We start from the raw sequence: 60,948 nt of genomic DNA on the forward strand, positions 1-60,948 counted from the left end.
ACTATAAGAATTTTATTTTTTCGAGTCCCGGGACGTTTCTAAAAATTTATTGCAACAAAGTAGTAAACGATCAAAAAAAAAAAAAAAACTGAGATGGTGATGTTCTGCGAGTTACACCGAATTGGCATGGAACGTACCATACATGCACGAATACGATCGATGAAACGGACATAGGGTGTCTGTGCGTGTATATTAGTCCAGATTACACCTATCAAGCCACATTTGTAGAGTACCGAAAGCATTTTATACAACCAGCAGAGGAAACTTGGCCACTTTTCTCCAGATATTTTCACCTCGTTTGACGTAATTAATAAGCACAATTAAATAAACTCGCTCAAACGTCTGTAATAAATTCTGAATTTTTTTTTGCAACAGCGAATATTTTTCAGTCGAAAGTAATTACTTTCCTGCCGGCAGGATTAATGATCAAAAAAAGTCGTTCCAATTCACTTGAAATTTTTTTTATCAACCATTAAAAATGAGGTGGGTTGGCCAAAATATCAATACTTTTTATAAATTATATTATAAAATAAACTACAAGGATGTCTGTAAAATTTTAAAATAGATAACTTTGGAATCATAAACGGAAGCTTAGATATCGATGCTTGATTCCAAATACGTTAGCTTGAAAACTATTACAAGTCTAGTATATTTGTTCAATCTCACTTTTCGATGTATCATTTTATTCATAAAATTATTTTCGACAAATTCACTAAAACAGATTTGATTTTTACTCAGTGGTCAGTCCAATATTCCAATTTGTTGATCATAATCAATACCAGTGTAATGTTGTAAAGTTAAATATTTAACGATGTGAACGGGATAAAAAAAAAGTGTTTCATTAAATTTGTAAAAAGTATTCGGCTGAATTAACTGAACCATCATATAATAAAGTTGAACGAATCTTTTAAATTTTATGAAATATTTTCAAGCGATTCGAAATAAAACATTTATATTTAAGCTTTCGTTTCTGCTTCCAGTATTTGTTATGCATATCTTCGTAACTTACGAATGCAATAATTTCATAAATATTCAATAGCCGACTATCTCGAAATGTAAATTAATAAGAACTAGGTTTAAAACACTCGCTCGCTAAAGCTCGCTCGGGGTCGGATACCTAGAGTAACTGGTTTTTGTGCTCGTGCACTCGCTTAATATTTGTCAGTGTTTTACCAGATGACATAGTTGTAGGGGAGACTGGGGCGCGATGACTCCCCACAATATATTGGTATTTGCTTTACAGTATACGGAATGAACACTGTCTTTGTGCATGTGACGCACACCGAATCTGCCCGTAAGATTTTTTCTATATAATGCTACAAATCACGTTTACACATGCATGTAAGTATAACGTATTGTGATTTTATGACAATAAATTTCCTCAAAAAATACCAGAGTACAATCAGCTAAGTGCTGATAGATTTGAAACACTGCGCACAGAAAATTTACCTCGAATTGAACGACGTTATTGTCATGTATTTCTATGTATACGATGCCAACCACTCACCAATTGCAATTTGTTGATCCTGGTCGTTCGGTTTTTTTTTCCGATTCAAAATGTTATCTGAAGCATGCATATTGGTTTGATACTACTGAAACTTGAATATTAGTCCGGAAGGTCAAAAGTCACCAGGTCAAGGACCTGGACATCCAGAACTACGGAGCGCTCGTCCTGGAACTCGAGTTGCACCAGGAAGCGGACCCGGAGCGCAGGATCCATGATGTAGAGAACCCGGTACTCGAAATTTGCGGAGCGCGACTCTCATCCGTCCGCTCTACTGCGCGGTTGTTGCCAGACTGAGGAATTCGGCTCGCTGATTTTCGTTGTCGACGATTACTGTACATCGATGACGTCAAGAGAAAAAAAATTTTGGGCGACGTAACTTCCTGAACGTCCGAACATCTGAACATCCAAACTTTGGTTTCGAACTTTAATACTATGCATGATGATGCATGATGATAATAGATTTTTGTCCAAGCATTTCTTATATATATTCAACATTTTATCAATTAACTTTAATCCGACGCGACATCGTCCACGTGATAATTGATTTAATTTGCCAACGGTTCTTCATTCTGCAGCTTCTGATATTGCAATTCTGGTTCAGAATCGAGAAGAGCCAGTCGAATATACAAGATTTTTCTTCATTCCTATCATTTTTGTGCAAAGTAAATGATTGATCACCCATGCAAATTCCAATCGCCGCACAATTCTCGTGTTCTGTTTGAGCTTTGAAATACCAGCGATAACCGATTGGCAGACAAGATGTTCAGGTGGGCTTACCGCCAACCTAATAATCCCCGGCATTCGTATCGCTGGACAAGTGGATGGACTAGCCTACCTCGATGAATATTCTCACAATGCCACAATGGCACAAACCACATAGCTTTCGAAAATGCTTATAGACCGCCTCGTATGACGGAGAATTGATTCGCTTATAACGAACAGTCTGGGATTGTGATTGACAGAACTAGAAAGGCACTAGATTAACTATTAAACTAATGTTTTTTTTTTTGTTTGATTCGTTCTAGATGAATCATTAAAAAGTTACGATGGTCACCGCAAAAGCACTGCTTGTGGGAGGAGTTCCAAAAAATATGGCGTTAACTTGGTCTGCAGTGAATATATAAAGTTTTTTAACTTTTGTCAAATAAAGTTAAAACATTGTATAATAACTTTGTACCATTTGTTTTATAAAATAGATTAAACCACTGTCAAAAAAAGTCATGTTTCTTGTCTTTTGAGTATACGTCCTGTGCTTTTCCCGAGAGTATAATATTGATCAACCCTGGAATCTGAACGAAATGAGGTGTTTGTATTTTTTTTCAAGTAACCTGCTAACTTTTTCTAATATATTGCATGTATCCGTTCTATGCGTTCACATTACACTCTGGCAGCTGTTTGTTTGAAGTTGTTTCTCATCAGGAAAGTACCTACCTACTCTAAAACTTCATAATATTATATTGAAAAAGAGAACGTCATGTATAATGTATATGTATTATACAAAAGTAGCGTTAGGAATTGGAGGGTGTGTTGTTGAAAACTTTTCTTCCTGTACGTCGTGTCAGAATTCGCCGCGGGATGTAAGAATATTTTATATACAGGTGTATATATTTACCCGCGTGCGCAATTTCCGAAGTTACAACGACACGAACTTTCGACTTTCATCTAAGTTGAGTTAGGCAGTCTGGTTAGGTGGTTGCTTAAATTACCCATCCTTACCTTGTTCAGCTGAAACTTAATCCGATATCCGCTAATTTTCTCTACTGAATTCCGTTTCTTGCTATATTTTGGCTAAATAGTATTACAAATTAATATAATTTCAGAGAAGTTCACCGAATCCGAATAGTGGTAAGTTTTTCATTCGTCCTCTCGCAGTAATACGCGCACTTTTTTGTTGATTTATGATATTGAAAATAAACGAATTTACAGAGGGAAATTCCAGCATGAATTTTAGGTCAACCGGAAACGAGAAAGATTTTTCTCATTTCTTTTCCCTATTCTGGAAATATCCTTGCAGTGGTGATAGATGTGAGATTCCTTAATTCCGTTTCGGTGTGAAAAAAAATATCGTTAACCTAGATTCCGATCCTTGGATGATGCAGGTCGTCTTATCATCCCGCAGAATGAGCGCGAGATTCTCGAAAGCGAGATTATCTGACCAAGTATCTGAAACTGATGGATACTAATGAATTGATGCTGATTTCGTAAATCACCAAGTTTCCTAGTGGGAACTATTCAGGTCATCCTGATTTGCCCGAAACTATCGAAAATAGTACAATCTATGAGTTACATTCATTTTTATACATAGACACGGTGCTTATACAGTGACGATAAAAATGTAATATTAATTCTTTGGTTTGCTCAACCTTTCCAGAATTAAGATTTTTCCTGTACCGTCCAATGTTGTAATCAAAGAGTTTTGAAGTTTTATACTTTCAAAAGATCTAAGATTACCATTCGTTATATACTTTCATGTGAATTATTGTGCTTTGAGAAAATAACGAACATTTTCACAACTTTCACTGAAACAGAATAAATTTGACGAGTAAACACACTTTTTATACGGTGATTCATTGCAGAATTTTCAATTATATGCACATATTTTTTCAAACTATTACTTGATCGTCGGAAAAATTCACTAACATTTCGTTACTTTTTTTTATTATATTATCAAGATATCCCTTCTTCTTTCGTCACGTAGCATTTTTTTCTTCCTTCATTTACAGTATTGCGAATACATTTCAAATCACTCTCTTTGATTACGAATTCACGGTGAAACACGTCTCGATATATCCCGATGAATATTGTCCCGTGACCCCATTTTCCCCCCAATACGTATGATAATCGATGACTTTTTTTGAAAGCTTTTTGATTTTACAAAAAATACTCGATCCGATTGGAAAAATATCTGTTCTTCATTTCTGTGGATTTGAACGACGTGAGAAAACGAGTATAATTTAGAATAGGAGCGGAAGATTTGATGAATCTTCTGGTCACTGCCACGTTAAAGCTGGTTATTTAATTGACTAAAATCCTTCGGCTAAACAAGGCTCTGATATCAGATTATCGATATACTTGAAAAAAAGAAAAAAAAAAAAATATTTAGCAGGAGTGACCACGACGAACCGAAGCAGCAAGGCGTAGTAGATTTTCTGATCACATGAATAAGACAACATTTTTCATTTTGTACCCGAACTATAATACACTAGAACCTCGATTATCCGAACTAATTGGGACCGAGCTTAGTTCGGATGATCCAAAGTTCGTATAACCGAAATGCAATTTTTATTTTAAGGTATAACAATATGTACGACACAAATTTAAAATCGACAAACAGTCCGTGATAAACATCCAAATACATATTGAACCTCTTTCAAACACCGAACGATTATTTTATTACTCCGATTTTACATAGTCGTCTATTGTCAATTGACGAACGGCTGCCCCACATTTTTTACCAACAATTTATACTTCGCACCAAAAATCTTTTTTTTTTTGAGCCAGCGGACATCTCGTCGGATAATTGAGGGTTTCGATAATCGAGGTTCTACTGTACATCCATTTTTCCATTATCTTAAAAAAATGCTAAGATTTTTCCTCGTTGCATCCAATTCTGTCAACGCATTTGGTTTTTGGAATCGATACAGGTAGAACCGGACGAATTTCGTGAAAATTGACAGGTTCGTCCACAGTGGGAAAGAACATCTGCCTTTTCCCATTTACCCTCAGCCCTTCCAGGCATGGGTTCGCTCTGAATTCTCGTGTAAAGAACAGAACCGCGGGTTAAACCTTGTACGCCAGAAGAGACGAGACACGACGAGACGAGACGAGATGAGACGAGACCAGGCCGGTGTTTTCACGGGGATTATCGATTCGCTGAAACCTTGTCGGCTCGTCACTGGAAACCAGACGCTGCTGGAGCGGCATCGTCATCGTGATCATCATCATCATCACGATCGTCGGTATCGGGCTCCGCGTTTGTCATGCCGTCGTGCAGGTTGGTAGCCGCGGTTCTGGCTGCACTTAATTGCGTTACAGATGCGCAGAGTCTGCGCTTCCTAGACGCGCACACTTCGTAATGCAATTTACTTTTAGCCAAATTTCGCGAAGATGAGTTTCGAGGAAATTTCATTCCGAGGTGAGGGCATATCGACCCTGTGGTTCTGCAGGCCTCGAGCCACCCGAATTACCTCAATTTATTTCCGTCAACGCGTCCGTGTATCTGTCAGAATAAAAATAAGAGCCGCGTTTTTGACACATACGCACACACGCACAAATACCAAGAGAGAGAGAGAGAAGCGAGAATTCGTCAAACTCTTAAACGGCCTACGGCCACAAGAAGATTGTACCGATAAAATTTTAATCGTGCCTGCATGCCACAACTCTTCACACTTTTTTCCATATTTGTTTTTTTTGATTTTCTTTTTCTCGCGGAAAGGCTTTTCGACGCTTTGGAAATGAAATATATCATGTATTATAGAGTTAAATGCACATCAGACTATATGTTTTCAGGCCTTAAAACCCACAAGAAACCATCTCAAAACCGAAAAAATGTTTTTGGTACGCGTGTTTTGGTCTTCGATAAGTTCCAAACTGTCCGCTCTTATTTGTTTTGGATAATATATACGAGTGAGTGACGATGCGATACAAATTTCAATAATTTATAAGCCTGGAAAAATGTGTATAGCAAAAATTTTAGACATGTCTTACAAAATTCGTCATAAAATTTTTTCCCGAGATGTAGAATCCGGAAAAAATGTACCGAGGTGTTTTTCGGATAGATCCAGCGATCGTTACGAAAAATCGGAAGAAGTTACGAATACTGGCTTTGACGGGGATGACAAAAACATCGCCAGAGAAAGGACAAAATATGAGCTTTAATTTTGGATTTCAGATTCGGGGCCATAGAAAAATAAAAGCGATGCTAGGAACCCTAAGAAATCGATATGACAGCCCGACATCTGGCTCAAAAGAAATAAGATCGAGTAGTCTGAAATTTATCAAAGACCAAAACACGTATTGCCAAAAAAAAAATTCGATTTTGAAACGGTTGTTCGTGGTTTTTAAGGCCCGAAAAAAAGGAGTCTGACGTGCATTTGGTTCTGTCGGTAAATGCTGGAGTTGGCAATTTCACTGAGCGCTCCTTTTAATTAAATAGCACATGTTTTAACATAACAGTTGTTAATCATTATCGTTTTTATTGTGGAAGCTGCAAGTCGTGAAGTAAGAACCAAACATTCCTTGATCGATATTGAAAAGAAGAATCTAAATTGCAACGGTTTGTACACACTGACAATTAGTTAACAAAAAAAAAAAAAAAAAGTCAACGACACAGCGGATTGAGAATATCAGGATAAAAATAAATTTGTTTCCTTTCGTTCGAGAATAAATTTATGCGTTTTGAATAAAATGATTAGATTTTTAATGTATATTTTTTTTTCTTCGAATTTTACCAGAAATTCCTGCTTGGATAAAAAATATTTCTAGCCTCTTCCGAACCGATCCTTTCTTGCTGTCTCTACTCAAGAATCAAGTAGAAGCTCTCGTCACTTTTTGCATCAGCGGTGACAAATTTAACATTCGTTACGTTGAAACAAGTAGCGTTAATAATTTTATTCTCACTTTGTATACATGCACAATATATGTAGAAAGTAAAAAATAAACAGAATGCAGAAAAAAAAAGAAAAAAAATAATTGTGTAGACAGTAATGAAACGGGGACAGAAATCACGACCGAAAATAGCTCTGTAAACGTTTAGATGATGAAATTCGTGCTGGGAAAATCAATTCGAAAACGAGAAAATAGCATTTCGGAATTACAGGGTAAAGTGGAGTCGAACGAAGGAACGGGGAATCAATTACCTAATTTAATCCGGTGCCGTTGTTTCGGGCCTCGATCTCAAATAAGAGCTGATCTCTGGTGAAGAGAAATGGAGAATAAAGATAGCTTATGGATAAAGAAAAATCTCGAGTGTATCGGTGTATAAATATCTACACAATGGAAAGCCATGAAAACATCATGGCAGGATGGAAAAGTGATGTGAAGTAGATCCTTAATTGATGTCAGCGGTCGTGAATACATGGCCACGCATCGAGAACGGAAAATAAGGCGAAAAAGAAAAACAAAACAGCCGCAACACGGCTATGGATAATAAGAGAAAACAAACAAACTTGAAGAATCGTTTTCATAATACTCGAGTGGGGAACGAGAGGAGCGAAATCTGGCAAAAACAGGGGTTGACCTGCTAATTGTAAGACAGAGGGGCTGAAGCAAAAAACTGGATTGTGTATTATGTTGTGCATCATACAGAGAAAAATTGAAAACACCAGCTGCTTTTGTCAACCGAACGAATTTCCCTCAACGGTCTCTCGGATGTATTTTTTTTTATAATTTTTTTCAATTTCTGATTCACGTAGTCTATGAGGACCTTTGTCATTCTTCTGTCAGTTTCTCGAACACTGCTGAAAAGCAAAGGCCGTATATTTGATTTCTTTATTGAAGAAACTTGCTGATCAGTTTTTTTCTTAAATTTTTTTTTTTTTTAATGCATTCACGATTGCAATTTTAATGATCGTACTGTTACCTGTTCACGTAAAGACTGAATAATATCTTCTTTGTTCCATTTGGAACCTTTGATTTGTTTTTTCGTTTTTATCGTCATGTGAAAAAAGTTGATGGCATTCTTTAAAAAATTTTATTATAAGGTTAATATGGTAATATGCTATTCTGATGATTTTGAGGCGAATTAGAGACGCAGAATAGACGAAAAACTTATAGTTTCTGCACATATTTTCCACAAATCATTGGTAATAGAAATTTTGAGTTAAATCTGTACTTTCTGTTTTCCATTTGTCTTCTTTCTCTTCGACAAGTAAAAAATTCTTGCAATTTCCGATGTTTAAATTTTTTTAAAAAGTTTTATGTACGTTTCCCGAAAAATTATGACACAGTATTGTTTAAAATTATGTTCGCAGCCTGAAGCAAACTTTCACTAACAAGGAAAAATTCCCTGGAAACGGCTGGTTGACAAATGACAGTTAACAATAATCTCTCGCCTATAAAGAATGATCCGATCATGGCGCAGCCGCGATCAATTATGCTAGTAACATTTTTACAAGGTTGGCTATGCATATAAACTAGACGATGAACAGGATATTTCAATAAAACCTCTCGGTATACGTATACCTGTACAGTTTCCCCGTCGTGCAAATAAAAATGCATAAACAATGATAGAAATCTTAAAAAGAAGGGTTTCTTGTACCTAGCACAAAAATTTGACGAATAATCGATGAAAATAGTCTCCCGTTAGGAAGGAAAATACCCTAGGGAGCGGATCAGGTGGCAACTAACAATCTTAGGACTATCGGATATCAGTTGAGAAATATAATCGGCTTTATATCAAACTCGGGACTTGGCCCTGACTTCAGGGAGTTTCGATCAAATATTTGCTCCTGCGTCTCAGGTCCCTGATTAGAACAGCCAGAAACGCAGGTTCGTCCGCACACACGCACCTGCGGGAATAATGTGTGCCAAGGACGGGATGTGCAAATAGCGAAATAGGGAAACCGGCGCGTGACGTTACGCTTATTGTGTTCCTGCGAATCCATAGGCCGGCCATCCGGTCCCAGAGTGGTAAGGACAATAGAAGTTTGATTGGTTCTTCGAAACTCGCTGGAACATGGCGGATTCGCGCGAATATTCAAACGATACAAGCTTCGAATTCACGATCAGTGATCATTTTCACAGTATTCGATCAGCATTATTCCAAATAGTGTATTGGGAGATATACTTCTCGGGATTATAGTGGCAGTGGAAACAGTCCGAAACATTTATTATTAAAATTCGCGTATTTCCAAGGATCAATGCAAACATAACCTAAAATATCACCACTCATAAGTACGTTATAACGTAAGGTGATGTATGCGAAAAAATTGAACCAACTTGTTGTTTGGCTTTTTAAAAACTAAAAATCAATTGCCTCAGCATTCCGTTTTTCGAAGTGTGTCCAAGTTGCAGTTAGATCGATATTTTCACCCTAAAGAGCTGGCCGAAAATTGTTGGATCAGCTCATATATATTATAACTGATTATCACCGCATGAAATAACGTTCCAAACTCCCCGCAATTTTTGGTCCCAAAAAAATTGCGACAAGAATGGAGACGGTAGACCGGACTCTCTTTTTTACGGATTCTATCCGGTCCCACTTGGCCTGCGCTTAGCGGACTCGCTAAAGCCGTGTGAAGTTGAGCTAAGTTCATCACCAAATTCTGGTTTTGGAGCCACGGTTGGTGGGTGGCTGATCACGCCTCGTTGCCTTCCGCAAATCACCCAGCGGAGGAAACTAGTTCCTGACTGTATATGACCGTCGTAAATTTCGAAATGCCAAGTGGGCTAGGGTCCCAACCCATCGGCAAGCCTGAGGATTTAAGCAACTTTAAAGCCCAGGATTTTCTGAACCTATTTGGTTTGGAGCCTTCCCACCTTGAATGGAACATGGGAGGGGAGGGATATTCGAGTGTCAAAAAAAGCTCACAGATTTTTTTCGCAGCTTGCTTTGCTGCTGAACGGGTTTGGGAACTTATGTGCTAATTTTCAATCGCATTATTTGCATCGTACAAGCCTCGAAAGGTTTTTGACCTTCTAGTTTATCAAAATTATAGTACCTCGTTTCTTCAGATGTTACACGTATAATTGCATTCCACGTTTGCTTTTGTCGAACAGAGCAGAAAATGTTATAAGAATTTGAAATTTGAGTTTTTCACACTTCCCTCCATAGCCGAAGTAATTTCCACGGTATTCAGAGAATTCAGAATTTATTCTATCATCATTTTTAAAATAAATTACAAAAACTACAACGTTCCAAACAACCACATCAGACTTCGCTTGAAGTTTTTGTTTTATTATTATCTATCATTTCTAGGTATTCTAAATGGATTGTTCCCAAAATTTCAGCATTTTTTTTTTCTCTAGAAATCACGCTGTTATATATAATATATTTTGCTTTCAGAATATACCAATCGGTGTGATCGTCAAATCACGGCCTGCAAGAAAGCGTGCACGTGAAATAAAAAAATAAAAAAACAATTAATCGTAAACTTTTCCATCCAATCGTAGGTTCTTGTTTAATTCAGGGTATAACGTACGCGTCATTTTGATTTAAGTGAATCAAAGAGCATGTTTTCATCCTTAGACAGTTTTTTTTGTCCGATACGGCTTGCCAATATCGTGATATTCCGTTTCGGAATAAGAGATGGACAAGTCCATTGCAAAGCATTTGAATTCGATAATCTGTATAACCGTGAATGTATTTTTCCGACTTGTAATACAATTCTACAAATGGAAAAGAAACCGATGATCATTTAAATACACACATCCAATGTGGAGAGAATAACAATATTCTTGTTCTTAAGGATAAAAGAAAATGGTGTCGTAAAGTAAACTGCACTGATTTCTATCGCGCCCACTCATAACTGTCCTAACCAATTTGGGTTACATTTTGGGCCGCTGAAAAGTTTCGCATAATTTCGCTACATATCTGCGGATTTCTTTTGTAATAACAATTTTTCCATCATAAGTTGTCCGTCGTAAAATAGCTCAATATCAAGGCTGCGGGGCGTGTACCGGGTACAGTCACGTTATTAATCAATATAGGACAGCCACGAAGGGAGGGAAGGTTGGGTGTAAAAGTCGAGGGTGCAGGTGACACTACGTCGCACTTATAAAGTTGAAGTTGCTGCTGGTGCAGGTTACACGTGCGTGAAACTGGCAATCTTGAAGGGTCGAGGATGAGAGTAGGGTACACATTGGACCACGGATAGCGGACGATCATTCGACGGCCATTAAAAGTTTCGGGATTGTTTCATTTTGGCGGGGTCACGGAACGCGACTCGGGGTTAAAAAAGCGAATAACGTCATTGCGAACCACTTATGTAAGTTACCCCATACGAGTAAAAATTTCATCGGATAAAAACCGAGCGAAGAGTTTCGGTCCCTTATACATACAATATTAATAGGGAGAAGTTTAATATGATTTTTTACACGGTTTAAGAACGGATGGGTTATACCGTCTGAATCGAAAGTTATGGGGGAAGGGAGAGGACTGTTTAAACATCTTCATCAACGTTATGTGCGCCAGTGATGGCGAACACGAATGAAACCATGTCCATACCGTGCAATGAGAAAAATTTCATTTGTTATAGTAACTGGAAAAATTCAGTAAAACAGATATCGTTAAAAAAACTGTTTGAATATTGTTGGGATTACGAAAAACGAGATACACCTAACCATTTTGTGCTATTGTCGATCCTTTTTTGGTGATTGCAACGCAAAATCAGTTTTTTGTCGATTGCGGTAAAAAATAAAAATGGTTAAGGACTGAGTGATAACCGGAACTAAAAATTTCCCTCAGGGTGTATCTCATATATCTGATATCTGTCCCATTTGTAATCTTGGTAGATTCGAATAGCACAAGCTGAGGTGTCGATGAATTGAGAAAGTGTTTTGTAATTAGAATGTTGGAAATGATTAAAATCCGGTGTTTTTTATTAAACTCACGACAACTTCTTTAGAAAATTGGATCTTTCATACGGTTTGAAGTCTGAAGATAATCTTTGGAACCAAAGAGTCTTCGATGGAAAAGATACCGCTCGTATGACATTTCGTCAAGTCTAGTGAAACGAATAATGAATAATCAATAATGATATTCGCATATTTACATGTTTCAAAAACGCAAATTATTGTTACTTTTCTCACATCAATCACTGAAAACGATTAGTGAAATTTTAACAACCGTTTATATTGGTCACATTCGAAACTTCAATGATTTCGAAAAAGCTGAAGTGATTCGTCTTCGTTATTGTTTTTGAAAGACGCGAGGATGAAACGAAAGGTTGAGTCGCAGATATTGAAAAAAATTGGGATTTTTAGTGACTGACCGACGCTTTACCACCGCCGGAGGTAAAATTAAGTCAACGTAGATATAATGCCTGTACTACATCCGTACGATTGTAGCGTATTAACGATACATGAATAGAAAAAGAAAGAGGAAATAGTGAGGCTAAAAATTGCACCAGTAATTAAATCGCGCCTCTCGAACAAAGAGATTTTTTTTTTTTCACTTCAGCGATGCAGCAGCAAAATTAAGGAAGCTAAACAGAGCGACAAAGATAAATCCCGAGTTGTTATTTCACTCGGAATTGTCATCCCTGCCCGAGAATGTACGTACTACGTGTCTACACGCTACACACGTATCTACGTAGGCATGTGTGTCACATACACGCATCAGAGATACTCCGTAGCGCCCTCTGAAATAATAATAACAACGATAGATACAACCGGTTTAATAATAATGATAATAACATTTTAAACACACCCACACACACGCAGATACGCGGCACACATTCGCATTCGTCGGATCGATGCTTGCTTGCATCGTTCACCAATATTAACCACGATCTATATTTACATTTTTCCTCCATTGTATATCTCATCCAATTATCGTGTCACATGGGGGTGAATTTTTGCCGAAAATGACATCGCGGTTTTATACGTACCTTTGCTTTTTAATTGCAGTTTTCCATCATGGGAAACTCCAAGCCTGAGTAAATTTTGTTACAGGATACGGTTTGCGTGATGAACAGAAGAATATGAGAAGACAGAATGAAAAATTTACTTCTGGGGCAACAAATGTTCGATCGTTGTATTTAGCTCTTTGTTTACTTCCTCGCTCTTTGACGGCACTGATTTATATCGAAGTTTGTAGAACCCGCACACGTGATTCGGAAATATACAATCTTTCGCTAGCTCCGAACAAGTTCTAAAAGCGATCGGTTATATTATTTGAACGATGAAAAACCACGCAGAATTTAATTTAAGGTTTACCTCGTGCGGGTACATTTTATCCATAGTGAAATATTTTTAATTACATTGATAGATGAAATTCATTAACGGTTTTTTAAAGTTTTTTGCCAGGGATTGTTGTTCCGATATTTTCTTTGAGTTTAAAATTCTTCGAAATTTCGCGCAACCTCATCCGGCTTCTCGTTAAAAAAAAGCTTCCTCGAACGTCGTAAACTTTTCGTATGATCGCGGTACTTGGCTAACTCTTGAAGAGATTTTGACGGATTTCACGAAGCTTCAAAAAATTGTCAAAAGACTCCTCGGAGAGAGTCTGGAGGAACGTAATTTAACGCTAACTTTGGAAAACCTGAAAAGGATCATATCGTACTTATACTTCACAGAATGTGCCTTGCGAAATTTCATAAGATTCGAGGAATTCTGAAATTATAATTCTGGTGTACAAGATTCGAGGAACAAAGAAAATTTCAACGACCGTTGTACCGGATATTTTGGGGAGCGATTCAACCCTCGCTCTCATTTTATTTCAAACGTTTTTTTCGGAAATTGTACAGAGTCAAGAACTCCACCGTCTCTCTGAGCAACCCTGATACTCGTGCAACTTGCTGATGTCATTCATGGGGGGGGATGGCGTGTAGCAGTCCGGCGATATTACTTGTCCTCAAGCCCTTAAACGAGAACCTAATCAGGTAATGGAACAGGAACGAGAAACAAATGAACACGAGCTGGGAGAACTGCTGGCCGAGGGTTGAACGCCGTTGAGTTCTGGTCCGAAGGGACAAGGGGCCGAGTGTTCGGTGTGTCCTTTTCTCAGGACACCGAACGTGCCGCACAATACGCAGGACTGTAGGTACTCTTGAATATGGGAAAACACCGAGGCCATGTCGCAGAGTTCCTTGTTTGAAATTGGATAGGAGGGGTGGACGGAAATTACGATACCCATAGAATTCTCATATTTTACAGAGGTGGATATTACAAATACGAATTCGAATCCAGAGCTGACAGAGAAGAAATTATTCACGAGTTTTTCTCGAGGATCGACTGACCCAAGGATACTTTGGTGCTGTGGATACAGTTTTGAGGGAATCGAGTTACATACCATCAAATTTTGCAGTTAGTGTGTTTGTTGTTGGTTTTAATTCTCATATTTTATACAACGAATTCATTTTTGAGGTATGAATTGTTTTGTGAAAATTCCAGAAATGCGTTCTCGAATGTTGTCAAATGTATTAGGCTGGGGTTCGTTGGATAAGGCATTTTATGGAGCAACATATTTCTGTACGTCTTATCACATTGCGCAAATATGAGGAATTCGTCATCGAGCATTAGGGATAAAACGTGAGAAGACGTTAGGAAAAAAGGAGCAGATTGACTTGCGGTTGTTTACTTTAAAGGCACATTAAAATGGAATTGTAGCCTAATGTACCGTAAATATTACACGATGGAATACATGAGGTGTGATGAAAAATTCCGAGGCACATATTATCTCGGAAACATGGCAAAAGTCGTTTCAACCATACCTATATACGTTTCTTTTTACTAACAATAAGAAGTTTGCTTGGATAAAAATCGATACAGTTTAACAATTCTACGAGGAGATAGTTGAAAATTGAATACTCATCAGTTATTATATTCGTAAGGTACCTGCAAAGATTTCTTTTAAAAATAAAGAAGTTCAAAATACTTGAAATTATAAACAAGAGCTTAGATGTTGATATTTCGTTTCAAATCGTTTGAAAAATTTCAAGAACTTATTAGATTCGTTAAAAATTCCAGTGTCTTTTACATTTGTATTTTCAAAGAGATATTTGCAGCTTGCAAACATAAAAATTTAGAAAATACTCGGCGTACGATTACCGAGTAATAAAATAAATAAAAAGTAACGATTTTTCGGTGATGAAACAAGTCCAAACTTGTATAACTGTCAAGTTTGATGACAAAAAGGTTACGCATTCTTCGTGTAAGCCTCTACATTCGAAAAGTGGGTTCAATAATGCACAATTCGAATCATCGGGCAATCAACGCATCGTTCAACCCGAGAGCCGGACTAACAATTACGGCGCGAGGTGTCATCGGCTTAGCCAATTTGCAAAGCAAATATCCGTGGCTCATCTGAAAACTGCACCCGCAATTCGCACCCCTCGCAATTTTTATCAGAGCATCAAAATGTGCCCGAGGAGATGTAAAGGTCGAAAAACAAAAAAGGAATTAACGACCTGACTTTGCTTTTGCAAAAAGATATGACATTATTAGTGTAATGAAGTAAGTGCCGGAGGTAGACGGCCAGACTCACTTGACGAACATGTAGATACCAGTCGGTTCCATGGCTCTGGCGACGGCTTTCCAACTGGCGATTATGGTGTACTTTTGGCGGGCGGTTAACGGAAGTCTTGGATCTGTAGCCGCGGGAGGCGGCGGACTGTCACGTCCGGTTTGATTTTGTGATCCCGAAGATGCGAGTTTCCCGAGTTCGCAGCCCATGGCGAACTTGAAAGAAGATCAAGAAGAAAAAAAAATATATATATCGTCGCCGCAGCCTCCTGTTCCGCAGAATATCACTGTTTATTTATTTCCGGTTTTTGTTGTCCTTTTTTTTTATTTTATTTTTTATTCAATTAGAAGAATACGGTTTATTAGATTTGTTTTACACACGGCAGACGGGTTCTATAAAAACAATGGAATAACTTGAACAATTTCACAATCATCAATCAACTTGGAGTTTATTTTCAACGTCAAATCTCTGCGCAACCGGTTCGAACCTCATGGATTTACCCTGTTGAACTTTTAAGTTTGTTATTACATGTTGCGCACTTTACGTGGATATATTCAATTCATCTTTGAGTAGACGGTTGTTTTTTTTTTTTTTTCTCTTCTTTACTTTTACGAATTACTAATTTACGGATAGGCAGGGTTATTACAGAGGCACATGAAGCCGAGAACTGAAACTCGCTTCGAAACTTTTAAGTGAAATTTGATGAAACGAAGGGGGGGATACGAGATACCGTGGAATTCGACGAGCAGAGTAGACACTTACGTATTATTCAAGTGGGTGAAGTATACTTTTCGGAAAAGTGAGTTTCACGTATACGTACGATGTATATAATATTTACTCGCGATTGCGTGCAAGGTCGGTTATACAACACACTGCACGCACACAACGGTAAGCCGGTGAATTTATGACGACTCTTTATTTTTACGATCCAGCAAATAAAATCTTTTAACGTTACGCGGGTAATAATCAGGGTATCAAACTATCGGCCACCTTCTCCGTCTAGAGAGCTATTTAAACGTGAGATTCAAACAAAAACTTTTCGCTTCACATTCACGGTTTCTCCGATCTACTCAATTATTCTTTATCGAATTGTACAATCGTCCTCCGAATTATCATACATTTCAGTCCGCAACGGAGTGAAACGTGTTACATTTATTCGAAAGATCGTTCATCCCTCCTCTCATCTCCCTAGCGACAAAGGTTCACGATTCGAAGGTAGTTATTTTTCCTCTCCTCTCCTCTCCTATTCTCTTCAATTTCAATCCCTTGGGAAGATTGTTCAGTTATTTCAAAGCCCCTGGCCAAATTTCCGGGCTTCTGAGGCACGTCCCCCAGGATGGCAGAGGCGAGTGGGCGAGTTCCGTTTGTTTTTATAACTCGTTTAGCAAACACACACGATTTCCGAAAACACACACAGAGTCTCGGTACATTTACGGTTTGATATGAGCGAGCTTGCGCGATCCGCGTGCCGAAATAAAAGACACGAGAGCCGAGTCGAGACGCTGACAAGACGAATTTATCACACGTGGATACAAAGCGCTAGAGTCGCAGTACGAAGATGCGATTTCATCGCTGTCGTCCACCCTCCGGTCCAAAAAACGGATCAGAAAGGAACGAAACGAAATTTTTGCGTTACGAGGGTGTCTGATTATCACCCCCGGGATAATTCGCGACTGCGATATTTCTCCATAGAGAGAGAGAGAGATAGTGAGAGAGATCGAGAGAGAGCGAAAGAGCCGATTTTCGTGAATGCAAAAACGCGTTCGGCTCCTCGTAGGGTTTTCACTCCTTTCCAGGGTCGCTCATTTCGACCGCCGACGGCACCGAGGGCCGAGAATGCTTCGTCCTGGAGTTTTCCCGTCTCCGGTTTATAGAGAGAGAGAGACAGGGAGAGAGAAAGGAAGAGAGAGGCACCCTGCCGGAGGTGTTGCCTACAGCCCAGGCGAGCCAAGACTGAGGCTTCGGGGATCCTGAACCCGGTGGCGCAGGCGCTTCGCAGCTCCGAAGACCGCCGACGCAATCGCGCGCCGAGCTCGCTCAAAAACACACAATTACAAGCACAGCCTTCGCCCCTCTCTCTAACTTTCTCTCTCTCTCTCTCTCTCTCTCTCTCTCCGCGTGCGCGTATTAATTATATCGTCCAACAATCGGGATTAGATATCCCGCTGGTACCCGGTATTCCGGAGCAACAATGTCAACCGCTAGAGCCGAGTATTATCTGTTTACGACGTCACGAACATCGAGTCCTCCCGATAAGTAACCAAATGTTTTAGGCACACTGTGCGTACGCACTGATAAGGGGGAGAGACAGTGCGAAAGGGGGGGGATTTTGTTCACGCCCGTGGCAGTGTCGGACAATGTTGTTGCATCGGAGAGGGCTTTGCAAAATGTTATTACCGGCCGTAAACAAGAAGTGAAATACGGAAAAGTTAACGAATGGAAGTAAAAAATTTATCAAATAGATCGGAATGTGTTTAGAGGTGTGTCACGATGGAGAACTGTTTTATACAGAATTTTGGAATGTACAAAGTCGAAATGCAAAAAAAAGCAAGAAATTTAGGAAGGTCAATATGGATAAGAATATAGCAAGCTAGAACATATCGAAACGTATAGAATTCTCGCGAATTATAATCTGCATTTAGACTTTCTGTCATTTTAAACGCTCAGAATTTGAACGATTCTATGTTGCAGTTTTTTTTTTTTGTTGAAAATCTGATAATATAACCCTCCATTTTTTGATCTTGGTAGAAAGAGAAAATTTATCATTATTTTCAATTATCAATATAGGACATTAATTTCAATTATTACACCCGTAATGCATGCGGGTCAATTCTTTTTCACCGCTTCTATTACTCAACACGCCTCTACGGTCATTCGCATGTGTATCGCGAGATTGAGGAAATTTGATTCACCCAGATATCTATCAGCTAGCTTCACCCTTCCGATTCCATCAAGGGATGCAGCATAAAAAAGGGAGAGAAGATAAAAAAAAAAAAAACTCTCGCGGGAGGCGATGATTACTGAAATATTACGTATGGATTATATACAATGTTTTTTTCTTCTTTCTTCATGTTCAATTCAAGCGAATAGGAAATTATTGATGTTCTTGACAAGAACAGTTATTCTGACAATTCGACGAAACTGATCGATACGTTTGAAAACCAATTTTGTTAGGCGATACAAAATCGGAGAAATTATTTCTTTGTATGGAAGGGAAAAGAAAAACGAAAAAATGAAAGAAAGAATAATCGCCAGGCTGCGCAAAAACTATAAGTTACGTTTGAATGCTTGATAAATTCGCGGTAAAGATAAGGATACATGGTAAATTTATCAGGCTGTATACGTAACTATGTATACCTGTACATGAGCGCTCGCAGGTTAAACATATCTGTAGAAATAATCGATTTCCACCTAAGCTTCGGACGCCTACCGACCCTGTATACATGGTAAGTAGACACGTACACGATTTATTCTATAGAGAAGTGGAATGAAGAAGGTAGGTTGAAATGAAGAAAAAAAAAAAAAAAAAAAGAACCGAACGAAGTAATGACGATTTTTTGCTGTACCTAGTCCGATTTCATTTCATTTTCTATTCTTTCTTGATTAACTTTCTTTTTTTTTCTTTTTTTTTTCATCTCCTCACACGTGCTTCTTCGTATATTATAACTTGGGTCGCCCACGTTTATGTGCGCAAATATCTAGTTTCTCGGGGAATAAGATGGGATGAAAAAAGAATAATAATACGAAGAAGTGGAAAGAAACACCAGTATATGGGTATACGCTAGCACTCTGCGAGAATATTGTATTTAATTAAGGAAGCGTTAGAGGGAAAGTATGGTGTTTTAGACGAGAATTCTTGGCCGCCATTTCTCCGAGCATGGATTAAATGGGGATGAATAAGTATGAATGACAGTGGAAAGTGAAGAAGACTAAATGAAAAAAGTGAATACCCGACTATTCGAGTTCTAAAATAAACGGCCGGGCTCCGAAAAGTTTACGTAAACAATTTAAACTTTAATTAGAATTTTCAACCGGCGATGATAAAATCGGCGATACAAACTCGGCCGAAGAACAAGTTTTTGCCCGTTTCGCAAACGAAGAAAAAAAAAAAAAAAGGACAAAAAATATTTCAATTCCGTAAAATGAACAACATAAAAACGGGGGATTCACTGCGTGAATCGACCGGCCATTAAATAAATTGATGGGTTGAGTGTCTGAGAGAGAGAAAAAAAAAAAAAAATTAACAGGTATAAATTTAACATACGTACGTGAAAAAACTAATGATAAAAAAAAAAAAAAAAAATGATTGCAGTTTGTTTTAAATTGGATAATTTGACTGGTTGAAAATTCTTAACGCAACCACCGGCTGCGATTCCGTATGAAAATGTACGAGGATGAGGGTGGAAAGATGCAAAGGTCGTTTCGCCGAGTGGATTTGGAAATGTCAAACTTTATTCGATTATTTAGTAGGGAGTTCGCGAGGGTTGCTGAGTCGAAGTTTGGACCTGGGGCGTGTTTATCGGTCGAGAAAGATACTCGGTGGGTAGGCGGTATTTCGATGAAAATTGTTACGCACACCGCGGCCCTTGGGGATATTCAGAAATTCACGAGAAGGAAAAATTTGGTAAATAATAAATGGGGAAAGAAAAAATATCTGTCCTAAATTTTTTTCACTCTTGATTTATCATCGGTACTGTAAGGGAAATTTCTATTTCCGGTTGCCGTACAATATTCGACCCTAGCATGTTTTGCTTTTTTTATCCAATGAATGAAAAATACGGTCCTGGGTAAAAATAGTTAATGATTATTGTAACCGTTGAATTAGTATTCTTTTTTTCAGGGTGGAATGAATTTCAACGTTGCAACAAACCTAATATAAAGATTGTAATTGCGGTAGGATTTCTCCGCGTTTTACGTCAGAGTTCATCACTAATGATAAGAAACAAAATACGATTTATAAGCTGATCCATTTTCCTTGACTGTTTGAAATTCACTCTCCTTTCAGCGCTTGTTCGAGTTGCAGTGTTAGGTATTCATCGGATTCGACTGCAACGGATCAGCACCAGCTATCGCACTAATTCGAGAACAAGCTTCCATTACAAGCTTTGGTATAACAACATCGGGAAAGTGTTGCTTAATCCATTTGAAAAAGTCACGGTTCTACAGCGTTTCAAATTATACGACGGTGCTGAACGCACAGACTTCTCTCAGTTTAACGCAAATGCATTGCGAATCCGGTTTTTCTGTCGAGTTTTTTCCCCCGTCTTTCTCTGCATTTATACATGTATATATATTCACGCTGATAAGTTCGAGATTTACTCGAGTACAGAGTATCGGATTGAAAAACGGATTGGCACGGGTTAAGACTGGGATGAGAAGCAGAAGTTATTTATTTTATTTATGCTTTGTTTTTCCAGTCTTTTATGCTTCGCAGATAAAAACAGTTACGGGAAATAGATGTGACATTTGATATCAAAGACACATTGGTCACGTCTAGCTTACTCAGTAGGTAATTAATTGCATTCATTTCATTCTACTCCCGTTCTATTCCTTCCTTTATCGGCCACTCGATTTTTATTACCGAATGAATATAATGCCTCGTAATATCGATCAGGAGTTAGACCTTAACCTATTAAAGCTAAATGAGGATCTTTTAGGAATGAACTAGACTGCTAATTGGCTTTTGTTCAATTACTCGAATCGGCAAATGAATTAGACTGTTAAGCATAAAGTTTATGCCAAGACTGTTGAATACTGAACCAAATTTTGCATCGCAATAGTTAATTTAAAAAAAAAATGAAAACAAAAACAAGAAAACAACTGCGTGATCTTTTTCGAATAGGCCAGACCGTGGCATATTTTTCAACAAGCTGATCGTGAGTTTCGATTTGGTTGTTAATTTTAATATCAAATTCATAATTTGCAAGGTTTCAAATCACTGTATAGGTAATTGATGGCGCCTCAAATATGCTGGAAAACAGTTTGGAGCTTACGTATATATAATATTTCACACTTTGTTTGGAAATTTCTATCACATTTTCTTTCTAAGATATCAAAATCTGTCCAAAAAGGCATTACAATTTTAATTGCTTTATCGCAGCTAGAAAAGTGGAAACTGTTGTGTATACTTATTCCATGCTGGATGCCAGTAGAAAATAAATTTCTCATGTTCTTTTACAAAAATTATATAATTCTATAGAGTTCGAAAAAGGCGCAAATCTCCGACGAATTTCTAATATCAGTAAAAATCTCTACATTCGGGCAAAGAATTTGTCGTCTTCGAACAAAAATAACCCACGACAAAAATACCATATTTGAAATTTAATTTAATATAATTTACTGTTTTAACAATTTTCCGTAAGTTATTATTTTTGTTTGATTTTTGGTTATTTATAATACCTAGGTTATTTTTGTCTGGGTTATTTTTTGGAGTCATCTTTGCTTGGATTACATTTATGTTTGGTTATCTTTGTCGTGGGTTATTTTTGAGCCAGGTCATTTATGTTTGGGGTTTTTTTTTTCTTCTCGTCTCCGGTTACTTGTGACGGATTATTTTTAAACAAGATGTCAAGGTCGGTCACCATTCTTCCCTTACCAACGGCGCAAGCATCGCGCGTAAAAACGTAAGTACCGAGGTATTCAAATTCTCATCGGCGCGGATCGCGTCCTCGATCGCGGGGTCCGATGGGCCCGAGGATTTCCGGTGGGCCCGAAGGCCCAGCTGGCATGCCAGTGGCAGGTAATTCGGCGTTGAGCCGCGAGGATCATTCGTTCGCCCTCGGCGTGTGTAATAGTCAGTTTGTTATGAGCCGAGCACGCGCTGCGGCTGAATATATGTTTCGAAAAATCTCTCGCCAAGTTGAATAACTCTCGGATAATCCAGTGTGCGAATAGTGAAAATAGTGCCTCTCAAAACAGAAGAGCCAAAACGGAAATGTGCCCAAAACGTTCCCCCGATTGACTGTTTTACACCGGAAAAGTAAGCAGAAATATTTCGATCAACCTAATTCAGTGGAAATAAGTTTTAGATGTGAAATTAAAACGATCAAGCGTGAAAATGATTCTATCAGATAGAATCCTCAGGGAATATTTAATACGATGATTTTCTTTACGGGGAAAGGTTTTCATCAAAGTTACGAAAAAAATCGATCATATAGTTTGATTTAATTAAAGAAATTTATGGAAATACTTTCATTTTTCATGATTCGAAATATTGACCAAGGCGATTAAATGCGATGGACGGTGAAATCGACGAGAATCTGCTTCGTCCCGTTTAAAAATTTCCGTTCCTCTGCGAGAGTATGAAAACAATGAATAAGTTATACGATTCTCGATGCGGTTGAGCCTGCGATACGCGATGCAAGAAAACAGGGTCTTTTGTTCACTCCGGGGTACGTACGGGTCTTCAGTTTTATCCATAGAAACTAAAGCCTCTGAAAGAAAAGGGTGTAATAACGCTGCGCTCTTTGCCGCACAAACACCCTGGGAAAAACCCTTCGTAAATTACAGATGCACAGGATTCTCTCGTCGGGGCAATTTAGCGGTGCGAAATTACAATACTATAGTTTCAAGGTTTCCTTCTTACGGCCCCTCGGTCTGCATCAATTTATGCGACCAAACAACGCCGTTATTTTACATGGAATAATAAACTTGGTGTTATTTTTATTTTATTTCAATTTTTTCTTCTCATTCTCCTTCTTACTTAAAGTTGTTTAAGAGAGAAAAATGTTGACAAGATGAGTTGCGCATGTGTATGGAAGACGTATTATACACCCGTCCAGCCCACCGTGTTTTACGATGCTTTTATAATAACAACGTTCTACGCCGCATGAAAATCGAATGAATTTTGATCGATCGATTCGTGAGAATTGATACGATGTATGAAATATTTTACTTCGTTTTAATTACACTAGATTGGTTTTCAATTTGGTATCATTTCTTAAATCGTTTATGCCAGTTTGATACAAAATATCATACAGTTTTCAAAGAAGAAGGTTGCAACTTTTTAACTAAAATACTCCAAAATTTGATTCGCATAAAAATTTAATATCAAAGGGAGAAATAAAAAAAATATTCAAATTTCTCGAGCGTAGATATATTCAAGTAATTGAAAACCCAAATATATCATACTGTCGCGAAGAGAAAATAAAAATTGTTGAGACGATGCCCTAAGAACTCGTGAAAAGTGTTTCCGTTTATTTCCATCTTAAATAAATTCTTTTAATGTCCTTTCGATAAATTCAATACCTACCTGCGATGCGGATCATTATTCGAATTATAAAAACCTGGTTCTGATTTCGTTTTTTCTTTTAACCCCCGCAAAATAGATCAACCGAATTTGACTAAAATTTTCCCGAAATATTGCGGCAAAGTTAGAAAATCGTAATAAAATTTAAGTATAAAACAATTCTGTCCACGACTTCAAAGAGCTCGACGTATATAGAAGGTAAAAATATTTCTAACAGGTACGACGATCCGTAGTAAATTAAGGTTCCTAATTTATTATCGTGACACATGAGTATGAAAATTGCGGTGAAGTTGCGAAATTTTCATCTCGGGAGTTCACAGAAGCAAGCTCGCAAGTCCCTCCGGTTCAAGACCGGAAATCGCCGGATGCAACGTGGTTTGTTCTTTTTGTTATGAGAAAAACAGAGGAACAGGTGAGGACAGGAAGAGAGGGGGGAGGGGGGGGGGGGAGGGAGAAAGAGAGAGTGAAAAAAAGAACGGAATGCAGAGATGGAGATGAGGCGCCGAGAACGAGGGGAGATAAAGAAGGAATATTCAAGAAGTATAGCGAGTTAAGAAAGAGAAGAAGACGATCGAGCGAAGTTGAGAGTTGATTGAGGATTTCCTGCAGCAAGGTACAACTCCGGCTGCTCTCGGTCCAGGATAAGGATGAATCGGCTGGACCGTTTAAAGCAAAAGTTTCGAGAAGAGAAAAAATCGTTTAAACAATCTTCGGCAGAGTTATTTGCGCCAATAATGGTCAATACCAATCGAACATCCCTTATATTGTTGGATTAGAAATGAATTTGAGTGAAGTGGTATTAACAAACGCTCAGATATCAACAGCTTGAGAAAAACAGGTTTTATAACTACAACGTTTAAAATGATTAACCCTTTGAGTAGCAGCGGTAAGTATTCTTACCATCTATTTTGTATACATTTTTTGTAAATTAAGAGAGTTTCCATACTTGAGAGTAATTATTGCGATGTAATGTAAATTATTATTGTCAGAAACAAGTCGATTGAAAATAAACGTGAAAATTGAAGGAATAATTTATTTCCGAAAAATTTGCTCCCCTGCACACATACATGTCTTACATGAATTGAAAGTTTTTGAGATCGCTGGCTAGGAATCGGAAATTGGATTTTAAGAATTTAAGATGGCGGATCCATTATGGCGGTCGAAAATTTTAAATTCGATCGAATCCGGGGAAGAAACTCTGTTCAGGGGTTTTGGGGTCGCTGATTATGAATCAGAAATCAGATTTTGAAAATTGAGTATGGCGAATCCAATCAGCGGCCTCAAGAACCCCTGCATAGAGTTCGGGTCAAATTTAAAATTTTCGTCCGCTATGTTGTATCCATCATCTTGAATTTTTGAAATCTCATTTCAGATTCGTATCAGCCACCCCAAAAACCATAGAATACCATCGTGTTATAAAAGTCGACTCAGCACAATAACGCGTGACTCAAAATCTTAAACTCTACTGTTGTCGGGCTGATTTTACTCACCGATCATAAGCTCACAAATTATCTCCCAAACATTCGCGACATCTTACGTCACAGTCGAAACCTGTAACCGAAACGTGTGAATGTTATTCATGACAAACATCTGTTCCGACTCCTGATGCAAGTTTCTTTTACCCGATATCTGTAGATAAGCCGAAAAACATTGAAATCGTATCAAAAACAGACGAGTGTAATCATTTTAAACATTCAGGCAACAAGACCTTTTTACTCAAATGGTTGACACCCTAGCTTTCGCGTTCGTAATATCAACGGCGCAAAAAACACTGCCGCATGACATTTTTGAAAAGTTATCTTCTACCACCCTCAATTTTGTTTTATTATGAGATGGTCAGATCATTCAGATTCATTCTGACAATAGACGAGCGGAATGAAAAGGGCAGAAAGATGGAAAACGAGTCTCGAGGTACATACAGTCAACGATAGAATCTCGTTGTTATCAATTTCGGCGCTCAATTCGACCCCTTTCATTGTACCATATCAGTCACGTGGCCGGCTGGCCACCCTTAAGGCTGCATTGTTGTTGTCAACACGAGACCGGAGCGACTGACAAAAGCGCTCACGCCATGGCAGGGACCACCACCCGTGTCTTCGTCGGACCCTTGAATGTTAATTAGGCATGGTAGGCTTCGCAAATAAAGCGATGGAGAGATATCGGGGATCGGGTTCGGGGCTTGACGCAACAATTATTGGCTCGGGAACAACGCGGATACCGAATCTTCCGGAGGGGTGGCAAACTCCGGAGCGAGGATCGGCGTCAGGATGGAAGTCGGTGCTACCGAGGGTTCGAGGGTGTAATGCGATTGCGATCCTATGCCGTGGACGCGCATCCCAAGTGCCGAGGGAGCCAGGAGCTGCCTTTTTTCATTATTTTCATTTCTCCGAGGGTTTTTGACACGATTGCAAGACGTTCGGAGATTTTTTTCTTACGCCGTTTAGGAGGATTTTAGGACACTGAACCGTCCAACACTTCTCGACGATAATTTTTTCTCTAAAACTGTTCTCTGAAATTGATTTAATCAATTAAACAATCGTCCAGGTTTCGAAAAAATTGAATTTGTTCGATCTCTGCGATTTGTTTTCGCCAATTTTAATGACATAGTATATATTCACTATGTGAATATGTTTTTTGGAAAATTGGACACCTTTTACGAGTGTTAAGAATTCCGTGACGATGATAGCTTTACAATCAGATGTTTTGATAAAAATTTAGACACCGTTGTCTCCTAATCGATGTATCTAAAAAAATTCTGAAATTTTTTAATTTGAGGGATTCATAATAATAGTGGAATACGAGATAAGAATAATGAGCAAATCCCTGTTTTGTCGATCGATTTCCCAGAGTTTTCTAAACTGAACTAAAATCTAAACCAGTTTGCACAGTAGTTTACGAATGGGTTTATTCGATTTCGAATAAGTTTCTCTCCAACAACCAACGAGGTGAATAGATGTCCTGCAGACGATTTGAAAGATTTTGGCACAAATAGGATATGCGAAAAAGTTCAATGAATTCAGGATAAAAACCGTTCGTGCCGTTTACCAAGAGGGATAAAATTTTTCTCGCCTGCCTAAGCGAACAAGCAGCCCAATTCTGGACTTCGAAAATACCGGGTAAACACTGGAGGGTATGAAGAGATTGTGGATATAATGAGAAAGCTTTAAGGTACGTTTAAACAGCGCAAGATATAAGTATAAATATAGACACTGCGGAGATTATTTGCAGAAGAAAATGTTGTCGGTGGTTGAACCAATGCCGAGGGAATAATTTCATCTCTATATCAAGACCTAAGAGGTCCAAGAATAAGAAGAAAAAATAATCTCGCTCTCGCCTGCGACGGATGTAAGTAACCCAATTCAAACCCGCCTACGAGCTTGTAAAAGCACCTCAACTTCGGACACTTATTCGTTCTCGAGAGTTGAATATTATCCGCAAGTCTGGTACTTGGATGAAACTAAAATTCTTTGACTCGGTGTAAAACTTTGCGCGAAAAACGAAAGTTTTTTGTACGGAGGAACGGGCACCACGTTTTGAATGAAAAGTTAGGAAAAGAGATGCAACCAATGACTAAAAGTGGTGAGCAAGAATGAAACGACATTTCCACTAGCTGTCTGGTGAAAATGATTTCGTGCATGTTTGAATAACTCAAGCTAACAATAAGACATCGAAAGTTAGAGAAAAGATTTTACAATTGGAAAGTTTGCCAATATTTGCTTGCAGCTATCTTCGGAGTGGATGAAAATAGTCATCTTTAAATACGATTTCATCCGTGCTCGCTATCATTGACCCAAATGAGACAGCTGGAAGATTTTTTCAACACCTTCTTCCCTTTTCCTTACTTATGATTCAGATTACGCGACTCATTCATTCTTGACCAAGGACTTCGAGTGTCTCATATCGAACCAGATCGAACGAAAAAACGAAACAAAACTAAAATACGTGGATACCGTTGGATAAAATTTTTACCTCTTACGCGATACCTGGAAAAATACACCCGAATCCGAAAGGTACAAAAGATTTGGCTGTATGCTGGTACAAGGATCGGTCGAGTTTGATTTTTCTGCGGTGTTTTAGGATAGGTACCAACAAGCGTAGCCCGAGCTGGTTACAGAACAAGGTTAGAGATAAAACGGTAGGTTTGAGAAGTCCCTAGACATATAATTAGAGCGAGGCATCTCGTGAGAAAATGCTTCACTCTATAATGGGTCCAGATCACGAACCCTGCCTCGCCCTCCGGTACTGAACTCTCGGAGTGAATTTGTTACCTGGGACTACAAGCGTGCGAGTGTTGAGCCGCGTACGCGGGTAGATTGCGGCTGTATGTGAAATTATCCGCAATTATTGACCGCCGAAATTGGTTTAATTCTCGGGACTTTCCGCCTTGCGTATTATAAATATAGTATATACACAAAGTTGCCCATCAGCGTTTATGTTACACGTTTAATTGCCGGCTAGCTTGGATGTAGACGCGGTATTTAGAGCCCTGCTTTGGCCTCCCGAGTTCACGAACATCAATTGTAAATCCTGCTCGCGGAACCGCACAATCCACGTCTATAATTATTTCATATTTTAATATTCTCGCCAATGTTTTTGACCGAATTCGCTTTCGCTCCTCCGGACAGAGATTTTTCTTTATTTCATACCGTTGCAACTATTCTTCTTCTCCTTCTTCTGATCTCAAACAGACTCACGCAGCTCCGGAGCGCGGAATTGATCGAATACTAATTGCTTCGCTCACCTGCTGCATATTAATAACCCAGAAATCCTCGATACGAAATTTTTATGCAAACGCGAACGATCTCAGTTCCACTTCAAGATAAAGGCTCTTCAATCCGCGGGGTGATTTGATACCCCATTTTCAATCTGCTTGTAATTGGTAATCCTGACATCCTGTCCCATTAGTGATTAAATTGTCATATTTTTTTCTCCCTTCGTCATCTTGAATTTTTTTTTTTTTTTTTTGTCAACTTCGTTATTTGCCTCGACAGGCTCGCAATCAGGGAATATTCAACCATTTGTTTCATTCTATGTATACATATAATTTCCTATACAGGTAAGCCCTGAAGTTCGTTGCTCCGAATTTATACCAGGAAATTTAATGTTGTTACAGAAAATGCAGACGAAGAATGTCAACCAAATTCCCTGCAAAGATCTCGTAAGTAAATAAGGAATTACGTTTCATTTGTACCTGCTACGTTAATGATCGTTAACGAATTGAATGCGACAAACGAGCAAAATATCGTCAAATATAGGCACGTCGTGTTTGCTTTAAGAAAAAAATTCAATTTCAACGTACAACGAAACAAATTTGTGCCATAAGCAAAAATCCGTGCTCGCTCAATCTCATTTCACTTCAGTGATCATTGGCAATTCATGATATAATATAGATATTAAAATGATTAGCCCGTTTTTAGAAAAATCTTCTGGATGTCATTCGCTTCGAAATCGACAATGAAAACCTAAACTGCATTTATTAATAAAAAATCTTCAACTTCGCGAAAAAAATGCATTGGAAATCTTTCACCAATTTTGATATCAATTATGCCAGCAGTATTTTTCAATAGGATTTTTGTAAATTTGACAAACAAAAAAACGTACGAATTAGTTCTGAAATTTTTCTACAATTCTTACAGACTTTGCCGTAATTGTTCGGACGATAGTTATCACGCTTTTTTTCCGCGAATCGGAAAAACAAATGCCTCAACCTTGCAGTCGGTGAAAATTTTGACAGGATAATTTATCATCGAAATTATCACAAGTCTGGAAATTTTTTTCAATTCTCTGACCAAACTTGTAATATTTTACCAAGGTAAAATTTTTTCTCTCTACAAATTGTATCCGTTCACGCGTAATGTAAGCTTCTTTCGCGGTTCTTAATTCGATTTTTGATCAAATTTGAGTAATTAGGAACTATCGTAGTAAGGTAATAAAATTGTGCGGCAGAAAAAAATTAGTTCCCAGATATACCGAGCGCACTGCATCGGAGGCTGAAGGCATTACCGAGCGTGTTTCGTAGCGGGTAAAAATTTCCTAGAACACCTGCTCCAGTCCTATAACCTGTACTCTCTTCACCTGTCTGTTACAGAAAGGCGGACCGACTGCCGGTGCTGGAAGTGAGTATATAGTAAATACAGAGAGACGGTTGTCCTCGACGTTTGCTTTCAAAATTCCAATCCCCGTTACATTTTCATTTTTGTTTTCCTCCTCGACGCGTTTCTTCGCCTTTTAGCTTCTCCCCGCGCTCTTCAAACTCGCATATTTATTTCCATCAGCCCATTTTGTTTGACTTTTATTAAATCGAAGAGTAAGGTGTACAAACAAACTAACCGACTCGACGTGTCTCGAAATCCTAGAGCCTCCGGTTTTTCGGTATAAAATTTACGCCCAATTCACCAGCCATCGAGAGTAAACCAACGGCAGCTGCGTGGCGTTGAAAAATGTATAAAAATATCTGATAATAATGTTTACACTCGACGGTGAAAAGAAAAACGTAAAACGTGGAACGTGAGGAAAAGCTCCATTAATTTTTTTTTTTTTTTTTTTAAATTTATTTATTTCTTTCGTTTTTTTTTTATATCAAATTAACGCACGGATCGAGGAAAGGTTCGGCGTCTGGCCAATCAGAGGCGTCGCGGCGTCGGCTAAGGCGCCGTTGTTGGCCACTCTCCGATTTTTACTATAAACCGAGCTGAAGGTGGGGCGACGGTTGCTCTCCGGACTTTACCTTTCTCCCACCTGAAAGCTAAAGAACCTGCATCGCCGACTGGCGAGAGGCTGGCGTCTCACGTCTTTCGCGATCGCAGAAGTCGCCCGTGTATTTTCTAAAACCGCGCCGATTTCCCTTAAACTTAAATAGATCGGCTTTTGGCCGATCTCCGATAGCGAGAACCGGTGAAAAACGAGGCGTCGTTCGGCCTCTAGATCGGCAACGTGTTTCCGGATCCTTCTGGGGTAAAATCGAATCTGACGTGTCGTGTTCTTGTGTGCGTGTGTGTGTGTGTGTGTGTGCGCGCGTGCGTGCGTGCCTTCGTGTGGAATGAAATCGGACTGCCGAACGCGTAGGAATGTGCAGAAAATAAAGTGAAAAACAATGTGAACGCGTGTAACTAATGCCGCAGGATATTTTTTTTTTTTTTTTTTTATATCCAAGAGATAACTTTTCAACGCACGCCGGCCACGATGCTTCGACTCGACGTAGTTCGTTGAAGATATTTCGAGTCGAAAGACAGATGCTAGCCGCGGTCTGCGTGTTTCAGTGCGAGGAGGAGAGAGGCGGTCGTATCATAGACTGATCGTGAGAGCGAACCTCGATTTCTCGTTCATCTTTCGTCCGTAGCCGTCGGTGTTGAGAATCGTCATCTCGGAATTATGAAGGGCCGTTGCGGCGTCGGCGATCATCTTAGAGAAAATTGTGTCATCTTAGAAAATCATCTTCGTTGACCTGAAATGGACCGGATCAGGTAAGGCTGGGTATTTCTTACGCCTGTGTCATGTCAGCCACATGATGCGAAATCGAATCGCGTGAGCTATCAATGAAACGAGTTTTCTCGTCTACTTGCTGCCTGCGCTTTTACGCTGATAAGCCGATAACTTTACTATCAGAACGCCGAGTGTCGTTAAACACGGTAACGATGTTGTTATTGCATAATGCGATTAAAAAACTGCAGACAAGCTGAAGGTTCACTCTGAGTAACGAGTTTCTAACGCTTTTCTTCACTTATTCGTCGTGAATAATTTCAGCCAACGTGCAGCTCACTGCGAAGCTGATATCGTACTAAATTATTTCGGTTTGTTAGAAATTCGTATTGTTTTCCATTTTTCGATCGGCAAAGGAGAAACATGTTTATTTTCAACATAAGACGTCAAACTTTTTAAAAACTCAGAATGAAATAGACGTGTACGGAATGGCGTTGTACAGTTATAATCCGCTATCGCGCTAGATGATGATGATGATGATGGAATTAAAGAATTAAACAGATATGCGAGATTCTGTACCTACGTGGAAATCGTTAAATTACTATATTGCACGTACGCACATACGGGCATATACCTCGGGGTAACACGCGATGGCAATTTGGTAGAACACGGTTGAAACCGAATAAGCAGCGGGGCAGGGTAAAAAACGCGAGTTATATCGAATAAGCATGTACGCACTTGTGAGGTACGTAATTTTTACGATTTCGGTAAGAGTTTTGTCATTCTCTTAACGAGCGATAAAATAATTACATATCCTTAATACCTTGCGTAAGATGTACAACGTCGTATGAATGTACGGATCGTTGCGTGTTTATGTGTGGGCATGAAAATTTATGGCTATAGTCGGTAAAAAAAGAAACCGTATGTACTTTTTATATCTCGTTTTATTTCCCCTTTTTATTTTTTGGGTAAAAATTAGTACTTCGGATATAGAATGTCGTGTATAATTTGAAAAAGTTTCAAACCGCAAAAAATTTTCATTCTCTCCGAATAATACGGTAGCTGCTGTATAAATGTGGTCAAAATAACTTGACGCTTCGATACTACTGATAAGTTTTTTTTACGTCATAAGATAATGGTACGAACGATTCACAGGGACTTTTTATCATTGTTCAACAACGAATAATACGATGTGCACTGCTTGTACAAGTCTGTTATTATATCGATGAGAACATCACTGTTTCAATAATTGACAGACAGAGAGACAAAATAGAACTGTATCTCGTTTCGAGGTCTGAAAATTACAAACTCTGTCCGATCGAGATGAAGAAAGATTTCCCAGATTTATAATTTCATGTCTGAAATTTCCTCGTGATTTTCTCACCCACGGTTATAATTAGGCAATTCGATTTATGATTTATGTCGTTTAAAAAGGGGTAGTAAATTGCAATTAACGGTTAATTAATGACCTGCGCAAAAAGTATATGATACGGCTATTAATTCTCAGGATGACGGGGGAAGAAATATTTATATATACACTTATGATTTATACGTGCACGCAACGTTATAGGAACAACATGCCTTGGGAGAATCAGCCGGTAAAACAAGTCTGTTAAGAAAAACTGGACACTACTTAAAATCGATGTGCACTAGATAGTCTCTGAGGCTTGTACAGCTCCGGGTTCTGGATAAACGAGAAACTGCATAAAGAGACGCGGTATAGTGTACGGCTGGCGTTCAACGCCATTAAGAAACAAAGGAGGATAAAAGAAAGAACGAGTGTAAGGGGGAGAGAGAGAGAGAGAGAGAGAGCGAGAGTGAAGGAGCGGGCGGGAGGATGGGAGGGAGGGAAATATACGGGATTACGGAAAGACATGGTCAAGGAACAAGCAAGAAATTGCGGAGAGAGAGAGAGAGAGAGAGAGAGAGAGAGAGAGAGAAGGAGAAAGATTTTTTCCCCCTTTTTCTACAATCATTCAATTCGAGTCTGCTCAGTCCGTAGCTGCTGGCTGCAGCACAGGTGCTAGAATGACGCAGACATCGAATCATCGCGAACCGAGGATAATTTTCTCCACCATGTTCTCCAGGCGTACTTCAGTGAAGTATAACACACGCACAGTGTGAACGTCATTCGAAGAGAATGACACGCGAGTCACTTGCAACCAATTTCGATTGATTCAAATTCAAAAAACGCTCATACTTGACAGCTAAACATTACACGAAGATGTCAATGCAGGAGTCGCTGTATCGGTTATAATCTAAAATCACATTTCGCGGTAAGAAAACACGAATTCTTTCAAACCGAACGAGGTTTGATTTGATGTTTAAGGCTTTGAAACAAGTCAGATGCTGATTACCAGTTACCTCGAAATGGCTAAAACAGTGACTCACTTCCCTTTGTGTGCGCACCACCACCTTCGTACCGAGTAAAACTTTCTGTGCTGACAATGAGAGGTGGTTCAGAATTTGTCCGAGACCTTATAGCTCGGCCAAATGGAACGTGCCGTGGCGGCCATTAGAGAACGAGAGAATAGATTAAATGCAAAACTTGAGCAAGTTCTAGTTCATGGTAAATTCTCAGCGTGTCCTGGTTAGCGATGCGGAATCTTTTACAGCCGAGAACGCCGTCTTCCCGGCTTTCAAGACCAGTATTATATACCTACCTGCGGGCAGAATCGTACGTACTAGTTTTGCCTAGAGATGTTATCCCCATTCATCAACAGCTCTTCAGGTCGTATTCTCACAGTTTTGCAGCGATTATCGCAAGACCAAAAACGCGGACTCGAGTGCCTCGATAATCGGAGTCGCAAACCCGAGGACATCCATTAACGAGAGTCCCTTGTTCCGGATGAGGACAGTCACCGTCCGGGTGGCGAGCAAACGAAACGAGTCGTGGGAAAAGGCGTTGAAAAACAATCACGTGTAGTGAAAAAGTTAGTAGGACCGGACCGTAGGAGTAGCACCTATTTGCTAGAACGCAACCACTTAGGTGGTTCAACCATCCATGATTCCCCCAAGGTGCGCACGGAAGACACACCGAGTCCAAACTCTGGCAGGTGGATTATTCGAGGTACCAAGGAGCAGGAACCAGTCCCGAAGTCTTAGAGTCACGAAGGTACGACTAGTCTCGAACATGCGGGATGAATGGGGGGGGGGTTGAAAAATGGGGATCGTCCAGCACCGATTTATCGATATCTGTAAAAAGTTGCCGACTGCCGGTTGCGCCCGGTTACTTAAAGGCGACCACCTAGTGGTCGGCTCAATTCGTAAGAGAGCATTGTGCCTGCGCCAGGCGCGTCAGGAACGCGAACGCTAGGGACGTGAACATTGTGGGGACGACGAATAGCGATGCGCAACGTCGTACAGCCACGCATTATGCTCTCGGAATAAATTATCAACTTGCGTATGATACACGCCTATATGTGTGTAATGTGTATAGACATATCTTATTTTACTACTCTCGGTGCAGGTCCGTGCAGCTCCTTCGCGCTACGCTTGTGGGGGGATGATACCGGAAACGAAGTCAGAACGGCGGAACCATACGCTCACTCAATGGAAAGTCCAAGTCTTTTCAGTACGACGAGGAACTCCGTCCGGTTTAGTTAAGCAAAAAGTTAACAAGCTGTAGGAAAAAAGATTTTATCGCGCCTTCGATCAATCTTCTTATACGAATTAGACCAAGTTTATCGTATCAATCCGCGCCGATTGGGAAATATTGAAACTTTCAACAATATTTCACGTTTTTTTGTTCACTTCCTTCGAATATAATATAACATCTATCCACATCTTGCAAGTTACGAGAAGAATTCCGATTCGGATCGTGAAACGTATCGATCGATCTACAAACGTGTTGTATTATATGAATACATCGTGACGAGTCGCGCAATAACCGGAGCTGCTCGTGAATTGAATTCATGTCCGTGTACATATACGTATATACATGTGTGTGTGTGTGTGTGTGTGAAAAACGGTTGTAAAATATTCGAATTATACGTTCCCGTTCTCGTGTGATCGTTTGAAAATCTTACAAAACTCGCGGACGTGTGAAGTTTCACCGCTCTTTTATGTACCATATAGAGACGTGTATAAAATAAATAAAGTACGTTTCTGTGAGTAACGGTTCGCACTGGTACACACGTCGATCGTTTCTCTCCGAGAAACGAAAGCTTCGGTGAATCTAGTGCTTGATAGGTTTGACAACGATAATAAAACGCGTGTAAAGTTAATGATCGTAACTTTGGAAGAAGAAAAAAAATCAAAATAGAAAAACATCATTGAATAATATAGGAGGAGAATTTTATGAAAATATCGTTAAGAAATGGTTAGCCAATTCGCGATGGCTACAACGGTTCGTAAAGTGAAGCAGGAGAATCGGATGAGAAGACAAAATCAGTCTCAAGGTAGGGCAACGCTGATACGATTATGGATGTGTGTAAAACTTGTGGATGTTGAAAAATATCGATTTCTGATCGATAGTTGTAAGTTCGTTCAAGTCAATTATCCGTATCCTCGAATCTTCAGTGATTTTGAAAATTCTGCGAGGAATAATTATTTTATATATGTTTACGAGTTCAAATTTATGAAATTCATTCGAAACATAATGCATAGTTACAAACTGCACAGTGGAATTCCGAGAATACAATTTCTTTATACTCGCCAATTAATTATTTACACATGGTGATGAAAAACAAAGGAATTTCATGATTAACGACGCGTGTGAATTCGATCGCCAAGCAACCAGCAACTGCGCTTCGCAATTGCAACTGCGTTTCACGTTCACGTTGAATTTTGAGAAAGTAGAAGAGAATTTTCAAAGTACATATCAAGGGCACTGAAAGAACGTTTCATCTCCATCGACCAAAAAGTATATAGAACATAACTTAAACCAGCGTTCAGTGACCCGCGATGATAACTGAATATCAAGTTACATTCGAGGCTCCAAAATTTTCTCAAAACCCATTTCGTTTACCCTGTTTGATCAACACGTATGTACAAACTCACTTATTTCACCATCGTTTTTCCTCACTCCCTTTTAGTAAACAGCGGTAAACATTGGGTGAGTGGACTCTGTCAACGGTTTACAGACTGCGACGGCGATGACATGATTGTGACAAACGGCATCTGTAAAGATACGGGTACCATTAGAGCGATGCACGTATAGTTTTGACCGTGACTATGTGACAGAAGGTGAACGACGCGACTATAACGGGATGAGATCGTAAATACAAGTGAGACACTATTCCATCCAGCGTGAAAGGATGAAAAAAGTTCAAATAAACCTTTATTTGCTCCTGGTTTTACAGTTGAAGTAGCTTCCGCGTGCGAGGTTTCACCCGATTTGCCGCAAAGCTTGTCTGACATCGATCGATCATCCAACGCTTGTCGAATCGAGCGTGATAATGGAAGCAAACATTCACGTCATCGGACATATTTCAGATGAAGAGGGACCGTACAAGCCGGTTCCACCACCAAAGCCGGTGCCGAACAATCAGAAGCCTCACGCTCACCATCAGCACCAAGCAAACAATCAAACGGAGGTGAATCAGACTCTCCAGTCTGATCAAGGATCTCGGATCCAAAACCAAAACGGCTCACAGGAGGTGCAGGGTCAAATCACAGGGCAGCCTCCCGCTCCCGAGTACAGAATGCCTCCGCTCTATGGAGACGAGCAAGGTCAAGGTCAGACGCACCACGGAACTAATCTGCAAACGCACAGTAGCAAATTTCCCGTAAGTTCAGCTCATGTTCACATTCTTCTTTAAATTATTATCAAGACAAATTCCAGGACATTTTCAGACAGTTTGGAACAACTTTGATTATGCACAGGGTGAGTGAGGGTTTCATCGACCTGCTAAATGGACTCGATTGCCTTAAGACCTTGCGAATTCTCGAGAGATCAGTTAGACGCTTCAAACGATTCTCTGATTCAGATCTTTCATGATCTCTAGTGACGGGTCTGCCCTCGCATTACTGCAGTATTTGATGCGAAACGATTTGAGCTTTGTTTATGATTCTATGAATGTGCCGAAAGCTCTATTTGTTTGTCAGGTACATTATCTGGTCTTAATCATTGCAGAGCTTCTGTAGCAAGACCTCAGCTTGATTCGCGAATGAAGTTGGGTTTAATTCAGTTTTTAGTCTCGATTTTAGACTCACCTGAGTTGGACATAAATTAAGTCGACTCCTTAGACAAGAATTAGTAATTTTAGAAATTTCTGGATATGTTCAAAGCCTGTGATTCACGAATTGAGGGTGTTAGAATTATACGCTATAATAGCTTCAGGATCAGGTTCTGGTGAATGAAACGCGCAGCATGATCGAAAAACTTGAAACATTAATAGCTTATGTTTTGTATATCTCATCGTGATGTGCCGGTGCTTATAGAGCGAGGATGGGTGGATTTTATATTGACCTGACGTAAGAGAACGAGCTTCAGGCGAAGACCATGCCGTCAACGTAAAAAGTTTCGCTCGTATAATTTGGAAACTTTTTCTTTTATTCATTTCTATAGGTTTATATTTCGTAAGATTCAGTCTTTCAGATACTGAAAGAAAAAATGTAAAACCACGTGCGCCCACTCCATTCCTTTTCTCCATGCAATAACTCGCCCGTCAACTCCTTTGTCGCGGCTTCTAATAAAGTTAATTGAAATTTCGTAGCTGGGCAACGAATTTCACCACTCGAACACTTGTCGTCGTCATTTACGCTGTCGGAAGTCAGCGAAGAGACTCATTTTTCTCGATAAAACAATGCGCGAATGATAAATCGCCAGGTTATGAGCCCCGATCCATTTTGAACAGTGAAAAATACCGGTTCGAGAGTAAAACTCTCGAGGATTGCTTAATCTTCACTAACAGTAGCTGATCCACGGCTGAAGTAAGGTCTTGAGAATGTTCTCACAAATGGTTACGAACAATAAAGGCCTCGAGCGAGATACGGGCTTGATCTCTCGACTCTGCACCGAGGGAAAACAGTTAGCCGGAAACGCGTTGCGATTCGCAGCCCAGATACAGTCCGCGTGAGTACGGCCAACGTAGGTATCGCTTTTCTTGTTACAAATTATTGCAACATATATGGTGCATACCTCGTTCGCGCAGGGATTGTGCCTTACACACATGCGAAGCGAACAATGGACTTACGAAATTGCTGCAGGCGGGCTTCTTGCGCGCCCAGAACGCGTAGGAATATCGTGGATAGAACTGAAGGTTTTAACACGTCGAATTTTTATGCTATTCGAAAAGTAATTTAAGAATCGGGCTCTTAATGGTCACCCGGAAACATCGCCCGAGGATCGTGAGAGATGAGAGACCAAACCCTGCACGATACAAGTTTCAGCGCAAGAGATACCATCCTTCAATTAATCCGGAGTATCTTTCTCATTGAGCGCCGCAGCTTTTATTGGACAATTACATTTAACGGCGGGGAATAAAAGTTGAGATGTCCGTTGATGCCGTTAGTGTTGTTGGGTTTATCCGCTTCAATTTTTGTCATTCCTGTACACATGTGTGCACCTGATTTCAGATCGAGAGGGAAGTCATACTGTCATCGGGTGACAAGAACTCGAAAATTCCAATTCTCCATGAGTACAAGAAGAGGCCGACCGGCAGGGTAGCCATCGCACCGGATGCACCGGTCAAGCAGCAGGCCTGGACTCAGGAGGTAAAGTGTCGATCCATTGGAGTGAATCGATTTCGTCTACTTACGGTGTAGATACTTTAAGCATGGGAGGGATTTCCACCCAAGCTCGATTTACCTCGAGAAACTTACGGTCGTCTACGAGCGTCGAAGTAAGGCGATCAATGAAATTGAAAGAAAAGGTGTGGATTTAGCCGGGTAATGGAGGTAGCTGTAGGGAGCCGGGAAAAGTATAAATTGAATTTTTTACGTTTCCTCTGCTGGTTCCTCGCACACGAACGGCGTAACATAAGCCAGAAAATCTTTTCCGTATGCGCGGTGCGTGTCTAGGCCCTAGCCTGACCAAATCGTTTATATTCAAGTGGCATCCCTTCCTAAGAAGCAGGCGATTCAGACTGACAACTTTGAAATTCTTCAAGTTGCTTATACACGTCTGGTTCGTGTCGAGCCATTACATCTATATCCTTTTAAGATCGCGCTGCTGAGATTTCATTACAAATATTACATCCAACAACATTTCTCGCCTGTCGTTATAGCGTACGGTACCTACTTCTGCAGAGGCGTTGCTTCCTCGGCCACGTGGGCATTGATTGGTTTTTCAGCACGGTAACCCAACTTTACAATTCTTGTTCACTTATGGCTTTTCAAGTCTTTGATAAGCCAACCGGCTCGCCTACGCGAATGGATCGAAAGTATCATCGAGCCCATCGTAAATACCATGGTAATTCGTCGAATCAGCTCCATAATGCAGTTTTCTTCGGTGTTGATAAATACGATCATAAACGCACGACTTGGCTTGTATGGTTATCGGTACACGAGGTGCGTTCTTTCCAACAGTCAAACGGATAATCGTGCTTCACACAAGAGCCAAGGGATTTCAAAACACACCATAAGGCCCCGTGTCATGTTGAATTTAGCGTTGCTACGAGGTGGCACGAAGCCGTGGCGTGCGTCGGGTAAATCGAGGCCGTGCATGATACCCTCGGTCATAGCGTGTAGAAGCGTTTCGGTAAACGAGGAGCTGTGTGTAGAATTTGAAAGTAATCCATAAACGGACGGAACCCTCAGATACCCGCATTCCCTGTTCCAGGAAACGCAAATGCAAGAGCTGAGACAGGACTACCAATCGAAAAATTACCAAGCCCAGGACACTTATTCGTGAGTATAAAAAAACAAAAGAAAAAAACGAAATCCGACGAATGAAACCTTGCGTCAAATAATTCGACTGTCGTGAAAATCTTTGTCCGCAGGTCATCGGCCGGCGGTGCAATAGCCAGGTCGGGAAAAACGGAGGACGACAAGTCAAAGTCCTTGTCGAGGACCTACCACACGATAAAGGACATGATCTCAAGCCGCTTCGGGCCTAGCAGAAAGGAGACGGAACTCGAGCCAGAAGCAAGTCTGAACAACGTTGCCGAGGATCTTCGCAAGTCAAGTAGAAGCATAAACGACCAGGACGTGGAGACGAAGAAGAAAGAAGCGATATACGGAAAGCCGAGCCGGGCGGCTCAGGATCCGGCGGTGAGCATGCAGCAACAGTACCCGAAAAATGCTTACGGCCAGTACGGCCACGCGTACGGCTACCAGGCAGGGCAGAGCATCGGCCAGAACGTGCAGAGCATCCAGAACGTCTCGCTGCCCGGTCAATTGCAGCCCGCCGCCCCGATCCAGCCCAGTCTGCCGGGTCAAAGCGCTCAGTTGCACGTGAGTCACCATATACCAGGCGGCGGAGTCCAGACCGTCCATCAGACGCAGATCGGCGGTTTCACGCAACCCCAAAGTGGGCCCTCTCAGGCCCAAGGAATGGCGCGAGAGTTCCAGATACCCGGGACCAGCGGTATGCACCATGGCCAGATGCAGTCGCAGCCCAATGTCAATTCCTCGAAGCACGGCCAGGGCGTGATACAGCTCCAGTCGCCGAGCCAGCCGTACCAGAGCCCGCAACAGTTGGTCCACCAGAACCAACTGCTCCAAAGTCCCGCTGCACACTTCGCGCAACAGCACGCACAGAATATGCATCAGCGGCAGCTCATCCAGCAGATGCATCAGCAACAGATAGCCAGTCAGCAGAACAGCAATTCGACCCCGCTGCGGAGTGGCCAGCAGCCCCAATTCCAAAGCCCCTATCAGCAGCAGCAGTACCAGGTCAGGCAACCCATTTCCAGGTCGCAGATCGATCTGCCAAGCACCTCGAGACAGGTCTCGGACAATAGGACCACCACCAATCAGGACATGTACTATCACTATCAGGGCAGGCCTCGGTACGGGGTTCCTCAGGTGTACATAAAGTCGGAGAACAGTAACCAGGACGCCGAGTTTCAGAGAAGAAGTTCGGCCAGGCGGATCGAGAAGGCGGCTTCGCAGCCGCAGTTGAGTTTCGAGGACGAGCGTAGCGCTGGTGAGATGCCGAGGAATTCGAGCGTGGACATCATGGATAAGGAGAAGTACGAGATCACCGTCGAGGAGCGGCAGAATCAAGGTCAGGGGGAGTTCGGCAGGAGTGGATCGCAGCGAAAGGACGAGTATAACAGGCCCGAGACGAGTTTCGGCGTGCGAAGAGAGGAGATGCGAAATTCCGTTCGAGAGACGGACTACGGGGAGGTCAAGGAGACCAAGGAAGGTTCCATGATGCCCAAGAGGGTGGAGGAGCTTCAGAAACGTTCGGAAATTGATGATTACGGTCCGAATTCGAGGAAGAAAATTAACGAGAGTGAGGCATCGAAGAATACTCAACAGACGAAGCGAGTTTCCGGCGACGCTTACCACATGACCGAGACTCTGAAACGCCTCGAAGACGCCACGCGGAAATCGGACGTCGAGCAGTATTCGGCTCAGGAGTTGACCGCCAAGTCTGACGGAAGAAAGGACGAGCAACTCGAGCAGGGAATGAACCGACTCAAGATCCATAACCAAGGATCAGGATCGGATTACGACAAGGCTGGTCAAAGTTCGTCGAACGTTGATTCCGGGAGAGGATCGGCCGTGTATTCCAGCGGGAGGCGACCACCGCCGGAAGATCAGATCCTCATCCAAGGTCTATGAGAGTTTCCTCTTCACTACCCTGTCCTTCCTGACCGTCGTACGCGAGTTCTTTGATTTTCGCGAAAATCCCAGCTCACATCACAATCGGGACTCGCTCCTTCTCGTAAATCTATTCGGCAATTACCGTCTATTTGGTACCGCTTCAAACCCTGAATCTCAATTCGCATTCGGCGAATAATTCAATTTCTACCGGGGATAGAGACCGTGCCACGAATCATGAAGAAGCCGGTTAGAAATCATTGGACGCCACTTTGAACCGTCGGAAAACTTTCGCGAATGCGGTAAATTGAATCGGTCGAGAGCATCCGACGGAATACAGAGGCGTGGGTTTTGACAATCGATCACTTTTTACGAGCTGATATTCACGTCGGTCGACAGCGTGAACGTTCCCATAATTCACCGTGTCGACTCTGGTCTCCTTCAAACACCGCATTTTTCCCTTCGTCTTCGCTGTTTTTATACACGTTCGATTCCGGGTGTTCAATGCTTGGTTGATAACGCAGTTATCCTCGTCCAGGGCAAGACTCCGAGTGGGTCGACATCGTGGAATCGGAACTAAGGAGCATCTTGGAACCAAGGGACGTCCCGGCGATGGCGCATTCGACCCTTTCGGAGAGCGTATCGTCCGTTACACCTCCGTTACCACCCCTGTCACCTCATGGGAGCCCACGGACACCCAGAAATCGATACACCGCCAGGTAACGTCGCGTTAAGAACTCCTGACTCTTTCACAATCTTCGCCGCGGTATGAGTGATCGATTATTCAATGTACCCGGGGGCTCCGGACAATACGCATCGTTTGAATTATACATTCGCTTGTCGATGACAAGCAACGGGAGATAAATCAAGTATGAAATATCAGAAAAGCTTTCACACCTTCGGTATCACATTCTCTCTGAGTATTCTGGGTGAACCAGCAGCTTTGCTTAATGGACCCTAATTCAGAATAGGGATTTCCGTATGTCGAACCACTCGATGAACTTGAATCAATTTGTAGAAAAAGAAAATAATACATTGAATTTTTGAACAAATTATTGCTGATTGTCACCAGTCTAAAGTATCATGAACTACAGATTTTGTCATCACTCGAATATTGGCTTACGAAAAAATTGTAACCATACAAGCAATTGGTCAGATCGAAACAATAAAACTTCTAGAAAAAAAGTTTTTAAAACACGTACAAAGTAAAATAGAAATAAAAATGCTATGATCATACTTAATTCATGAGTTTTCAAAACAAAAAATACAAATTTCGACGCGAATCTAAAACACGGGTTACGTCTCGTTCGTAAATTTAATATAACTGCAATACATCAGACTTGGTCGTGAAATATGCTTATAAATTACAATAAACTTTCGAGTTTGGAAGCTCGGCGTGTTTGTTAGAAGCGAAGATAATGGCTGTACTGAAATTCGGGTAACGGTTTTTCGTCGTTTTTCTTCGATATTTTAGACGAATGTGACTTTGTCTGATCTTTCTTTCACAATGTACCAATACCGTTGATTTCAAATCCCAGAGTATATTTTCCGTCTGAATGTAACGACGGGGAGCATTGAGGCTAATTTTCGTATAACTAATATTTAAGCAAATGTTTTATTCACGAGTTGAAAGAGCAACTGTATTTTCCATTTGGGTCGTCGTCGAAAGCTGACGAAATAACAAACATCGAGTGTGAAGAAGGAGAGAATGATAATAATGAAACAGACCTTTTGAAGGCACATTCTGTGAACGTCCGTGAGCATATTTTTTGTTTTCTTATTTTTGTCTCATAAACAGACGAGCTCGCCAACGGTGTTGGCTTTTCCGAAAAGTTTACAGCAGTTGAGGTTGCGGCTAATCTTAGACCTGTCAATGGCCGCCAAACTTCGACGGTAAACTTTCTCAGATTTTCAAACACGTGCGATCATCATTTCAGTTTGCCTTACGGATCGAAACCGAATTACAGCGAGTACTCGAAGAGCAGTGAGAAAAGGAACTTCGCCAGCGGTTCGAAGCATCGCGGTGTGTCGACGTCGAAGAAGGATGCCGCAAAAAAATTCTCCCATCGTGAGTGAACGAACAACTATTTGTCAATGTATTATAAAGTCTGTTATCGCCCTATTTTCTCTCACTTCATCCCGGATCTCAGTCGACAATCAGTAACTGAGGAGACCGTTCGAAAAGTAACAAGTACCCAGAGACGACGAATGAAGAGTATTTTCATCCTCAGTTTTCGGAATAGAAGCTGCTGATCTGACCTCGACCACAACTGGCCTCGACCTCGAGTCCATGCTGGACCGGAGTGATTCTGACCTGAGTACAAACGACGCGAGGACCATCAGAAAGCAGCTGGAAGGGCTTGAGAACATGTACAGTGAGGTTCGTAAAACTGAACATCTGCAGACTTCGTGGATAAGGCCGACTGTGATATTGAATTGGAATGTCGAGTTAAACCGAAAAAAGTTCACTGAAATGCTGTGCGTGGTTCTTGACTGTCACGGATGATTAATTTTCAATTAACGATTATTTAATTAGGTTTTGAAGCTGCTCGGTGGGAGCGTGAAGAAAAGGAGAAAAGCACGCGGACTAGCCAGCTATGGATCAGTATCGTCCTTGCCATCTTCGTCGGTCTCCTCGAGGCCGGTAACGAGACATCACGACAAACGACGCTCACACATCGTCGACGATAGGATGAAAAAAGCCAAAGACGTCAAGGTAAATTCATTGCACTTTCCGGCGACCTGATGGCGCATACATGCGTGATTTACGTGAAACTTGTATAGGAAGAGAGTAGAAACGATAAAGCAGAGGAAAGACTCTCATTTCGTCGGTCGTCTCGCGTTATGACGAAAAAATTCAATGGGCACGCGAAGAAACGATTGGTTAGTTCGACACGTCTCAAAATTTTCATCTATTACAGTAACAACGAAAATGGTACATAATGATTTTCTGGTTTGTAAGAACAGCAAAATCTGATGCCTAGTCGATGAGTAATGTAAGCAGATTGGCCTCGTTATTTTGCTATGTCAAGTATAAACTAGAGCTTGTTAGAACTGAAGCTGCTGTACGTCGTTATCGTTTGCGGAATATGTCGTGAGAATCACTACTTTTTAATTCGACGGACTAAAACTGGTTGGAAGAAACGTGTCTGAGGCGCAGGTGCTTACTTATTTTGTTAAAACAACCGAGTTTTTTTTGTCCAATGTGACATGAAACCGGCCATTACTGTTCGGTTTGATTCAACCATTCCTAATTCCACGTGAAAATCTTCTTAGAGGAAAATCAAACATGTCTTTCAGGTTGCAGGAGATTCAAAATAAAAGAATTTTAGATACCTTAGCGAGGTTTAAAGTAAGAAATTGGGATTCCATGAGTTTTCTGTTAGTTCTCTATTCGATTACGTTCTTGTTTTCAGAGCATCAACAAGAGATTTCAGAGGCTGGAGTCGCACGTCGTGACGTTGGCACGATCTGTAGCTCATCTTAGCTCGGAAATGAGGACTCAACACTTAATGATTCAGGTAGGAATCCGAAAATCTGTCTCCCTCAAGGGTCTTCGCTAACCGTGACATTCATTTCCTGCGACAGAAATTACAGTCACTCATCAAAATGAAAGATTTCCTGGATCAGCAGAGAGAGTGTTAACGCACATCTGGAAAGAAATGTTTGTACGCAAGTTGAACAAAATGTTCAGGGCTTCTTAAATACAGCAATTAACTTACAGGAAACCATTCCATCTCTATATTGTCACTTTTGCTGGTCATTATCAACCAGCAGATCTCTTTTGCCTTGTTGGTAATCTGTACAGGGCACTTATAAAACGGTACAGCTTCGAATCACCAGGAAAGTGGTCTTCATTTGCGTGGGATAGTCGGTTCCATCCCACGCATCGTATAAAAGCCTGGTCATTGCCACCTTAGTCACTGCAGTGACCACGACCTTTCTGAAGAGTCCGTTAAATCGGTTTAGCGCAATTCTCGAGCCTCACGATTGTCAGATGATTAATTAGGCGGAATTAAGACGAGCCTCAGAGATCAGACGCAGTATTACAAAGTTTCGACAAAGCTAGCTAGGAATAATATTCTGTAGGGGCTGGTCCAACAATTATCTGTAAACGATCCGGGGTCTAAACTTTGATTATTCCGCAATTTTGGTATCTTGAAATGTATACTTAGATCCAAAAATCCTGTTAATTTCAGAAATACATACATTGATCTATAAGTCAACTTTAAACAGATTGATTTTTTATCATCCCAATTCTTATTTTATCCTTAAAACAACTCCGTAATTAAGAATAGGTCGGTAAGTTGAAAAAAGAAAAAAAAATGGACTTATTCGATGTTTCTCAACTTTTGTCTAAAACTTCACGTATTTGTCCCAAAGCTCGCAGTTTCTTACACAATTAAGAATGACTTTTTACAATGAATGAGACGGTGGCGAAAACTGCAATGGATTTTATAAAAACTTCTACAACTGTAAATAAGATGAAGATATTTTGATATGAAATAAAAAAACTTTCATGTCCGGAAAGATCGGACGTTTCTACATCGAAAACACTTTGGATCATACTTTTTCCGTGATGAGGATATCATCAAAATATAATATAAAAATCAATCCGTTCAAAGTTAAGAAAATTGATCAACATATTTCTCCCGAACCGTAAGAGCTAGAAGCCCGAGACTTGCAAAATTTTTGCATCTCAGTACGTATTTGAAAATATCAAAATTGCATAAGGATCTCATTTCAGGCTCCAGATCATTGACAGGTTGTAATTAACGTACCTTCTCACGAGCACTCTTCAGAGTTTTCCTTATTAGCGACGTGCCGATGAACCGCGGGAGGTGAAGTGCTAAATTTTAAAAAACTTTTTCTAGGAGATGGAAAATATACGGGGCGAAATATCGGCACTGAGGACACAGACTAGCATGGCCATGGTGAGGTCTCAGTCCCAGCCTCTGATAAAGGACTCGGACCTCCCCGCGCTTTCGAATCCATCGCGGGTTAAGAAGCTGACTAAGTTCTTCGGGGCCGAACCACCGCTGATAAGACTGTTTCTCAGAGAGCTCGGATACGAGGTGAGTTTTTGATTCGACAATCTGCCTGCGCTGTTACTAAACTGAAGGCTTGACAACCTGCTAATGGATAAGGGCAGTTCTTGGATACAGATGGGCCGGTATTGTCTCAGTAGTTGTGGATTAGATACCTGACAGGGACTGAGGAATCGAGCGCGTGAGAAATGGTCTTTCTCTGCTTGGGGTGAAGAAGAAAAAAAAATACGTGAGGGCGGACTTGCTCAGCTTCAGAGTTCCGCGGTTTGTTTTTCTTCTTCTTCTTTCTTTTCTGCCCGCAGCTTCTTTCGCTTCATTCATTTTTTCATTCTTTATCTTGATAAGACTTGGTACACCGAATTTTTAATTATTCCTTAATTGCATCTAAATTTGATATGACACTTGTGTTGTTCAGTATTTAATGTATATAGTAAGGATCAACTCGTCTGATCGGTTTTTGTGTGCTTATATTGGATTTTAATATAAAGTTCTTATGTAACTTCAATGAAAGATCTTGTGGGATTTTAAAAGAATTCAGAAGCTGTGCAACTGTGCTAAAGATTTAAGGATTTTACGCGGATTCAACAGATTCAAGTTACAAGTGTAGAATTGAATTTCAACGGTTGCTAATCTGACGGGTCATAATCTTTACGGTAATGCTTAACTTTTCATTCCATACTGGTTCTTCAATCATTTACTTCCGTAACTCTCAAATAACGTTTCTGACCGAATCACTACAGACAACTACAGGATCAATGAAAATCCAAAAGAATAGCGGAGTGTAAGAGAAAAAGCAGCATAGCTGATAACGAATGTTGAAAAATTGTCTAAGATTCTCATACACGGTGTGTTTCTTCACGCATCGATTATCCCGCCAAACACGTGAGATTTTCATTTAGCATCCCGTTATCATTCAGCTGAATAGACTCGGCAATTTCGCAGTATCGAAGCTGCGTAGATTTTCCTTTAGAAGAGTTTAGAGAATAGCGACCGACGAACCCCACGATTTCTGGGTTTCAAAGGCGGCAGTAATACGTCTTTCTCTAAACACAGCTTTATTGTCGAGTCAAGTTGGCCGATAACGTGTTCGTTTCTGTTACAGAAATACGCGAATGCCTTCGAGAAAGAGAAGGTTGGCATGGTGGAGCTACCCTACTTGAGTGAGGAGCGATTACAGAAAATGGGTGTGCCTCTCGGCCCGCGGCTGAGGATTCTGCAAGAGGCTAGAATATCAGTTTGCAAAGACCCCGTGTACGTGGTTTGACTTTCTCCCGAGCTAAGCTTCGAGAGAAAACAAAAGTCGAGTGAAAAAAGTAAGAAAAAGAAAAGAATGAACGAACAAGCAAATAAATATAAAACGGATTTTTAGACCACCGTAAAACGGGTGAATAAGATTCGGATATAAAAAAATTTTAGCCCACAAGATTGATTGCTGTATGTAATATTCGAACGGAGATTATTTAGTTAACATAGAATCTACGGTATTAGAATTAATTAAATATACTACAGGTTATGTATTATGGATACCTACCATTGAGTGGAGAAATTTTTTTTACGAGATTTTTCACGTTAAACGAAAGACTGCATCGATAAAAAAAAAAACAAAACAAAAAAACTATACAATAATACTTAGCTATGTAAAGCTGTGCTTTTATGCATAGTCGATCTGTAATCATTGTGTACAATACTTGTATAATAGATAGCGCAGTTGTAGGGCTGTTGACAATAAAACTAAAGGGTTCTGAAGAGAAGGAGAAACGAGCCGATTACATGAAAAAAAAACAACAACAAAAATGCAAGATACATTATTCCCAAAGAAATGTTGATATTACGCAACGTTGAGCTCGGGGAGATTGCCGGCTATCGATAATAACATCCATCCGGAGGGTTAATCATTACAATTATTTGTACCTCCGACCTTCTCAAGAATATCCTCAACTCGATTTCCTTCGCAGTATGCGGTGCACTTTTCTTTTCCAAGATACGTATATTATGTTTCGATATATAAAGCATATAAAGCATATATATATATATATATATATACATGTATGTATATAGGTATGTACTCGTATAACATACCTTTACTCAACCAATTTGCGCGGTCACTGTCCTCGTTTCCTTCTTTTGCCTTGAGGCAAAAAATAAGGAAAAGAAAAGAAAAAATGGGAATAAAAGAAAATACACACAAGGTGTGCTCCCCATTCTATGTACAATGTAGTGCACATAGCTGTAGTACGTGATGTAATTACCGCCAGGCAATCTCTTCGATATTCACCTCATGTAGACCTTGTACAGTTACTGATATTATTATTATTGTTATTTTTTTAATTATTGTTGTATCTATTATCGTGACATTATAATTATGGTATCATCAATATTGGTATTTTAATTAATATTATTACGACGTTAATTCGTTTATATTTAATAAAATTTTCTTATTCTTTCCTTTTACTCGAATATCCCTTATATAGACTCGTATTAAGTTTTCGAATTTATTTAAAACTTCTATAAATCTCGTTCTCAATCATTTCCGCATCTCATTCAATTGTTTCTGTTTTTTAGTCACGAAATGATTGTATTTTCTACCGGGTTCCTCACTCGCAAAAATAAAGGACCACCGATCATGGAAAAAGTTGCTAGAATTTCCTAGTTTCCTTCTTTCTTCTTCGCTGTATAACCTGTGACACAAGATGTAAATATTGTTGAACAAAGGCCGTTAGGTTGAATAAAATTATTACTTTGCTCCGATTACTACGATCATATATGAAAGAAAATTCTGAAAATAGTTTTTAAAAATATTTAAGAGGCACTTTATTTTCAGTGTCCAATTTTCAGCGTCCGAGAACATTATGGAGAAATACGTAATTCGACTTCGTTTTTGGGTTCGATGAAAAGAAATTTGAAAAGCCCAACGAGAAAAATGTTATTTGTCATACTTGCTAGAAAATTCTATTAAAATAGTTATCGTTACGGTGATATTTTGTTGATTTAACTTAAATTTTTCAGTAAAATAAGGCCTTAAATTCAACTTAATGTTGCGCCAACGTCAATCTATTGAAATAGTTTAAAATATTATACAGCACAAGTGACTACGGTCGAAAAAAATAATATCACATATAACTATGTTGTCCGCAAGTTATAACTGCAAAACTTATTTTCTATCTATACCGAAACCTGAATTTTTCAATTGTAGCGAAAAATGAAAATAGTTATGGACTGGATCAACCGCAACTAGATTTTTCTCCTCACAATCAGTGTACATTACGTTATTTTGAAAAAGTGATAATCGGTAACTGCTCGCGCCGATTCAACGGTTAAAGCCAAATATTTCCCTTTAATCGTAAATTGCCATCTTGTCACGGTGTTTTTCATGAAAATCTTCGGCCCATTGGCCTTGGTACCGCGAAGCATAATTGAAGGACCATTCCGACAAGAGGGCCACGGTCCATAGAGTCACGTGCACTATCTCTACCACGTGACTACGTGGCGTGGCGTGGTTCTCAGACGCTCTGTGCGACCAATCAAAGGCGCGGGGCCGACTATAAAAATAATTGGCACCAATTGTTAAATTGTGCATTTCCTAATGAAGTTGGATCACTTCAACCGGAAGACGAGGCGAACATCCTTTCGTGCTTCGAGACACTTCACCCATTTCTTGACCCAAGGGAAAAATTGACACCATGAGTTACATATTTCACGGTTACTTACATTTAACAGAATCATTGCGAGAAATTACTTGACAAATAATTTTACTGTTATTGCGTGATTTCCCATGATTTCTAAGGATTCCTTAAGATTACAAAGAGATTTCTCTAATGCTAGATGAATTCTCATGACTACCAATCATTGCTAATGCAGAATTTTATTTTAACATTACTGGTTTCAGTGCGATTTCGGAGATTGTAAAATGATATCGAATGACGTTGATCGAAACACTGATTGCGTGGATCACGTTATTCGTCGATACGTAATAGCGAGAATCGTGATCGTGACCCAGACGTGCAGGCTGCAGGCAGACGGAGTGATCGCAAAATTGATATAATTGTGCGACGTGAGACGAGAACTCACCGCTATGTTTCATTTCCCGTACCCGCTTCGAAAATCCTTTAATGGTCATGTTCCGGCAATTTTCCTGCACCCTACGACGAGTCTCTGGCCTTTCATCAAAATTGTAGTGCTCCAAGAGCAAAAAATTTTCCGGTATGTCTTCAAATCGTCGCAAACATATAGTTTTTAATTGGGTTACATCGTGAGAATTTTTCAAATTGTGGTTATTTTACAGTCCTTAACTGTTTTCATTTTTTATCACAGCGGAAAATAATGTTCTGTGCTTGCTGGCATTATTAGCTATTTGCACAAGAATGAATTCATCTCGAGGTCTAATTTGACTGGAAAAATGTAGTAAATTTAATACACAGATTTAGTGTTGTGATAACTCGAAATTGTATTACTGACAACCATAATCTTACTGTTTGGGAATGGTATTATACAAAGTAATTGTACCAAATTTTCTTATTGTTCGAATGATATCCAAACCGTTGTTGAAATGATATCCATTTCACTAGAATTTCCTAGTGACTTTAGCAAATGAAAATTTTCTCAACGTACAATTTTGATACCTTTGTTTGGTTTCAGCGATTTTGGAAATTGGAATTCGATTTTCTTTATTTGGTTCTGCATAATCGAAAGAATGTTCAAGTTCAAATTATAGGCTATTTAAAAGCGAATCTCGTCATAGAACTCAAGACTAAATATGACATGAATATTTCTCAGAGCCGAACGGTAAATTTATATTTCGCTTCAATTATCATTATCACCCGAAGGTCGAAAAGTCTTTTAAATTTTTATTCGTTTTAATATTTTTCAAAAAGAAATGAGTGATTCGATATAAATATTGTGTTTCGTATACGATTCAACAGTTGAAAAAGCAAATAAATTTTGAAAATTTGTATCTAGTCGTCAAATTATTCAATTGGATCAAGTTCTTTCTTCATTCAAAAGTATGTACGTTGAGCTTCCGTCGTTTTTCTTTTTTTTTTTTTATTTTGTTGGAATCGATTAATGTGAAGCATTGTTATCGACGAGAACTTCAAACATTTCGCACTGTGACATATTTTGCGGTACCCGCGATATCTCAAAAAACGGTTGAAACGATTTACTTCGAACGTGAAAACAGTGTTCTTAGAGTTTATCCTTCCAGCCAGGATCCAATTTTTTCTATCAACCGAATGTTGACCAATTGAAGATAAAATTCGATTTTTGGTTAAAAATACACAATTTCATTTAATTTGCAAACTAATAGTGACAAAACGCATAAGCTATTCAAAAATGATGTCTCTAAATTCGAAGTTAATCGTTCCAGTCATTTTCGAGAAATCATAAACACCGCAAAAAATGTCACCGAGTGAAGTGATCAACGTCATTCCGAATAACAGTGCTCCCTATCAATTTACTGCGATAAAAATAGGAAAAAAATTGTCAACGAAGCTTCATCTAGATACTTTTTAGCAAAGTAAATCCCAATAGAATCACCTAATTAGTTGTCGATATATCAATTCCCATAATTCACCCACTTTTTCAGCCGTCCGCATATAAGCCGAGCATTTATGTACCCCCTTAAAACGGAACATGGATGACGAAGTGGATGAAAAATGACGGTTTCTCATGTTCCATGGTTCGAGAGTGAGGTGTGAGATTAACTAGATACTGTGTTGGCGTTTCACAGGGGTGATCAGTCGAGAGATACGCAACGAATTAGGGATCACACCGACGACCCATGTCGAGCACTTCGAAACTTGAGCTCGAAACTAATGCAAGCCTTCTCTTCCATCGTTGTCCCACGTTCAACGTCTCCCCTCCCTTTTCCACCTTGCGCGTATGATACTTGCATCGTGAACATGTCCGTCCCATCGTCAAAACTCTGGTCTCTTTGATGCCAATTGACCTTTTCCCCCGTCCTCCACCTCCGCCGCCGTCATTTCTCTACGTTAAATGCACAAGATTACACGTTATATCACTCGACGTCAAGCCTCCAACCGACGAACATGAAGACCCGTCACCTTATTTCACCCCTGGTTTTAATCGCCGTCGTAACTCTGGCCACCCCGATTTTCGCCGAAGTTGTTGTTTGGCGGCCCTGCTCTTATTCGGACCGTAAGTAAGCTTGCAACTACTCAAGTTTCTGATTTCGGAATTATATCACTCCTCCCTCTCATTTGTCAACGGTCGTTCTTAGTGCTGGATAGAAAAGCGTAGTCAGCTTTGAAACAGTCCACGTTGAGTGTTAAACGTCACCGTCACTAATCCTTGTACATGTCATGAGTGATATCACGACTTTGTATTTAGATCTAGACGGAAATCGGTTGATAAACTTTGTTTAGCAGTAACGCGTTCAATTTTCGAGCATTCGTTTAAAAGATACAAATATCGTGACCCACGGAGTTTACTTTCAAGTTCATCGAATAATATGATCTATTTTCATTCTTTGTGAGGCATAAATGAAAGAATTCCAATTAAATTGATGAAAGAGAATGAGAATAAAATTTCTGGGGTAAACCCGAGGATAGGAAAATTGAATAGGCTATTTGAAACTGACGTAAGGTAACCTATTGAACGCCTGGATAAGCCGTATGCCAAACATGTTGTACGATAAATAATTCGGCGTAGAAACTCCGTCCACAATTGTCTTTACGTATAATCCAATTAAACGTTGTTTATAAGATATCTCGTTCGACGTTATTGATATTGAGACAGAGGGTCCGTAGAATTTCGACGAAGATTCGCGGTAGCAAATAGCCGATTAATATAACTCGTTCGTTCGCTGGGGAATTACGAGTGAGTGAACCTGTCTTATCGTGTATGTCTCAGGTCACTTAGGATTTTTCGATAAAATTTTCACGAACAAAAAGAAAGATCTAAATATTTTAACCTGTTGATCGTCAAAGATGGTAAGAATTCCAACTCCATTTCCATCTGCTTTACAGACATCGACAAACGATTAGAGATCGCTATGTTGAATGAATCTTCACAACTTATGGGCTTGAAATTTTCCAAATAAACTCGGCATCTGTACTTGTACTCTTATTAATTTTGCTCAGTGTTCAATGACGTAAAAAAAAAAAAGAATATTTTTCCGTTTTATTCCGTGAAACAATTGAAATGTTCTCAATTGAACTGAATTATATTCGTAACAACGCAATGTAGTTACGATTAATAATGTTTCATCGAGAACGACATTCTCGACGTTAATTTGTATTAATGTTCTTCTTAAAAATGCAATACAAAACCCTACGGAATTAGTTTCAGAAAATTTACCAACCAACTGCACGGTACACGAGGTTCGAGTAAAACCCTGCAAGGAGGCTACTTCCAAAAAGCCATGCCGTATAAAACGAGGACAAGAAGCGAGCATCAGCTTCGATTTTACACCCAGTAAGCTTAAATTTCATGATAACGTTTTACTTATAATTCGTACCATCTACGTATTCGATATTTCTATGGCATTACCAGCCGTGTCTTCTTTATCTTATTTAAAAAATTTCTAAAATATTTACGAATACGGTTAAGTTTGGTTTATTTTCTTCTGTAAATTTTACAGATTTTTCGAGCGACAACTTGCAGAGCAGTGCTTACTGGGCGAATGATATGCAAGACATTGGATTCCCAGGAATGAATACGAATGCTTGCGGTAATACAGCTTGTCCGACAACCTCGGGGACAAGGCAAACTTACAGTTACGAATTGGCTATTTCAAAATCGTTTCCAGTGGTGAGTCAAAATGTCTATTACATTATCTCAAGGTACAGCCGAAGTCTGTAACTTCGTTTTCATACTAAAAATGAATACTGATGAATTTTCGGACAGTCGTTTATAAGCGTGAAAAATCTGTACTCTATTTGCCACGCTTATAAGCTGCAATGTCGTAAATAAACAACGCAATAATTTGTTCCGAGGATTGGTTTAAGTAGTTTCCAAGAGTTTGTCGTCTCGTTTGCTTTCAATTTACTCAACAACTCGCAAAACACGCGGGGATGCGGGTTTCAGAGTCGTCGCGTCATATTTTTTCCGCAATTTTTCATTAAATAAAAAGATGAGATTACACGATGAAATTATTTGTTTATCTTATCTGCACGCTTGTTCTTCTTGTATTACAGAGAATTTTCAACGTCAAGTGGAAACTTTGGAACGAGGAAGCTCAGGAATGCTGCATTCTGTTCCAGATTAAGCTCACCAAATAAAAACAGTTTTTGGTCTTCAATTCTACGATATTACAAAATTTTTGTCATTTTATTTATACATCTTCAAATTCAATAAATAACTCTCCGTTTCTTAAATATATTACATCATTGTATTATAATTTTGAGATAGCCAAGCGCAAAAAATGGATAACTCGAAGAAATGAAAAGTTCTTGAAGCAAAAGATTTTCCGTTCATTTCTGAATTGGATTAAGAATTCCCAAAGTAGATACTGCTTATTGTAGTTATAAAATTCAACCTTCTATATTTTATTCTTTTTTTTTTCTTTTTAATCATTTTGCTTTTGCTTCATCAACACTTTGACTATACTTCAGAGTCATTGAAAAGTAATTTATGCCCATTTATTCAAGTGATTTTTCTATTTTTTTACCCCGGCACCCCAAATTTTTAAAAGCTTCTTTTTGTTCGATTTCTACCATAGTTTTTACAAAAAGTTGATTATACGCACAGGAGCAGACGGAAATACAGAAAACATTTTTTACTTCAGAGTGTTAGAACCAATTTTTTCCCTCTCAAGCGAGAGGAATAAATGGCAAAGGTAGAGCGAATTTTTCTCGAATCGAGAGAGAGCTTTTTGCAGTCTCTCCACCTTACTGACAGAGGGTACGGCAGTTTTCATTCTTGTCTGCAAAGTAGCAGTTACGTCGAAAGCCGGCGCGCGAAATTTGATCGAAGAAAATTGACAGAAACTTTTACAGGAAAGTAGTGAGAAGAAAATTACAGGATTAAAAAAATTCATACCCGATACCAGTGAAGTATATGAAATAGATTCATGCAATCTGTCATGATTTCACAGAGCACTGGGAAAACAATTTAACTTGCCCTGGCAAATTTTTCAAAACAGTCGCATCAATCCGATCCGTTTTGGAAACCAGAAACTATGAAAAAATTTGTTTCTGCATCCGTATGATTTTCATATATTTGGAAGGATTACCCCATGGTTTTGAAAATGTCATAGTGTAAGATACAAATATGGGTTTCTTAATCTATCTTTGTCAGATATATCGGTGAGTCAAGACTCGGAATTATTTATAACATGCATCACGTTTCTTCTTGTAACAAATTAAAGGGTACGTGTTAGTTTACACGCTTATCTTGTTTTCCATTCGCACGGAACGTCTTACATCACGTTTATCGTGGAAGATTATTTGGCTGAGGTGACACTTCTATTTCAACTCAGGCTCGATTTTTACCAACGATAAGTAGGTTAGGTACCTACTTGTGATAACCTACGCTCAATTGTTGCCTTGATTCGCGTTTGTTTTTTATCACGGTAATCGTCAACTATGACAACGTCTCCCCGTTCGTATCATGAAACGTGTAATTTTTCTATTCGCACAACTATTTCCTCCTCTTGATTTTCAAACGTTTTCGCACTTCGGGTTTAGACATTAGGTAAGCTTACCTGAAAATTTCTACTACTATAACTTTGTACAAAAATCGGGAAATTCCGTATTGAAAAAGTTTAAACTTTTTATTAAAATTTGTAGCGTCTTTGAGATTTCTTAATGAGAATAACAACATTTTCATAAAATTCCACTAGTTTTTACGAGAAACTATGCATGTTTGTAAATTTTGTGCAAAAACAATTTTTTGGTACAAAATTATACGAAATGATCGAATTTCTCTAAAAATTCGTATAATATCCTATAAAATCATTTTCACCATGGTAGCGACTAAACGAGATACATTTCGACGATAAAAACTGACGAGGTATCGATATCTAGGTGTGAACGTGATAACGCATCACGATTAACGTTTCTCTCGGATTTCACGCATTTCATATCGTCATGAAAAATCAAAGGGCATAAAAAGTGTGCTTACCTGTGCAATCTGTTAGCGAGCGTTATGATTTCGAGAATAAATGTTAGAGGTTTCTGATCACTTATCAGTGGGACTCTGTCAGTTGATACAATAATTTCTTTCTTTCCATTCGCTTCTGAATTAAATTAATTAACCACACGTGTGTGAATCATAGAGGCCTAAATGTACGAGGAAATTTCCGGAACAGATGCTGTTTGGTAAATAAAACGAAGCCCTCCGCGTTTTGCTTTGTCAACGTTTTTTTTTTTTTTCTTCCATCAACGCTTTGACGAAAAATCAAAGTAATCAATTCTCTTTTCAATCATGATGGTAATTCAGCAATGTGAATTTTTAAAAGACCGAAATTGATTCATTTCCGCTGTTTTTAGTAGGAAAAATTTACATACGATGGTATCTGTGCAGATGGAAAATACGTAATGCAACGAAAAGAAATTTCCCGTCGAGTGTAGTTAAAACCAATATTTTCTACTACTACCAAACAAAACGAATTTGTAAGAAATTTTCTCCGGTCGGAAGTGAACCCCGGAGCAAGTGTAGTGTCTTCACTTTATCGACACGGGGTACGAAGCTTGCAATCCTTGTCTACAAGACAGCGGTCACGTGGAAAGCCGTCGCGCGAAATTTGTATCGAAGATAAGGTTATAATATGTTTTATTCTATTATATTCATTTGCCAATTTTACTGATTGCCAATTTTGATAGTTATTTTATTCTTGCGTTCCGTCGACACGATTCGTGACCCTTAGAAAACGCGCTGGCTAAAAATCTCGGAGAATCAGCCTTGTTTGGCGCTTGCAATGACACAACGTGTCCAAAAACTTCGTTAACGAAACAGATTCAAGAACGAATAATTAAAAGATCGCCTCTCGTGGCGAGTAATAACGTGCAATGGCGTAATTTATATCAGAACCATTGTTCGTGTAATAAAGTTTGGCACAAAGCCCTGAATTATTTTCTCACCCTTGCAATAAACAAGTCGGTACGGCGAATATGGATCGAGATGAACGTTATGATAAATATTCAAGAATGTAGAGAAAATTTGTACAAGCTTGATTCGCTTCGTATAAACTACTGCAGTTGGATAAATATATTTATTAACACAAGGTAATATGTTCCGACCTGTTTGTTCAGGTGATACGCAAGTGTTCGGTTTATCAGTCATTTCCAATTCGCTCAACCAATCGTAAGGCACTTGAATATAATGGAGGTTGTGGGATTGTTTCGTAATATTATTTCCTCAGATTTTCATCAAATGAAAATATGACAATGAGATCAGACGTGATACGATTTATTCGTCCCGTGCTGATTCGGTGCCGCGCATGTTTTAGACGGTTGTCACTGCCAAGCGTAGACCGATGTTGAACGAACAAGCTCAAGGATGCTGCATCAGATTCGACATTAAGCTCGCCGATAAAAGCTCTTTTCACACTTCCATCCCCCTGAAATTGTGAAAAGCAAACATCGCGATCGATGGTTTCATTTTTTTTCGGTTTTTTTTTTTTTTTTTAGAGTATCGAATTGCTGACAGGGGACATAAAAAAATTAATCGCTGCGGACAGGATTCGAACCTGTGCGGGCAATGCCCATTGGATTTCGAGTCCAACTCCTTAACCACTCGGACACCGCAGCTGTGCTTTCGATTGCGTAAAGCACGTTCAACCATTTTGCAATGAGATTTTACCAAAATGTTGGTTAATTTCACCCCATTTTCTCACGGAATAATGAATTTATACATTTCTTTTTTCATATTTTTCCTGTTCCGAAAAGTTTTAACGTGTAAAATTGACTGAACATAAAGAACTTTGTATTGAAAAACGAGGCATGATTATTACTTTACGTAATCAAGGCATGCCATATCCGATTATCGCGAAAAAATGAGTATATCCGTAAATATGGGCTGGTCAGCGAAAAACTCGTATTGTTGAGGTGAGAGACGTGATTGACTATATTTCTTTTTTTTAAAGTTTAAAGTTTTTTTTTTTTTAATAATTATCTAAAGTCTGATAGTTTTCGAGACGTAACAACTCAATTGTCGATGATTCTTCGAATTCCAAGCGAAAAAATTTCCCCTCCACTCAGCAGAGTCCTGACCTAGATGAAAAAATTCAAGCTACTCCCGTATAAAACCACGCAACTTTTTACCCTCTTGACATTTTCTCTGAAAACCCATAGTTGGTGAATTACGGTAATATTTCTAAAACATTTCTTTTTCAGCTGAAAATGAAATACCGAGACGAATCAAAATTGTATGAAACTTTCTAAAAAAACCAATATGTAGGTTTGGATATCCTTTTCAAGTTTACCACAGAAAAAACGGGGTGAAATTTCTTCCTTAAGATTCCGAGTTAATATCCGGCGGCTAAAAAGTAACCGAAAAACGCTCATGTTCAAAAATATGTACCATCGCCAAAAAAAATTGTAGTATATTTTCAAAAAAAGAAACATAAAGGTAAATTTGTCTTCTTTTAATCGCCGTTTGAAACGTTTGATTATCTTTATTTTTGAGTTCGCTATCTAACTTTTAGTGTGACGAGAAATTTCGACTGGTATACCCAAACTTTTGGCCAGCAGTGTATATATATGCATATATATTATTATTTCTGCCAATAACAGCATTATTATACCGATAATAACAAATAATATAATCGAATCAACGACAAGAGTTTTGTTAATATTGCAGGACATCATTTATTCATGCAAAATGATGACTTTTTCGTCAAATACGATAAACAATCGTAAGATGTAACAGATTTTGAGTCTTTTTTTTTATTATACTGTATTAGCTTTGTCATTTTTCATTTACCAAAGACTGTGTACGATAGCGGATAACGTTTTTTCTTTTTTGGGGGGGGGGGGGTAAAGCTTAAGAACTTAAAAACGTAACTAACTTGATCTGATTCTACTTGTCAACGACGTGACAGAAAAAAGTAATCCAACCATCTGATATTTTATGACTCCAGATGTATACTTTAAATTGTACATTTCTTATTCAATATCGAATGCTCAAATTTTCATCTAGGTGTCATTTTTTTTCTTATGTAATTTTAAGAGCGATCGTTTATTTAAGTACGGAAAAAAAAAGAAAAATGCAGCCATAAATATGAAGTAATTTGAAACAGAAATGACAACAACAATAGTCTTCCCTCTTTGTTGAAAATTAATAATGATAAGAATAACGAAAACAAAAATAATCTATTTGAGTTTCAAATACTTGCAATTATAGAAGTTTATACTCGGTTTATCTGACGTAGCTTTGTGCTGAATTTCAGATTGCAACAAGACTAATCAATTAATGGGTTAATGTCTAACTAATCAGATCCTGAGGCGTTCATTCGGTGTACAAAAGCCGTGCGTAATTCCACTCGCGTTCAGGTTCATGTAAGAAACTTTTACTTCACCTATAGAAAGAAAGTTATACAGCTCGTCGAAAAGGAAGCGTGATGAGAGTTTAAATTCCGCAACTTCTCTATCCATATGCGGTACAATCGCACTCGAAAGTAACTCGTATTCTCAACAAAGAGGATTGCGGAATAAAAAAATTAATTTACTGCCACTCTCCGTGCCGATCATTCATTGTCAGCGTCATTTCATTAAAGATCTATCTTTCTCGCGACGATTTATTCATCTGCATCAATTTAGCTATCAAAATATATTTCGCAACAGCAAAAGACTCTATTTACGCAAATCATGCACAGGGTTATAGAAATGAGTAGAGTAAAAATATTTTTGGCAAGTATGTTTGTAATTACTTATTATGGATCAGATCCGAATAACTTTTTTGTTAAATTTAATCTAGTTTCGCAACTCTTTCGATTATTATAAGTTACGCTAAAATTAATTAGTCTAGTTAGTTGATAATTAGTAAT

At 39.4% G+C, this 60,948-nt stretch overlaps 3 protein-coding genes, 1 long non-coding RNA gene and 1 other non-coding gene across 13 annotated transcripts in view; 3 read left to right on the top strand and 2 right to left on the bottom strand.

The window, feature by feature from the left end:
* Positions 1 to 17,566, bottom strand: part of LOC124222474 (neuroglobin) — a 33,554-nt gene extending 15,988 nt beyond the window's left edge. The window contains exons 1-3 of one of the 5 annotated variants that reach the window (XM_046633483.2): positions 16,395 to 17,566; positions 16,120 to 16,141; positions 15,654 to 16,024 (exon numbers count right to left, since the gene is read on the bottom strand). In XM_046633483.2, coding sequence (XP_046489439.1) covers positions 15,654 to 15,841 — 188 coding nt within the window. In that variant the 5' untranslated portion in view covers positions 15,842 to 16,024; positions 16,120 to 16,141; positions 16,395 to 17,566. Of the gene's footprint in view, positions 1 to 15,653 lie in introns of all 5 variants that reach the window. The other 4 variants (XM_046633482.2, XM_046633481.2, XM_046633480.2 and 1 more) reach the window with 4 other exon arrangements.
* On the top strand, positions 11,234 to 15,036 carry LOC124222478 (uncharacterized). Of its 2 annotated transcripts, none has more exons than XR_006884015.1 (3): positions 11,234 to 11,433; positions 13,121 to 14,473; positions 14,561 to 15,036. It is a non-coding gene; the product is annotated as an uncharacterized lncRNA (long non-coding RNA). The 2 variants fall into 2 exon arrangements; XR_006884016.2 differs by having other exon boundaries at positions 13,915 to 14,473; positions 14,561 to 15,035.
* A 13,088-nt stretch (positions 17,567 to 30,654) lies between the features above and the next one.
* LOC124222472 (micronuclear linker histone polyprotein) lies at positions 30,655 to 49,378 on the top strand. Of its 4 annotated transcripts, none has more exons than XM_046633472.2 (12): positions 30,655 to 31,343; positions 36,736 to 37,028; positions 38,821 to 38,958; positions 40,025 to 40,092; positions 40,185 to 41,968; positions 42,494 to 42,674; positions 43,893 to 44,023; positions 44,187 to 44,335; positions 44,492 to 44,671; positions 45,372 to 45,476; positions 46,830 to 47,030; positions 48,106 to 49,378. In XM_046633472.2, exons 2-12 carry the CDS (start codon positions 36,945 to 36,947, stop codon positions 48,265 to 48,267), a joined length of 3,183 nt encoding a protein of 1,060 aa, XP_046489428.1. In that variant the 5' UTR covers positions 30,655 to 31,343; positions 36,736 to 36,944; the 3' UTR covers positions 48,268 to 49,378. The 4 variants fall into 4 exon arrangements, with proteins under 4 accessions (XP_046489428.1, XP_046489429.1, XP_046489425.1 ...); XM_046633469.2 differs by lacking the exon at positions 30,655 to 31,343 and adding an exon at positions 35,346 to 35,699; XM_046633470.1 differs by lacking the exon at positions 30,655 to 31,343 and adding an exon at positions 35,346 to 35,699 and having other exon boundaries at positions 44,199 to 44,335.
* A 3,622-nt stretch (positions 49,379 to 53,000) lies between these two features.
* Positions 53,001 to 55,343, top strand: LOC124222476 (MD-2-related lipid-recognition protein). The gene is made up of 4 exons (XM_046633484.2): positions 53,001 to 53,156; positions 54,303 to 54,434; positions 54,601 to 54,770; positions 55,157 to 55,343. The coding sequence occupies exons 1-4, from the start codon at positions 53,048 to 53,050 to the stop codon at positions 55,238 to 55,240; spliced, it is 495 nt and encodes a 164-aa protein (XP_046489440.1). The 5' UTR covers positions 53,001 to 53,047; the 3' UTR covers positions 55,241 to 55,343.
* Positions 55,344 to 58,629: 3,286 nt separating this feature from the next.
* On the bottom strand, positions 58,630 to 58,711 carry TRNAS-CGA (transfer RNA serine (anticodon CGA)). Its single transcript has one exon. It is a non-coding gene; the product is annotated as a tRNA-Ser (tRNA).
* Positions 58,712 to 60,948: the final 2,237 nt, after the last annotated feature.

The sequence above is a fragment of the Neodiprion pinetum genome, chromosome 6, assembly GCF_021155775.2.
Source record: "Neodiprion pinetum isolate iyNeoPine1 chromosome 6, iyNeoPine1.2, whole genome shotgun sequence".
NCBI classification, from domain to species: domain Eukaryota; kingdom Metazoa; phylum Arthropoda; class Insecta; order Hymenoptera; family Diprionidae; genus Neodiprion; species Neodiprion pinetum.

Excerpts from the sequence above, each read along its gene's own strand:
- LOC124222472 (XM_046633469.2), top strand. The coding sequence starts at position 35,618 with ATGGTTAGCCAATTCGCGATGGCTACAACGGTTCGTAAAGTGAAGCAG. Across the intron at positions 44,024-44,186 it reads CGCAAAAAAATTCTCCCATC|TTTTCGGAATAGAAGCTGCT; the intron begins GTGAGTGAACGA and ends TTTCATCCTCAG. Across the intron at positions 45,477-46,829 it reads CTCAACACTTAATGATTCAG|GAGATGGAAAATATACGGGG; the intron begins GTAGGAATCCGA and ends AACTTTTTCTAG.
- LOC124222476 (XM_046633484.2), top strand. The coding sequence starts at position 53,048 with ATGAAGACCCGTCACCTTATTTCACCCCTGGTTTTAATCGCCGTCGTA. Across the intron at positions 53,157-54,302 it reads GCCCTGCTCTTATTCGGACC|TTTCAGAAAATTTACCAACC; the intron begins GTAAGTAAGCTT and ends CTACGGAATTAG. Across the intron at positions 54,771-55,156 it reads TTTCAAAATCGTTTCCAGTG|AGAATTTTCAACGTCAAGTG; the intron begins GTGAGTCAAAAT and ends CTTGTATTACAG.